This window comes from Miscanthus floridulus, chromosome 14, assembly GCF_019320115.1.
Source record: "Miscanthus floridulus cultivar M001 chromosome 14, ASM1932011v1, whole genome shotgun sequence".
In the NCBI taxonomy this organism is placed as follows: domain Eukaryota; kingdom Viridiplantae; phylum Streptophyta; class Magnoliopsida; order Poales; family Poaceae; genus Miscanthus; species Miscanthus floridulus.
The window spans coordinates 27,342,221-27,413,306 of NC_089593.1; the positions used below are offsets into that span (position 1 = coordinate 27,342,221).

Consider the following 71,086-nt stretch of genomic DNA (forward strand, 5'->3'; position numbering starts at 1 on the left):
TCCTACCTGTGTCTCGGTGTCTATCCTGAGTGATTCGATCGACTTAGGGGGCCCGATGATCTCCCCCGACGGAGGTCTCATTTGGGTTTTTTCTAGGTCTGGCCTGGGGAAGCGGAGAGCCCGCTGCACGTGGTGACGCTTCGTCTCTCGCGCCTGGTCGTGCGGTAGTGGTGGGCCGTACCCAGACCATGTTCTGCCTGACCGGGCGACGCTCCATCTGACTAGGCGTCGTTCTGTCGGTCAGTGTGCGTCCCATCGTTTCCTATCCGTATTGAATGGGGGAAGGGAGAGAGTTTTTCGTTCTGATCTTTTGCCCCTCTTCAGCTGTCGCGTCTCCTCCTTAAATAGGGGGGAAGGGGGGAGCTTTTTGTCGCAGTTCTTTACCTGTTCTCCAACTATTGTCTCTCCTCCTTCCTCCTCACCGAGAGTGCCTGTATGCCGCGGCGGTTCCTAAGTGAGAGAGATGGTAAGCGAGGGGAGGACTTACAGATCCTTTTGTGAATCCGGAATGCGATGTCGAGCTGGAGGCTGCCCGGGGCAGTGTTGGCCATCTTTGCCTGAGAAGGGGCGGCTTCCGTCTAAGGGGGTGGTGAAACGACCTAGGATGCCGCCTAGAGGGGGTGAATAGGTGTTTCTGAAAAATCAACACCTTTAAAAGCGGAAACGATTAGTAATAGGAGTTTCCAAAATGGAAACTCCAAATCAGAGTAATATCACCCCTCACAAGTTAGCCACAAAGTATATAAAAGATACTAGATAAACCTAGGGAGCCAAACAGCTGCAACCAAAGAGTTGAATCAAAATGCACTAGTCAGCTAATGTCGGAAGTCCCGACAGTTTGAGTTAGAACTTCCGACGTGTCAGAAGTCCCGACGTTTGGGTCAGAACTTCCGATGTGTCAGAAGTCCCGATAGTTTGGGTTAGAACTTCCGACGCAAACTGTCAGCACTTCCGACCCCTATGGGAAATGAACTACAAGTGCTAAAATGAACTTTGTGATGCCGATAACTTACAAACCCACTTCCTAGTGGTAAGGTAAGGTGTTGGGTCACTCTCTTGATGTTGATAAGCCACCACTCCGTAGATCGAGTCCCAAACCCTAAGAAATAGCTAGAGAGAGAGAGATAACCAAATACAAGTAATTTCGAGCAAATCACAACAACGACAAGCATGCGGGAGACAAGAATTTATCCCAAGGTTCGGCAGCCCCACAAAGGAGCTCCTACGTCCTCGTTGTTGAGGTGACCACTTTGGTCGGAGTCTCTTCCACCTCCTTGCCTCACTCAAGGATACCACAAAGGTCACTTGAGTTTCTTCACTAGAAATCGAGGGTAATACAAACTTCCCAAGGCTCTTCCACAAGATGGAAGCTCTTGGGCGACGCCTAGCCGGCTAGGGGAAATCCCCAAGAGTAACAAATGCAAATCAAACCGGTTTGACAAAGAAATCAAGTGCTCAAGCTTGCTCAAAGTGATTTTCTCACTCAATCCACTCTCCAACCACTCAAACCCTTTGGGAATCGAAGTTGGAAGCAAAGGAGAGAAGAGTGGCGAGCCTAGAATGCTTGGGGCTGTTTTGGCCAAGTGTTCGTCGCAATGAAATGAGTGGGCAACGGTTAGAAGGAAGGAGATGGGTATATATACTCCAAGGCAAAATCTAACCGTTCAGATCTACGTCGGGAGTTCCAACGCAGATCTCGAGACTTTCGACGTATGAAGAAAACACTATTCACGCGAGATCAAAAGTCCATGGGTGCAAGTCAGTGTCGGAACTCCCGGCAAACGTCGAGACTTTCGATGGTCGGAACTTTCGACGTTCGTCGGGACTTCCGACGTGCATAGTTGAACAAACAGTCAGCACCACTGATGCTGGGACTCCCGGCCTAGGTCAAGTCAGTGACAAAACTCCCAACAAACGTCGGGACTTTCGACGATCGTCGGGACTTCCGACGGGCACAGACAGCAGGTCAGTAGAACCATCGATGCCGGGACTCCCGGCTTGGGTCGGGACTTCCGACTGTTAGGAGTTCCGACTCACGTTGGGACTTCCGACGTCCACAGTCACCGCGTAGGCTGTGACTGGGAGTCAGCACTTCCGGCAAGAGTCATGACTTCCGACTGTCGGGAGTTCCGGCTTATGTCGGGACTTCCGACACCGACAGTCACAGAAAATTATTCTATGTGCTCGTGAAGTGCTAGAGTCTCTCTTTTGATTTAATTATTATGCTTGAGCACTCTATCTTCCTCAGACCACCTAAACTGGCATCCCTCTTAATAGTACGGCATACCTATTAACTCAAGATCAAAAGAAAAATGAAATTAAACCTTTTGAGTTGATCTTCTTTAAATTGATGCCGTGTCTTTCAATCTTTATCAAGTGAGGGTGCCAACATGTCAATATTGATCTTGTCACTTGAGCATAGCCATCTTGAGCACGTGACTTGATTCCATTCATCAAATATAAATAACTCCAAAATGTATCAAGTCACTTCCATCAAACATTCCAATAGTGATTTGATCCTCCACATAAACATGACCATCATAGCTTGATTAGTACCTCAACTAAATGCAAGTACTTCCTTCTTCACCCTAGCTAGGTTCTTCGGCCGCCAAGCCGTCGCTTGCCCTTCACCCTTGCTTAGTACCTTGAAGCCTTTCCTTGCTATCTTCACCATCTCAAGCCATCAAGTCACATCTTATGTTGAATCATCCATTCATGTATTGTCATCTTTTTCATTTCAATTTAGCAAGCTTCAAATATGAGACCATTCCATATGCAATCCCTTATGTCTCATTAATTAATTCTTACAAGCTTGCTTTCATATAGTACATGGAAATCCCACAATAATTAAGCATTTGCATGAATTCCATTTGCATTGTTGTCTTGTACTTGAACTGGATTGTTTACACAATAACACATTATTTTGGCTTTCATTAAGTACATGTGAGATAACCTATTACCTATCCACACTTAGCAAATAGGTTAGTCCTTTAATCACGTTGTCATTCAATCATCCAAAACCCACTAAAGGGCTAGATGCACTTTCAATCTCCCCCTTTTTGGTGATTGATGACAACTTGATTAAAGCTTACAAAAGAATATAAACATTTAAACTTTTGGGTTCAATGATTTATGAGAGGCTCCCCCTCAATATGTGCTTAAGATTAGAATTCACAAAATGACCTCAAATGTCAATTGCACATACTAAAACATATAGGAGACTCCCCCTAAATCATTGCATCCATGGGGTGCATGTGTGTGTGACAAAGTAAAACCGTGATGCATATGACAAGATATATCACACAAGACTAAACAGAAAGCATCACACCATACAAAGTCACTCTAAAACATGCATGGTCCTTATGAAAGTAAATACATCATATATATCACACACATAGCACTCATCTCAAAGATTTCTCAAGTCATATCTCTCCCCTTGTCATAGCTACTCTCCCCCTTTCATAGCTAGACACAAGGCTGCACTCCTGAAGCTTTAAACATATCTCTCCCCCTTAAGCTTTAATCATATCTCTTCCCCTTTGTCATCTATCGCCAAAAAGGGTCACACAAAGCACAAAGGGTGCTTAAGGTTCAAACTTTATACTAATCTCTCCCCCTTTGTATTAAACTCGCCCCCTTTGTCATGGCGTCGGTCATATTACTTGTCACTCTCCCTTTGTCATCTTAAAGAGGTTGTACTTGTCACTTGTTTGCAATTCAAAATAGATCAAGTACATGGGTTCACTAGCTCATGAACAAACTCATACACTAACCACTAGACCATATAATCATTCAAGCAATAGTGGTAGTCTATGAATCTAAAAATTTTCATTTGTAATGCATGATCCTATAAGCATGTACTATATGCACTAACCGCATACTAGTAAGGGATGAAAAATGATCATGCACAATACAATGATACCGTTGCTATGTTGGAGAGGAAGATAGTCATATAGATTTCAATTCATTTCTCCAATAGCACCATGAAGTCCAATTATAAGCTTGGTGAAGACCAATAGATACCAATTCTTTGAATTCCTATTCTTCACCATATGAATTGAGAATCACTAATGATCAAGTGCACTCTTCTTGTTGTGGTTGGCTTGCTTCTTCTTTGATCATTGCTTGCTTGAGAGAACTAAAAGATGCACCACTTGTAATTACACTTGAAATTTCATGATACCACTTGAAATTTTATGACTTGTTCTCTTTTGGGTGTTGCTTGCTTTCTAGACCAATCTCTTGATTTTCTTGAACCAAGTACCTCAAATGTCCCTTTAGATTACCACTTCGATTTTAGCCATCCAAGCCTAGGGCGAAGTGAACTCTCTCCAAAGAACCATCCTTGATACTCACTTGAAATAACTTGAAAGAAAATCACTTTATCCACTTGAAAGATTTTGTTTGATTGATCCATATTGTTGGACTTAATTTGATGAATAACTTTGAATCCTTCTTTAAGTCCTTTTCTTTCTACTTGTTTAAGTCCTTTTCTTTCTGTCAAAAGATCTCCAATTATCACTAGAACTTAAACTCCATCTTCATCTTGGTCTTGGTCTTGATCTCTAGCTTGAGTACCAAATGTGTACCAGATACACTCTTCAAACAAATTGTCTTGTACTCATCATTTGTCATGCTTCTATCTCAAACCAAAACCAAAACATAGGTACCTCAATCACTTATAGATATGATTCTAATTTGCGGACCTTTGAATCTAAGTGACTTTTGATCAATCCAATAATTGTCACTTTCCTGGCAGATTCTGTACTCTTCAAAGAATAAATCATATCTCCCAAAATACATATCCAAAAACCACAAAATTTGGTGAAGATGTGAAACACTAAGTCTTCTAGTAGCTATAAAAATTTGAGCTTCTTTGGACTTCTATATTGCTATCAGATTTCATATCTTTCCACACAGCTACATGCTGAAAACTGCTGCACTATAGCTGACAAGATCTACTCCAAATCCGAAGTATCACTTATCCAAATCTCATGAAATTTACACAGCAACTAATACCATAAGTGTAGAGCATTCAGACCAAATTTCAAGCCAATACAAATAGATTTGATTACTCAAACATGTCTATGATCACTGCTAGCTCAGATTTTCAATATTGGACAGATTTCAATAATTGAGCTATTTTTCTCCAAATTGAACTAAACTTGAAATCAACTTGTTTGAATACTCTCACAAGACATATGTCCATTCAAACCACTTACTAGAAGAAATCTTATGAACATATCCAATCAAACCAACATCAAACTTGATTACTTAAGCATTTAATCCATTCAAACATCTCATAGCAAGCAGCATATGCATATATATCCAATTCAATTAACTCATATGCACCCAAATAAACATTGATCAACAAGAGATATACATTGATAGCTTATGATCATCTTTGCAAGCTTCAACTCCACTTATTTCTAGGCCTTCAAATATATCAATATATTCCCACAACTTGAATATGATACTTATATGTTGATAGCATATGGACTTCACTCAATTTTGACTTGGCATTGGGATAGAATTGCATTAGGCTTCAATACTTGACTCAACATAAGATGAACAATAATAATTCCATTGAATCAAGTCTCCAATGCCATGGTACCTACAAACGATCATCCACTTTTCGATGGTACCCAAACTAGTTTGGGTCCTCTCATGTTAGACGCAACATACTTAGGCATAGCCTTAGTATGAATAGCAGAATTTTTTTTGCAATACTAATCAATAAGGTACCATAACAAACCTTCCTAGGCATAATATTTGCATTAATTGAAATAGGCTTAGGATTCTCACTTAGGGGACATGAATTAGCCAAGAATTGATTTTATCTTTTTTGAATATTTGGCAAATTTATGATTTTCAAAACTTGAGAGAGATTTGGATTTTTATGGACTTGAGAGAACCATGTCACATGTGATTAGGCAAATAATCAACCAAGGGTAGCAATAATCACAATATGACATGACTAGGCCACAAAGACCCAAAAACCACATGATTTTCAAAAACCACACCACCTACACATGCTAGTTAGGGATTTTTAAAAATATCTATCCTATATCACACAAATGCACACACTAGCATATAAAGGGCCTTAGATGCACTTACAATGCATGTATGTAAATACATACCTTTGCCTTGAGCCCACAATATCACCACTGAGATAATACATGGCATGACAACATCATGTTGACCTCACTTGTCAAATAATCATACCATATATGAAATCAATTTCCATCCAAAGGACTACAAATAATACTAAATAAATTTGTTAGTCCACAATATCACTACTGAGATAATACATGGCATTACAACATCATGTTGACCTCACTTGTCAAATAATCATACCATATATGAAATCAATTTTCATCTAAAGGACTACAAATAATGCTAGATAAATTTGTTAGTCCACAATATCACCACTGAGATAATACATGGCATTACAACATCATGTTGACCTCACTTGTCAAATAATCATACCATATATGAAATCAATTTTCATCTAAAGGACTACAAATAATGCTAGATAAAATTATTAGTCCACAATGGTGCAAAATAGAAACTGAGCTCCCCCTAAATAAGTACCACAAGTAATTTGAATGACTTTCAACAGGCACTTTATTCTTTTAAGAATTTGGGAGTCAATTTTCTATTTTGACCAACACAAAGTAATTTGCCATATTTAAATTTCGTTGAGACATACTCACAACCCACTTAGGTTTGATAGATCACAAGCTTCTGAGCAAATTAAGGATATATGAAATCATATGGATCAAACCTCAGTTGCATCCCAGTTAGTGCTCTAGTTCTTGCCATACCGGACACGTCCGGTAGACATACCGGACACGTCCAGCATGTGAAGAACATAAACACTTTTCCTTTCTTCCTTGGCCATACCGGACACGTCCGGTAGGTGCAGGACAGAAACAATTGAAGTGCTGCTTGTGATTCTTCGTTTTAGCTCTAGTACTTCTTGTATGCCTGCATCTGAACAAATGCATTGCTCTACTAGAGAGCCATTAAAAGCATCACATGGCAAATATGATAATGATTAAATAAAACTAATTAGTCACTTCCAATTATTTCACAAATATGCTTATTTGTGAGCCATTGAGCACTAAACACAAAGTGGCTATCCTATAAGGTTTTTAGGTACTTGTTATCAATGGTAGAGATGAAGTAAACGATATGGTCATTGATTTATCTTCGGGTCAACCATATATGAGATTATGATAAGAATTGATTGATAGATTGAGTAAATATTTTCAATTTGCTTGCTCAACCACCCCGAAGCTTTCATCTCACCACCAAGTACCTACATTATCAACCTAAGCACATTTTGGTACCCAACTCTTGTTGGGTCCTTTTGGGTTAGTCAATAAGTGCTTAGGCACCCAAATGGCTTATGCACTAGTTTGTGGTGAACACATCACCTTGCTAGTATTAACTCCATTTGAGGTCTTCCTGAGCATATCATTATAAACAAATGTGTTTGGCTTAGGAGCATTACCATTTGGGCATTCATAGCTTAAGTGCCCCTTTTTCTTACAAGCATAGCATATGCGGCCTTTGTTTGCTCTATGCTTGTTTTGCTTGTATGGACATCTATCAACCTTGTGGCCCATCTCATTGCATCCATAGCATTTTCTTGTTGCAACTTGGGCTTCCTTTCTTACCTCTTTGTACATTGGGCATTTCTTGGTAGGATGCCCTAATTTCTTGCTCATGAGACAAGTGCTTTGTCCATCACTTTTCTTTTGGTTGGCCAACTTGTTTGAGGCCTTTTGTTTGGCCACTTCACACTTATTGGCCCAACTCTTATGTGGACACATGGCCCACTCATGTCCATTTAATCCATAACCATAGCATAACATTTTTCCATGTTTCTTGCTCTTGGTTGTGTTGGCCTTGCTTGAGATGTGATTCTTTTGTTGGGTTTTGGAGGAAGCACGGTTTGAACCCTTCTCAAGCTTCTTCACCATGTTAACACGGTTATCTTGAGAAGGTTGTGCTCTCTCCTTACCCTTCAATCGAATCACATCATTTCTTAGCCTTTCCACTTCTTCCTTCAGCTCTACATTTTCTATAAATTTTTGCTCAATCGAAGATTGGCTTGCTTGAGAAGCACACTCATTAGCACAAGAAATATTCAATTGAGATTGTGTACAAGTGAGTGTGTGAGTGGGAGGTTGAAATGATTTTACCGCTATAATCACAACCTCATGAGCCACCTCAAGCATGATGCTTGATTCGACTAATTCTTCATGAGAGCACTTGAGATGAACATAGTTTGCTTGTGACACATTATATTTGCTTGAGAGTTCATCTAATTTTGCCTTGAGCTCAAAGTTTTCCTTCTCTAGTTGTGAAACACTAGAAGAGGAGTTAGTAACTAAAGCATGCTCAATTGATAATTTTTCATACCTCTCATTTATGGCCTTTAGTTCTTGCAATTTGGAGATGAGAAACTTTTCTTGATTTTGAAGTGATTGCTCTTGTTTCTCATTCTCTTCCTCTAGCTCATCATTCTTCTCAACTAGCTTCATGAGAATGAGCTTGTCTTTGTTGCTTAGATGATCAAGAGTGTAGCTATCTTCAATTTCAATATCACTCTCTTCTTGATCATCTACTTGTGCTATCTCCTTGGCTTGATCTTTCTTGCTAGCCTTCTTCTTGCTTTTCTTGGCCATGAGACACAAGTGATGAGTATCATGAGATACTGAGGTTGACTCATCACTTGGCCACCACCGGGCTTGAGCCTCATCATCATAGATTGCCTGCTATCCGGCTGCCTCGGCCATACCGGACATGTTTGGTAGGGATACCGGACACGTCAGGTATGTGCTTGTAGACAGCGCAGTCGCCTCGGCTTGCACCTCTTGCTCTGGCTCAGCGCTCTTGAGGTCTTGTGAGGCTTCTTCGCTGCATGAAGACATAATGGACATATTTTCCATTGACTTGACCTCAAGTGCATCATCGCATTTGGATTTTCCATATAACTCAACGAGTTTAGTCCAAATGAGATGAGCACTCTCTGGAGGTGGTTGTCCATTGAATATTGCCTCATCTTGAACCTCTGTACTCAATGTACTCAAAATGATATTAATAGCTTGAGCATTGAGTTGCACGCATATCTCTTCCTCTTTTGATAAATTCTTATAGTTGCTCCAATCAACTATAGGAAGAGGTATGCTTGCAAACACAATATGCTCAACAAGAGAACTAATATCTCTAAAAGCATTGAGTACATAAATTAACTAAGGTAGAAAGTTTGAACCATCATTTTGGAGAAGCATCAGCTCCAACTTGATAGGCGTCGACATCCTTTTCTCACAGCGGTGAAGCTTGTAGTGAGTCCTGGCTCTGATACCAATTGAAAGGACCTAGGATGCCGCCTATAGGGTTGTGAATAGGCGTTTCTAAAAAATCAACACCTTTAAAAGCGGAAACGATTAGTAATAGGAGTTTCCAAAATGGAAACTCCAAATCAGAGTAATATCACCCCTCACAAGTTAGCCACAAAGTATATAAAAGATACTAGATAAACCTAGGGAGCCAAACAGCTGCAACCAAAGAGTTGAATCAAAATGCACTAGTCAGCTAATGTCAGAAGTCCCAATAGTTTGAGTCAGAACTTCCGACGTGTGAGAAGTCCTGACGTTTGGGTTAGAACTTCCGACGTGTCAGAAGTCCCGACAGTTTGGGTTAGAACTTCCGACACAAACTGTCAGCACTTCCGACCCCTACGGGAAATGAACTACAAGTGCTAAAATGAACTTTGTGATGCCGATAACTTACAAACCCACTTCCTAGTGGTAAGGTAAGGTGTTGGGTCACTCTCTTGACGTTGATAAGCCACCACTCCGTAGATCGAGTCCCAAACCCTAAGAAATAGCTAGAGAGAGAGACAACCAAATACAAGTAATTTCGAGCAAATCACAACAACAACAAGCACGTGGGAGACAAGAATTTATCCTGAGGTTCGGCAGCCCCACAAAGGAGCTCCTACGTCCTTGTTGTTGAGGTGACCACTTTGGTCGGAGTCTCTTCCACCTCCTTGCCTCACTCAAGGATACCACAAAGGTCACTTGAGTTTCTTCACTAGAAATCGAGGGTAATACAAACTTCCCAAGGCTCTTCCATAAGATGGAAGCTCTTGGGCGACGCTTAGCCGGCTGGGGGAAAATCCCCAAGAGTAACAAATGCAAATCAAACTGGCTTGACGAAGAAATCAAGTGCTCAAGCTTGCTCAAAGTGATTTTCTCACTCAATCCACTCTCCAACCACTCAAACCCTTTGGGAATCGAAGTTGGAAGCAAAGGAGAGAAGGGTGGCGAGCCTAGAATGCTTGGGGGCTCTTTTGGCTGAGTGTTCATCGCAATGAAATGAGTGGGAAACGGTTAGAAGGAAGGAGAGGGGTATATATACTCCAAGGCAAAATCTAACCGTTCAGATCTACGTCGGGAGTTCCGACACAGATCTTGGGACTTCCAACGTATGAAGAAAACACTGTTCATGCGAGATCAAAAGTCTACGGGTGCAAGTTAGTGTCGGAACTCCCGGCAAACATCAGGACTTCCAATGGTCGGAACTTCCAACGTTCATCGGGACTTCCGACGTGCACAGTTGAACAAACAGTCAGCACCACTGATGTCGGGACTCCCGGCCTAGGTCAAGTCAGTGTCAGAACTCCCAACAAACGTTGGAACTTCCGACGGTCGAGACTTCCGACGGGCACAGACAGCAGGTCAGTAGAACCATCGATGCCGGGACTCCCGGCTTGGGTCAGGACTTTCGACTGTCGGGAGTTCTGACTCACGTCTGGACTTCTGACATCCACAGTCACCGCGTAGGCTATGACTGGGAGTCAGCACTTTCTGCAAGAGTCATGACTTCCGACTGTCGGGAGTTCCAGCTTACGTCGGGACTTCCGACACCAACAGTCACAGAAAATTATTCTACGTGCTCGTGAAGTGCTAGAGTGTCTCTCTTTTGATTTAATTATTATGCTTGAGCACTCTATCTTCCTCAGACCACCTAAACTTGCATCCCTCTTAATAGTACGGCATACCTATTAACTCAAGATCAAAAGAAAAACAAAATTAAACCTTTTGAGTTGATCTTCTTTAAATTGATGCCGTGTCTTTCAATCTTTATCAAGTGAGGGTGCCAACATGTCAATATTGATCTTGTCACTTGAGCATAGCCATCTTGAGCACGTGACTTGATTCCATTCATCAAATATAAATAACTCCAAAATGTATCAAGTCACTTCCATCAAACATTCCAATAGTGATTTGATCCTCCACATAAACATGGCCATCATAGCTTGATTAGTACCTCAACTAAATGCAAGTACTTCCTTCTTCACCCTAGCTAGGTTCTTCGGTCGCCAAGCCGTCGCTTGCCCTTCACCCTTGCTTAGTACCTCGAAGCCTTTCCTTGCTATCTTCACCATCTCAAGCCATCAAGTCACATCTTGTGTTGAATCATCCATTCATGTATTGTCATCTTTTTCATTTCAATTTAGCAAGCTTCAAATATGAGACCATTCCATATGCAATCCCTTATGTCTCATTAATTAATTCTTACAAGCTTGCTTTCATATAGTACATGGAAATCCCACAATAATTAAGCCTTTGCATGAATTCCATTTGCATTGTTGTCTTGTGCTCGAACTAGATTGTTTACACAACAACACATCATTTTGGCTTTCATTAAGTACCTGTGAGATAACCTATTACCTGTCCACACTTAGCAAATGGGTTAGTCCTTTAATCACGTTGTCATTCAATCATCCAAAACCCACTAAAGGGCTAGATGCACTTTCAGGTGGCCTGCTGGATTTATTTGCGAGGCCTTCTTTGGGATGGAGCCGTGTGCGGACTTTCTCTGGTGGATCTTGGTCGGGTGAGCCTTGTCGGAGGGGAAGTTGCTTGGGATCGCGTCGGTGGAGGGTTCCGTGCCTGCAGCTGCTCGGGTTGGCTAGTTCATAAAGTTTGATGAGATCTCGTCCAGCCATGGCGGCCATACCTCGGTAGCGTCGTTCCTGACTAGGAGCTGCCTCGACTGCATGAGAAGGTCAGGAGCTCTATGCTCTTCTGCTGAGCATCTATGGGCGTGACGCCCTTGAGGTACCCATTGCGCTTGCCGGAGTTGAGGGAGCGGAACTGTGGCAGAACCTCCTAAGTTATAGGGCCCACATGCACCTGTCACTATCCGATGACCTTTGACATTTATGCATATGTTTCCAATAACTTAAAAAGACTATCGAGTGTCCTCGGGGAACCCCGAATCATCCACGATTTCCGAGCAGGATCACATTACAAAGTCATTGCAGTATTACAACATTTATTCAAATATCAGCACCAGAGTAAAAACAGCGGAAGTCTTATGATAACATAGTTTACAAACCAGTTGTTTTAAACCTTACAAACTAAGTTCGATAATTATTACAAACTATAGTAGTAGTGGAGTGGCATAATTAACATATACATAACACACAAAATAAACATCCTGCCCAAGGATCACATATTTACTTCACATCGTCAGAACGAACGATAGTCATACAGCACGATCCAAAACAGATCTGCTCATGAGGCTCACCTGCAACAAGGGGTCAACGAACCCTGAGTACAAAAGTACTCAACAAGACTTAACCGAAATAAACTGATAGAACTCAGGAATGCCGGCTCATGGGATTCAAGGTATGGCTTTAACAATAATCAAAGTTCTTTTGCGTAAAAGCTCTTTAACAAAATTCTTTAATTCCAAGGTAAAACTTTATAAGTACCACATATGAATCGGCCATGATCCATAATGAGAACATGAACTTCATATCAATCTTTTTCGCAAACCTTTCTCAAGTTCCAGTTATTAATACTACGATTATGAACAGTGAGTTGAGTCTCCATAACCGAGGAGCAACGACGATTCGAACCGATTAAAAACCCAGCTGGGGATTCCAGACCACACGACATATGCAGGTCCCCGACCTACATATATCAACCTACTCTCGGATCCTCTAAAGCAAGAACGGGTCCGCGCCACCCGAGAATACAGTACTCCACCAATCAAGCCCATTGCCACGTGGGTACACGCTATTCCCGCCATCTCTCCACTCCCAGTGCGCGAGTAGCCATTCTCGTAATAGAATTGCCAAGTTCAGGCTTACCGGAGTATGTGGTTAGTACTACAAATTCTCACCTCATGCAATTCAACAACGGACGTGCCTTAATCGACACAGGCGGAAAGAACCCGCTCACAAGACCTCCATGTCTTGTGGCTCACACACACCGAGTCCGCCCGATCTAGATTTATTACTCCACATTCCCATATCACATGATAACATAAGTAACCAAGGTTCCATTTGAAACTTGCATGTGACAGTTAATCACCTGACTTCATCGTTCTACGCATAGCTAAGCAAAACTAGGCATATACGAATTTAAAACTGGTAATAAGGTAAATATGGAATAACAAGGTTGGTAATGCACCAATTAGGCTCTTACTTAACTCCTAATCACTTAATGCAGTAACGGAAAGCAAAAGCGAAATTAATTTGTAAAACACAAGGTAGGGTTGTATGCATCCGGGGCTTGCCTTTGTTGACGGAAAAGTCCGGCTCCTGCGATGTTTCACAAGTATTCGATCCGACCTCAACAGACGGATTAACCTCCTCAACAATTTGATTAACTACCATGTTTTCACCTTCGTTCACTACACGTAATAACAATGTCATGTTTAACATGATGCGGAATACGAAACATGATGCTCGATGATGGATGCAAAATTAATAATTTGAATACAACTTTCCTTCGCGGTACAGTTGCAAGTCAAACAGACTAAATCTTTTTCGTAACACATACATCAATTGCTAAGGATCATTATCAACTAATGACCCAAGGTCATCACTCAATCCAAAATTTCAAACAAAACCTAAATCATTAAAGGTTACTATTTGCTTTTATGAATTAATTAATTAATTCAAAATTATGAAATAAATTAACTTATTCTAATTGAACTCAAAATTTTAGTACATGTTCATTACATGATAAGTAAGTGGCAAAACAAATTTCATAATTTTTGGACAATTAAATAAGCCTATAAAAAATCATGGAAATCTATTTATTAATAAATTGAGCAATTTTTATCACATTCAAAAAGTACTTAACAACATTATTTCATATTTTTCTTAAATACTATACATCACAGAGAAGTCACACAAAAATTTTCATAATTTTTGGAGCTCTAAATAAATCTACACAAAAATAACAAAAACAAACACTATTCATTCAAATCTGAAAATAGAAAAATCCATTTGAACGCTGAGTCACTGACAACCCGACCCCACCTGTCATCCCTAACCTCCGACGTTGACCACGGCGGCGATGGCTCTGACCAGTGATTCCTCGCCGACGGTGAGTCCAACGGCGACGGCCAACGTACCAAAATGATCACCAAGACTAGGCGCATCGATCGACGTCCCTATCAGCACTGATTACGGCCCTATACTAGCTCGTCGTCGGCCATGGCGGACGCGGTGGCACGGCAGCGCTACGCCGGCGGTGTGCAACCGGTAGAGCTCAAACAAGGGATCCAGGAAGTACCAGTGGCTCACCCCGAACGCGTTGAAGTAAGGAGCGAGGTCGGAGAAGCAACGGAGAGGCGTGACGACGATCACGATGATCACGGCGGAGCAAAGATCGTCGGTGAGGAAGAACCGGCGACTGCAGTGATCAAAACAAGCAAGCAACATAGGATTAAGCACCACAGCATCGAGACGAAGCCGTAGGTACACCGATCAAGGCCAACGGCTCACCGGAGTAGGCTGGCCGCGGTGAAACGGAGTCTCGGGTGAGGTTGTCGGCCGCGAGGAAGAAAGCGATGAATGGCGAACTCACGGCGAAATCAATCGACCAGAGCTAGCTGGCTGGGTGCGTAAGGAAACTGCGAAGCTATCTAGCACTATGCCGCGACGACGTAGACGCAGGTTCGATGGCGAGGGCTCGACGGAGCTGCGGCGGCGGTGACTGGAAAACAGAGGAGAAGATAAAATGAAGAACGGCGACGGTGGCTGGCTTATAACGCGACCAAGAAAGCGCAAAGAAGCCACGTGGAAGCCTTTGCCGTGTCAACGCGACGCCCAGACAGCCACGCGCGCGACTGGAAGCTAACCGAAGCTCGCCGGTGGTGTAGCGCAAGCGGTGAACACTGTTCATCAAAATTACAGAATTGCCATTCGCCAAATTTCATAAATTACTCCCAAATTTTCATAACAACTCAAAAATCTCGAAAAACAAAATTTGTTCAAAATCAAAAGTTCTACAACTTTGCTTCTATAACCATCTCCTAATTCGGTCTAGATTTTGAAATGAACTTTTGAATTTGAATAGGGAAATTTAACGAATTACGCCTTTTTGAATTACTCAAATTTTTTCTAAACAACTTGAAAAACTCCAAAAACAAACTTTGTATAACTTGCCAAGCTCTACACTTTTGCTTTTGGGCTCAACCCCAAAATATGCTTATATTTTGAAATGGATTTTTAGGGTAGGATTTAAATGCTGAAAATCAGGGTTTTCTCGAAAAATTCAAAATCCAAACAAACTTTGAACTTAAGTCAAACAATACAATTCAACACATACCACATAAATATAACTTGTTTTAGTGTATGCATCTCAAAGTTTTTAATATGACCAATTGCCTTGCAATGCATATGATGATATGGCAGTTTTAGTATTTTAAACACCCGAGGTGTTACAGGAACCGAGTGGGTCCCTTGAGGTACCTGTTGCGCTTGCCGGAGTCGAGGGAGCGGAACCAAGTGGGTCCCTTGAGGTACCCGTTGCGCTCGCCAAAGTTGAGGGAGCGAAACCGGGCGGGGCCTCAGCGAAGGTGATTATGTCCGGCAGCGTGTGCTATGGTTTCTCCTTTGGCGTTCAGGCGATGTCGTCGAGCGGCCGCAGTAGTATTTAGTAGAAAATGTAATAGTTGAGATCGTGGGTGAGTCCCTGTGTGAACAGTTTTTTTGTATCAATGAATACACCAATACTGCTTTTGTGACAGAACCATAATATATGTTCCTTGTTTCTATCCTAGCATGACTTTTGTTTTTATCCTTTTTCCTCTCTCACCTGCTCGTTAGTTCCATAGGCCACAGCTGTTAAGAGCCTGGGCGTGGCCCGAGGGGCTCGGCTGCCTATAACCGTAGGTCATGGTGGGGTGCGTTCGGTTGGAAGTAAGAACAGAGTCACGTAGGGCAATCAAAGGAATGGAATGTGCTTCCGCTCGGGGACAAAGTTGTTTTTATCATGTGATAGTAAGGAGAAGAGAGGTAATATTTGATATTGTATCCTTATGAAGCCCCCGAGTGCCCCGGGCCAAAAGTGTTCGGGCTAGGGCATTTTTATAGGAGCATGTGTTAACTAAAAACAGGTTAGACCAAATTTAGGGGAAAAACGATGTAGCTATTCAATGTTCCAAGTGTTGGTGAGAACATTGCCATTGTTGTCCACTAGTCGGTAGGTGCCCGATCGGATTACTTTGGTCACTGTATAGGGCCCTTCCTATGGTGGAGAGAGCTTGTGTTTTTCCTTCGTCGATTGGGTCCTCTGGAGTACGAGATCACCGACTTCGAGTATCCTCCCTCTGATCTTCCTTTCATGGTACCTGCGGAGGGTTTGTTGGTAGCGAGCAGAGCGGATGACGGTCGTCTCACGGGCCTCTTTGAGTAGGTCGACTGCATCTTGTTGGGCCTCCGTGGCTCAGTCGCAGTCGAATGCCTTCACTCTTGGGGCGCCGTGGTCGAGGTCGGAGGGTAATATTGCCTCAGCTCCGTAGGCTAGGAAGAAAGGTGTGAACCCTGTGGATCGGTTTGGGGTCATTCTTAGGCTCCAGAGGATCGCTGGGACCTCTGAAACCCATCGCCCGGCATACTTGTTGAGTCGGTCGAAGATGTGTGACTTAAGTCCCTGGAGGACCATGCCATTGGCGTGTTTGACCTGACCGTTAGTTCGTGGATGTCAAACCGAAGCCCAGTCGATCCTGATGCCGTATCCATCGCTGAAGTCTAGGAACTTCTTCCCGGTGAAGTTAGTCCCGTGGTCAGTGATGATACAGTTAGGAACGTCGAACCGGTAGATGATGTCGAGGAAGAATTTGACTGCCTCCTCCAAGCGGATGTTGGTGATGGGCTTGGCCTCCATCCACTTAGTGGACTTGTCGACTGCTACGAGTAGGTGAGTGAAACTGCCTAGGCCCTTTTTGAGGGGTCCCACCATGTCGAGGCCCCAGACCGCGAATGGCTAGGTGATGGGGATGGTTTGGAGCTCCTATGCCGGCAAATGGGTTTGCCGAGCGTAGAACTAGCATCCTTCACACCTACGGATGACCTCCTCTGCATCTCGCAGCGCGGTGGGCCAGTAAAAACCTTGGTGAAAGGCTTTTCCGACCAGCGACCTTGGGGCCGCGTGATGTCCGCAAATCCTAGCATGGACTTCGAAGAGGAGCTACCTCCCCTAGTTGGTGGGGATACACTTCATGAGTATCCCTGATGGACTCTATTTGTAGACCTCATCACCAGCGCGACGAAGGTCTTGGCGTGTCGAGCGATCCATCGGGCTTCAGTCCTTTTGGACGGGAGAACCTCCTCGAGGAGGTAGGCGAGTAGCGATACTCGCTAGTCGGTTAGATCGAGTGCCAATACGGCGACATTCATGGGTGACGTCGTCCTAGAGGCACCGAGATCGGAGCCCCCGAGTGCCGGCCGAGCGTCGGGGTCGGAGCCCCCGAGCGCCGGCTGGGCGTCGGGGTGTGTCTAGATCAGACTTTCTAGGATGCAGGCGGATGGCTCGTGGATGTCGTTGATGAAGATCCCGCCCGGGGATGGCTCCCGTCTGGCGGCTAGTTTTGCGAGGAAATTGGTGGCATCGTTGTCCCTTCGAGGGACATGATGTAGTTCAATCCCTTAGAATTTGTCCTCGAGCTTGCGCACCTCTTGGCAGTATGCTGTCATAAGGGGGCTTTTGCAGGAGGACTCCTTCATGACCAGATCCACGACTAGTTCCGAGTCGCCACGAACATAGAGTCGTGTAGCACCAAGCTCGATGGCGATGCGTAGTCCATTGATAAGGGCCTCGTATTCCGTGGCATTGTTTGAGGCTGAAAAATGGAGGCGGATGGCGTAGCGGAGCCTACTCCCATCCGGGGAGATCAGAACCACTCCAACCCCCGAGCCGGACGCCATTACGAATCCATGGAAGTACATTGTCCAGTACTCGTGGGTGACGTTCGGGGTCGGTAGCTGGACCTCCATCCATTCGGCGATAAAATCTGTGAGGGCCTGAGACTTAATAGCGGTGCGGGGGTATACCTGATGTCATGGCCCATGAGTTCGAGTGCCCACTTGGAGATTCGTCCGGCGGCGTCGCGGTTGCGGATGATGTCTCCGAGTGGGTATGAAGTGACGACCGCAACTTTGTGGTCGGTGAAGTAGTGTAGGAGCTTCCTGGTTGCCATTAGCACGACATATAGGAGCTTCTGCACCTAGGGGTACCAGACCTTGGGGTTGGTAAGTACCTCTCCGATGAAGTATACGGGTCGTTGTACCTTGAGCTAGTGTCCTGGCTCCTCCCTTTCGACGACTAGGGCGGCGCTCACCACATGGTTGCTTGTCGCAACGTAAAGAAGGAGGGGTTCTCCCCGTTCGGGAGCGATGAGGATTGGGGCTGACGTCAGGGACGTTTTGAGGCTTTCGAGAGCCTGCTGGGCTTCCTCAGTCCAGACGAAGGAGTCTGTCTTTTTGAGGAGCTTGTAGAGTGGCATCCCCCGTTCACCGAGCCGGGAGATGAAGCGACTCAGGGTAGCCCGATAGCTGGTGAGCCTTTGCACGCCCTTGACGTTGTGTATGGGGCCCATGTTGGAGATGGCCGTGATCTTTTTGGGGTTGGCCTCGATGCCGTGCTTGGACACGATGTATCCAAGCAGCTTCCCCTTCGAAACCCCGAAAACACATTTTTCGGGATTCAGTTTGATGTTGAACCTTCGGAGGTTCATGAATGTTGCGGCCAAGTTTGCGATCAGGTCGCAAGCTTGAGCTGTTTTGACCACTATGTCATCAACATAGACGGCGATTGTTGGTTTTAGCCGCTCGGCTTGATCAGGCTGATCGAGCGGGTCGATTTGGTCGGCGAAGCATTGCTGCATGCACCTTTGGTAGGTGGCACCAGCGTTCTTCAGGCCAAAAGGCATGGTCACGTAGTAGTACGAACCATACGGGGTGATGAACGAAGTTGCGAGCTGATCGGGTTCTTTCATCGCGGTCTGGTGATAGCCTGAGTAGGCATCCAGAAAGGAGAGGATTTCGCAACCCGAGGTGGAGTTGACTATCTGGTCTATACGCGGCAAGGGAAAGTGATCCTTTGGGCACGCCTTGTTGAGTCCAGTATAATCGACGCACATTCTCCACTTCTCGGTCTTCTTTTTGACAAGAACAGGATTGGCAAGCCAGTCGGAGTGGAATACCTCTCTGATGAACCCAGCTGCCATGAGTTTGGCGATCTCTTCGCCTATGGCCTTGCGCCTTTCGTCGTCGAAGCGACACAGGCGCTGCTTGGCGGGCTTCGAGCCCGGGATGAGGCGTAGTGCATGCTCGGTGACCTCCCGCGGTATGCCCAGCATGTCAGAAGGCTGCCATGCGAAGACGTCGTGATTGTTGCGCAGGAAGTCGATGAGCTCGCATTCCTATTTGGCCAGGAGCTGGGTCCCGATCTGAACCATCTTGGTTGGGTTGGTGGGGTCGATTCCCACCGCCTTGGTTTCCTTGAGCGGATGAAAGGCCACTGAGGAGGTTGGTTTGCTGCAGTCTGGGACTGCCAGTGCCGACGATTCCCTAAGCCATGGGAGCTCAGACGAATTGACGACCATAGTGGCGAGCTTGTAGTGCTCATGGTCGCACGCGAAGGCATGCAAAAAGGCGCTGCTGATGGTGATGACGCCGTTTGGTCCCGGCATCTTCAGCTTGAGGTAGGTATAGTTGGGGATTGCCATGAACCTTGCGTAGCATGGCCGCCCCAAGATGGCATGGTAGGACCCTGGAAAGTCCACCACCTCGAAGGTGAGGACCTCCGAGCGGAAGTTGGCTCGGCTGCCAAACATGACGGGCGGATCGATCTATCTGAGCGGGTATGCCTACGCTCCCGGGATTACCCCGTGGAAGGGGGAGCCCGCCAGGCGGAGCTCCGATCGAGGGATGTGCATGGCATCAAGGGTGTCGATGTATAGGATGTTGAGGCCACTACCTCCGTCCATTAGCACCTTGGTAAGACGCTTCTTGCGGACGATGGGGTCGACAACGAGCGGGTAGCATCCTAGTCTCACGACGTGGGAGGGATGGTCCCTCTTATCGAAGGTGATTGGAGATTCCGACCAGCTGAGGAAGGAGGGGACGGCCGTTTCGGCGGTGCATGCCTCTCTATAGCGAACCTTGTGCTGTTGCTTGGACCAGATGGCATCAAATCCATTGAAGATCATGATGCATTCGTCAGCGTCGGGGAAACCATCTCCGTCCTTGCCTGTCGCGCCTCCTTTCTTGGCTACCGCCTCTTTGCTGTCTCCCTCCTTTGGCCCGCCGGCCTATTAGAGGAAACATTTGAGGAGCTCGTAGTCCTTGTAGAGGTATTTGACGGGGTAGGCATGGTTGGTGCACGGACTGTCCATGAGTTTGTTGAAGTGGTTAGGCAGCCCCTATTGGGGCTGCTTGCCCATGCGATCAGCCACGGCGACCATCGTGGTGTTGTCTGATCGGCGCCGATCCTTTTTGTTCTTCTTGCCCCTCTGTGTGGAGGGGCCCTCATCTGGGTCTGCACGCTTGGCCTTGCCTTTGTCCTAGCCTCCACTAAAGACCGCTCCGACCGCCTCCTCGCCAGAGGCGTGGTTAGTGGCGACGTCAAGCAGGTCGTGGGTGGTACGGGGTTTCAGGCAGCCAAGCTTGTGGATCAGGGACTCACAGTTCATCCCGGAGAGGAATGCGCTAATGACGTCTGCGTCAACGACATCAGGGAGGGAGTTGCATCGTTGGGAGAACCTATGGATGTAATCCTGCAGGGACTCGCTGGGCTCCTGTTGGCAGCTCTTGAGGTCCTAGGAGTTTCCAGGATAGACATACGTCCCCTAAAAATTTCCGACGAAGACCCTCTTGAGGTCCGCCTAGTCGTGGATGCTGTCGTGTGGGAGGAACTCAAGCCATGCCCGAACATGTTCCCCCATGCAAATGGGAAGATACTGAATGATGAAAAAGTCATCATCCACTCCTCCGGCCCGATAGGCGAGCCGGAAGTCTTCGAGCCAAATGCCTGGGTTTATCTCCCCGGTGTATTTGGTGATGTGGGCGGGCGGTCGGAAATGTTGTGGGAACGGTGCTCTCCGGATACGCCGGCTGAAGGCCCATGGTCCTGGGCCCTCAGGGCTGGGGCTCCGGTCGTTCAGCCGGCGAGCGCGCCTAGGGTGCGTTTCACCTCTCCTCTCAATGGTTCGGCCGGCATTCGTGTCGCCCACCGCCGTACGGTGGTCATCATCATCGTGTCGGGCCTGACGCCGGTTGCTGATGATGATACGAGCATCCTGGTGTGGATCGGGCCACTCGTGTACTGGCGGTCGGTGTGGGGCAGGCGCTGGGTCGGACTGTGGCGCGGCTGCTGCCCCCCGAGCCGCGCCTGACGGCTGTAGCGGCAAGCGAATAGAGCGATCCGTCTGGTGCGTCCCCGTCCCACTAAAGGGGAGAGAGGGCGCGAGTCGGAGTCACGACGTGGAGCTTTCCGCCTGTTGAACGGAGGCGGCTTCTATGAGAACCCAGAGGTTCCGATAGACTGCCCGCTCCTGGGGGTCGATGGGCTCAGGAACACCGTGCAAAAGCATTGCCGTAGCGGCGATGTTCTGGTCGGCTTGAGCGAATTGTGGGAGATCGTTCCCATCGTTTATGATGTTGTGTTGGACCTGACGAGCGCGACCCCGGGCGCCGCCTGCCGAGCCATCCACATGGGGCACAACGTGCTGTACCGACTGCGCCGGCACAGGCGGCGGCTGGTGCTGCCGCCGTTGTAGTAATTCCTCAGCGTGCGCTTGAGCAGACGCGAGGGCCCCCGCATGTGGGTCCGGAGGGGTGTGAGTCTACGTAGACTCCACAACCACCGGTGGCTGTCCCAGAGCGTCCGCCATAGCGCATTCCCAGGACGGACGGTGGTAGGGTGCCACGTCGCCGATGCTGGAACTATCACTCTCGCCCTCGTCATCCGGAAGTTCATGGAAAGCGGCAGGAGCGTGGCCTGCCATTCCCATGAATTCGGATGCGAGGGGGGATGGTGCCAGCATCCTTTGGAGCCCCCGAGCGTACGCATCCGCGGAGGACGCGAGGCCGTAGGGGAACCGATCGTACGGTGTTCGTGGCGTGGGCGATACAATCCCTCCGGATGATCGGTGGGTGATAGTAAACAAAGAGTAAATGACACTACGCATATTACTTACAGCGGGGTTTGAGCAGAGAGTTTGCTCGGAATGAAGTGCAGATGCCACGTCGACAAAGTCATGCGTCCCAGAGTTGATGGAGGGCGCCCCTTCGATGGGTGCTGGGACGTGAGCCTCCTTGCGAAGGTGCAGTTCACCGAGCCGGTCAGCGACAAAGTCTAGGCTTCTAGAGATGAAGGCCTGGGATGACTCGAAGACGGGCGGGACCCGCATCCCAGCTGGTGAGAGTGTGGGAAACTCCAGTGAGCCGAAGCGAATCGTATCGCCCGAGCCCGCCACGGCGAGGGTGGCGGGAAAGTGGGCCATCCGATGACCAAAAAGTGTTGAATGTACAATGTCTTCTCCACGGACGGCGCCAACTGTCGGTGCAGAATATGACCAACTAGTGAATATTTGTAGTTTTGCCGTACGTTGTGATCGGAGGTGGCCTAGCACTCAATGACACAGGGTTTATACTGGTTCAGGCAACATGCCCTACGTCCAGTCTGAGTCGGTCAGTGACTTTATTCCTGAGCCCAGGTGCTCGAAGTCTGCAGTGGGGTTACAAACGAGAAGGAGAAAGATGGGGTGTACAAGAGGTCCGGTCGGCTCCGGTCAGAAGGGCCGAGAGCGACTGGAGCTACGTTATGAGCTAAGTGTTCAAGCGTGTGCTTGAGGTCCAAACCTAGTGGTTCTGTGGTTGTGGACTAGAGAACTTGGTTGACCTAATGAATCTGAGAAAGGCTCTTCAAAGGGGGCCTTAGAGAGAAAAAAGCCTCTCCTTTGTTGGAGGGAGCACATCCCCTTTTATAGATAAGGGGGATGGCTTTACAAGTGAGATTACGTATGCTACTGAGCTTTGTTGCCCATGCCGGCGGGTACAAGATAATGTTAGGCGCCTACAACCCTGTTGATGTTACTGTAGAATGTCAGATGCATGTGGGAGGTTATGTTTGCCTTCTTCAGGAATGGTAGACATCGGTACCTGTAGATACTGTTTGATGCCTAGAGGCATGTGAGGAGTGTCACCACGTTCACCCCATATGGTAAATCCTGGCGCCTACAATACTATCGGTACCCGGAGGCACGTGGGGGGCCTTACCGTACGGGAGTTTTAACGGCGCCTATAATACTGTAGAGGAAAATGTCGGCGCCTACAATACTGTAGAGGAAAATGTCGGCGCCTACAATAATGTTTGTGTCAGGGTGGTTGTAGAGTACTGTTCCTACAGGTGCATAGGGTATGGTCCCTGGTATTGTGGTTTGACTTGTGTGCCCTGGCTTGCTTTCTCCGTTCGTCCCCTGGTTCCTTCCGAGCGGGCGTCCCTGGTCGGGCGGCTCCAGCTGGCCCTGGTCGTGCCAGCCAGAGAAGAGTGGTGAGCAGGGTTCCTGCGACCCCCGGTCGGAGACGCGGGGTCAAAGTCGGGAGTAGCGTTTTGGGCCAGGCCTTCCTATCGGAGAGGCCGTCCGGAGACAGTCAGAGTCCAAAGCGAGCGCTCTAGTCAGAAAGGTGGGCCGAAGTAGTCGACAAGCGGGCGTTGTTTCTCTTTGGCCAGACCTTCCGGTCGGTGACTGGTCCGCCCTTTTGGCCTGTCGTTTTAGACCCTTGGGCCGGGCCATGAGTTGTGTGCTGTCTGTTTGGGCCGAGCTTTGGCGTGGAAGCCAGTCCCCGAGGGACCCTAGGTTTATGAACCCGACACACATCATCTCTGTTGTTGCATCTGCAAGTGCTTTGTATTCTACCTCTGTACTCGAGCGGGAGACGGTGGCTTGTTTCCTTGCACTCCATGAGATCAGATTACAACTAAGGAACATGGCAAAACCACCAGTAGATCACCGATCATCAACACACCCCGCCCAATCAGCGTCTAAAGAAGAACTTATCATCATGGACTTGGACCTCCTGATGTGAAGCCCAAGTTTTGACATTCCATGAATATACAGAAGTATACGTTTCACAGCACTCCTGTGCACAGTTGTAGGAGCTCAGAGAAATTGACACACCTTATTTACTGCAAACGAAATGTCAGGTTTAGTCAATGTTAGGTATTGCATAGCTCCCACAACACTTCTATAATTTGTAGAATCCTCAGGTCCAAGTGGATCTCCATCTGCTGCACTAAGCTTCTCAACACTAGACAAAGGTGTATTGATCGGTTTGCTATTACTCATGCCTGCCCGCTTGACAATTTCTTTGGCATATTTACCTTGAGACAGAATCAAACCATCTGAATTCCTTTTAACTTCAATCCCAAGGAAGTAATGCAAGACTCCAAGATCCTTCAAGGCAAATTCTTTTTCTAGATCTTTGAGTCGAGCATCTGTGGCTTCTTGTGAGGAACTCGCCACAATGATGTCATCTACATAAACCAAAACAAATATAACATGCTTTCCTGTATTATAATAGAAGAGGGACGTATCTGCCTTGGAAGATCTAAACCTCAGTGCTTCAAGTTTCCCACATAGCCGAGCATACCAAGCATGTGGTGCTTGTTTGAGACCATAAGCTTTGTCTAGTTTGCAAACGAATGTTGGTTTTGACATATCTGCATATCCTAGCGGCTGTCGCATATATACTTCCTCCTCTAACACTCAATGGAGGAATGCATTTTGGACATCAAGCTGCCTCAGTGACCACCCTCTTGAAACTGCAATAGAGAGAATTAGTCAAATCGTAGCAGCTTTAACCACTGGACTGAAAGTGTCCTCATAATCAATGCCATAACGTTGCTTATAACCCTTCGCAACGAGACGAGCTTTATATCTGTTAGTCGTGCCGTCCTCCTTCCTCTTGATCTTATAAACCCATTTACAGTCAATTATAATCTTACCCTTTGGTGGAGGGACAAGATGCCATGTCTTGTTTTTCAACAAAGCTTGATGTTCACTATCTATTGCCGCAACCCATCTTTGGTCATGCAAAGCTTCACCAACAGAGTTTTGGTTCACCTGCAACAGATGCTGCCGACAGCGCACTGTTCCATCAGTATAAACTTTGGGTTTATGGATACCGTGTTGAAGCCGGGTGATAGGGCGTAGAGGTGCTGCGGATGCCGCAGGCTATGTTGCAGGTGCTCCAGCCGCAGACGATCCTGGCGCCGTCGCAGCAACGGATCCAGGGACCACAAAATCCTATCCCCCGGCACTCGGATCCGTCAGTGGCGAAAAGCGGGGAGGCGGAGTCGACGGTGCGGCATCTGGAGCCGCAGAGGATCCCGTCGTGTCAGTGCCAGGTGAAAAAGGACCGCCGCCAAATCTCGCATCGAACTAGAGCCTAATTAGCGGTGTTAGTGATAGTGTATTCTAAGAATTTTAAGACAAATTAAGAGAGAATATAAAAGACGCATGTACCCTCGTGTTATTTCCTAATTAAACACTATCATCAACGTGATTAATGGATAAATGGAATGTATTTAATGTAAAATTAGTTTTTGTCCTCTAGAATGCATTATATTTAAGGACCAATTTTGAATGCTAGAATGCACTATATTAAAGGACGGAGGGAGTAGTGGGCACGTTTCTTTCGTGCGATGCTAGCCCTCTCGTGCTGAACCCATCACCAGGCTAGCTTGTTCCGTGCTCATCATCACTCGTTCATGCTGCATTAAATCATAATATGTAAATCCCCTTTTCAATACTGGAACTAGAATTTATGTGTACCTGGAAAAGTTACTTAATAAGACCTATGTTAGCACGGGCAATATATTAGTTCAGGTAGCCGAAATCTTTAAGTGTATCATCTTTTATATAAATGACAACAAAATTGAGTTCGGATAAAAGAACATGAAACTACCTTGAAATACAACAAAACCCATTGATGAGGTGCCACTTACATTAACAATTCCAAACTTAAATCCATATACCATGAGTCATTGCTAAAAGCTAACACTATTAAAGAGGTTGGCTTAGGCATGTTAAATAGCCCTAACATGTAGAAATAAGAATCCTAGATGCCACTTACTGTTAGCAGCATCAAGTGAACGAACTGAATGCTACTGCAAGCCTCATACTGAAATAAGAAAACATGCTTCTTCTCTACCCCTAAATAAAACACCAGCATATCATTTTTTAGGATTAACAGCAGCATACCCATTTTTAGGATGAACAGCAGCATACCTTCAGCAAGTTATAGGCAGCAAATCTACATTATATTGTTAATAAGAAGAGCTTGCTGAATTTATTGTATACATGGCACTGAAATATGCAAACCATATGTATATGTAACAACAATGTCATAATTAGATGCAGAAAGGGAAATTTAGTGTATCCATGGCACTGAACATTACACCTACCTTTACTGCTCTGATATCAAGGTTTATTTCAAGGACTGCAAAGGATCCAAGTTGTGCTCCATCATCTGGTCGTAGTTCATGGATGCTAGCTGAGAAATGTTCTGCATATCACAGAAAAAAAAGTTGGAAAGGAAAATTCAGTCATCAAAGACAAAATTCAGAAAAGAAAACTCATATGCAATGAAACAGGGATTTTTTCAGATAATAGTTTACCTTGTATGAGAAGTTGCTGAAAGAGTATTTCACTGACAACGTCGCGCTGAATTCTTCCATGCTGCCACACTCATCACCCTGCTACCAATTAAATTCAAACTCTTGAGATGAGATGAGACTTGTATCTGCTATCCTCATACAAGCCCTTGCTATTCAGACTGCCAGAAAATTCAACATGAATCCAATGCACACCATAACCATCCCCCTACCTGTGCATGCACAAGATGCACCTCAAACTCATAGACCTTACGGTAATAACATGAAGATTGCTTAAACAGCAATGACAAGTTCAGTACCTGTCCAGCTAAGATCAATACACCTCAGTCAGGCGCCTCGATCAGTCATGCGTCGCACTCAGAGCTAAGATCAGATATGTGTGCACATATGACATACCATCTTTCACCTCGTCGTGGTCCGATCTGCCGAAGAGCAAAACTGGTTTCATACCCCATTCGTACCTCGGCCGACTCCCTCCAGTGCCGAAGTAGGAGCTGCAGCCCGTCCACGTCCATGCCCGCCACCACCACCGCCACGTCCGCCCTGCATGGATCCAGAGCCCGAGGGCGGCTGCCCGTCGCCGACACCACGCACGCAAAGGCCATCGGGATGGGGAAGGGCGCCGCAGCCGCTGTCGGGAGGGGATGGGGAAGGGCGCCGCCACGGTCGAGGATGATGGCGCCATGGTCGCGGGGAGCAGGGTCATCGTCGGTCGAGGGGGAGCAAGACAGCGCCGCCATCGGTCGAGGGGAGCGAGGGCTGCCGATCGTGGTGGATAGGCGCGGTTGTGAGGCTTCAATGCAGGCGGAGGCACGGTACAAAGACTCCTGACACCATCAGATCGCGTTGAAGCCTCCATGGAAGGTATAGCAACCATAGATTTCAATATTGTTGTATTTCTGATAATTTGAATTGGTCCCTTATATATATATATATATAAAAGATAGATTTGAAAGTATTGGTGTGATGAATGGAAGTGGAGCTCAATGGGGGTCCGTCGGTCCGTCACGCATTCACGCGTTGCATTTTGCTTTCACGGCGCACTACGTCAGATTCTTACCCTAGGAACACGGAGGCATTTTTACTATAGGGGCGGCTAGGGTTGGAGGCGCCCCTACAGTGGGCGTCCTCGGGCCCAGCAGCCCAGCCACCCCTACAGATGGCACTGTAGGGGCGGTTGCTAACCTGAGCCGCCCCTATAGTTGGGGCTAATCTGTAGGGGCGGCTCAATCACCAGCCGCCCTGCTGTTAGACTGTAGGGGCAGCTGAATCACCAGCCGCCCCTACTGATGGCGCACGAATAAATTTCAAATTTCAAATTTTAAAATGTGTAAAACATTGTCACATCAAGTTTGATCAAACTTAAATGCTGAAGCATGATTTTAGAAATTTTTAGGAAAAAAAATCATCACATTTGGAGTTAGTATGAGGGAGAACAACTAGTTACAAAGTTTACCCACATATTAAAAAGAGAAATCACACTGTTCTAGATAATCCTTACATGATCATAGTGAAGAGTGTGATTTCTCTTTTTAATCTGTGGGTCAACTTTGTAACTAGTTTTTCTTCCTCATACTAAATCCAAATCTGATGATTTTTTTCCCTAAAATTTTCTAAAATTATTATCTATCAATTTATTTTGTTGGTTTTGTCAATATATAAATATGAAAAGTTTGAGCAATTTAAATTTTGAATTTCAAAAAATGCAACTTCAGACAAGATTTTGGTACCCCAAATGATTTCAGCTAAAAAATTGATAAATACCAAAGTTGAATAACTTATCAAGATCTACAACTTTTGTATTGGTCATTTCTTCATATGACAAAGTGGTAATGACATTGTTCACAAATGTGGCACATCTCTCATAAGGTTTTATAAACTATATGAGACATGTGTAAGATTAGTGAACAATGTGTGCTAAGAATTTATCAAATGAAGAAATGACCAAAATAAAAGTTGTAGATATTCATGAGTTGAACAACTTTGGTATTCATCACTTTTTATGTTGAAATCAATTTGGGTCTCAAATTTTGGTTCGAACTTGTCGTTTTTCAAAATTTTAAATTTGAAAGGTTCAAATTTTGTCAAATGATAAGATGACTAAAATAAAAGTTGTAGATATTAATGAGTTGAACAACTTTGGTATTCATCACTTTTTATGTTGAAATCATTTTGGGTCTCAAATTTTGGTTCGAACTTGTCATTTTTTAAAATTTCAAATTTGAAACGTTCAAATTTTGTCAAATGACAAGATGACCAAAATAAAAGTTGTAGATCTTTATGTGTTGAACAACTTTTGTATTCATAACTTTTACATCTGAAATCATTTAGGGTTTGAAAATTTGGTTTGAACTTGCCAAATTTCAAATTTTAAAATGTGTAAAACATTGTCACATCCAAGTTTGATCAAACTTAAATGCTGAAGCATGATTTTAGAAATTGTTAGATAAAAAAACCATCACATTTGGAGTTAGTATGAGGGAGAACAACTAGTTATAAAGTTTATCCACAGATTAAAAAGAGAAATCACACTGTTCTAGATGATCCTTACATGATCATAGTAAACAGTGTGATTTCTCTTTTTAATCTGTGGGTCAACTTTGTAACTAGTTTTTCTTCCTCATACTTACTCCAAATCTAATGATTTTTTCCTAAAATTTTCTAAAATAATTCCCTATCAATTTATTTTGTTGGTTTTATCAATATATACATATGAAAAGTTTGAGCAATTTAAATTTTCAATTTCAAAAAAATACAACTTCAGACAATATTTTGGTACCCCAAATGATTTCAGCTGAAAAGTGATAAATACCAAAGTTGAATAACTCATCAAGATCTACAACTTTTGTATTGGTCATTTCTTCATATGATAAAGTGGTAATGACATTGTTCACAAATGTGACACATCTCTCATAAGGTTTTATAAACTATATGAGACATGTGTAAGATTGGTGAACAATGTGTGCTAAGAATTTATCAAATGAAGAAATAACCAAAATAAAAGTTGTAGATATTCATGAGTTGAACAACTTTGGTATTCTTCACTTTTTATGTTGAAATCAATTTGGGTCTCAAATTTTGGTTCGAACTTGTTGTTTTTTAAAATTTAAAATTTGAAAGGTTCAAATTTTGTTAAATGACAAGATGACTAAAATAAAAGGTGTAGATATTAATGAGTTGAACAACTTTGGTATTCATCACTTTTTATGTTGAAATCATTTTGGGTCTCAAATTTTGGTTCGAACTTGTCATTTTTTAAAATTTCAAATTTGAAACGTTCAAATTTTGTCAAATGACAAGATGAACAAAATAAAAGTTGTAGACCTTCATGACCTCTACAACTTTGATGTTTATCAAATTTTCATTTGAGATCATTTGGTGTCTCAAAATTATTTTAGTAGTTTTGATTTTAATTTTTTAAAATTTAAATTTTTTCCCCATTTTTAAAGGTTCAATTTTGCAATTTTAAACTATTGTAGTTGTTTTAGTTATTGTATATGTAAATATATCTATAAAAAATAATTATAAATTTTGTACTGTATTATTTATTATTTACATGTGAATAATTTATTTTGATTTAGAATTTTGAAAAAAAAATCAACTATAAGATTATTGGATATTGGATAATATATCTAATTACAAATCTAATAGTATTAAATTATACTACAATAGATAAAAAATATTATATAAATTATTGGTTAAAGATTATAAAGTTTAAAAAATAGTTATATTTTAAACATTATGTCTTATTCAATTTAGAGTTCACAAAATTTTTGGAAAAAAAGAGTGTAATTCAGCCCATTCAACGGTTTTTGGGCCGGCACTGTGTAGCCCGATGTATTTCAGCTGTTGGATGAACCCCTGATGAATCAGAGCCGTTGGATCGAAAGCACAAGCATATAAAAAGAAGCCGAAACCCTAGCCCTCTCCCCACATCCTCGCACCGAGCCCCGGCCGCAACGCGCCCTCTCCCCAGCCCCGCACCGCGCCCCTCGCCGCTCTCCCTAGCCCCACACCGCGCCGCGCCCTCTCCCGAGCCCCGTACCGCGTCCTCCCCACAGCCCTGCATCCGCGCCCCTCGTCGCAACCCGCAGCCCCGCACCGCGCCCTCTCCCCACAGCCCCGCGGCGGCGCATAGCCCGGATGGACATGGAGCATGATCGGGGCAGTGGGGCAGCGGCGCAGCGGCGCGGGCCCTGGAGCTCGGATCGATGCGGGGCGTGGCTCCTCCGGCGATGGCGAGGCCAGATCCGCCGTCGGCGACCTCAGCGGCCAGGGATCCGTCAGCGTCATCACGAAGGTAATCGCTGAAATCTCATGATGGGTTCAGGTTAGGTTTTTGAGTGAAGTTCCGAAATCCGACGAAACTAGAAAACAAGCGCGGCAACGCCGCGCACTTGCTTGTGCTGGCCAGCCAGCGATACGTGGCTGTGGGGAAACGGATGCGCAGCTGCTGCCTTCATATTCATCAGCTAGAAACAATTACATATTTATCAGATAGAAAGAACCGTATACACATTTAGCTGTGAAGTGACCTACAAATCCTCTTTATGAAATCTGACCTGAACACAACCTGTCAGGCTGGAATCAAATGTGTTTATATGACATGAACAAAACCTGTCAGGCTGGAATCAATAGATAATTCCTGACAGTCGAACCAAATATGAATAGTTTAGTTTTGTGCAAATTCAGTTCATTCAGACAATGTTTTATCTGAAATGTAGATGAGTGCATCAATACCAATTCTTTCCATATACATTAAAATGTATAATTACTGTCTATTGAAAACATGATATACTGAATACAGGGTTGTGCATAGATCAACCTTGAACTATGGTTGCTAGGTCTCGAACCTTTCAAATGTTCTACACGGGAGGCACAATACATTAGGTGCAGCTATCTGAATGCATTAGTGATCGCTGAGGGAGGGTGCATGCTAATGTCTAGGTTCATAGCATTTACTTTAGCTAAATTTCAGCATGGAGTAATAGGAGGAATAGGCTGATTATAGTTGGGTAATATTATGTGCTCGTGTGTGTTTCTTGTGTATGAGTTCATTGTGTCCTGTTAGAGGCATATTTGCGTTTCAAATCTGAGGAAAATGAATATGAGTTCAGTTTGTTGTCATTCATGTCCTAATTTCTTTCGTTACAGAAGGCTAGCGCATTGAACACATATGCTGCAATGAAGTCTGGTGGCGGTCAGGGAGCTCCTCCTCTGGTGGCTACATCCACGGCATGCCCCATCCCCGACGTCGATACATCCACTCTGGTGAGCTCGAACAGCGAAACCTAACTCAATATGGTCAACCAGGTTTAGTTGAAAAAATCAAGTTCAAATCTCCACGTGCATGTGAAAGTGCAGTTCAATATATACGTATTCTAAATATGGATTAGTGTAATTTCTGTGTATTGAAAAAGGTAATCGTCAGCTGTGTGGTTTCTGTTTTTCTTGTCAGCTTAATAAAAGATTGAAGTTCTGTTAATTCACTAATAGTACTAATCCAACTAAGTTAGCTCTATATGACCTTGCTCTGTTGATTCACTAGTAGTATTAGTCCAATTAGGGTTTGTGATTTCAGTTTGTTGTCATTCATGTCCTAATTTTTGCAGGTTTACTTAGATCAAACCTTCAGATGTGCATTTCCTTAGTGGCTCCCATGTTGCTGCCTGTACTAATTTTACTTTTATCAATACACAAGCGCAAGCACAAGCTGGCCATCACATGTGCTCAGTCATGTAGTTTTCAGTTTTCATCAGTAGACAGTTCCATGGTTCATGTGGCAGAGCTTTCCGTTTTTAATTTTCTGTTACCTATGAGCATAGTACATAAACCTGCCTGAATTTACATGTGTTATTTACTCTGTCCGCGGTTTGCTTTAGTTGGCATTAGCATGATAATGGTAGTAATGTTGCATTTTGCCTCCATCTACAGGTGAGGAACTTGCTATTGACAGGATGTCTGTTCTGTGGACCTCTCTTCCAGACATTTTGCTTCTTGAACACTGTTGCTATTGCTTATAGTGCAACAGCAGCATTGCCCTTTGGCACTATCTGTGTCATTGTGCTCATCTGGACCTTGGTCACATTTCCTTTGCTTTAGTGGATTGTTCTAAATAATGGTCTTGTGTTTGTGGATGTATATATGTATATTTGTGACGGTTAGATTCGAATTTGAATTAATTATATATAGTCAGATTTGAATTTGAATTATTTTTTTTTGCTGGAAAATCCACTGTAGGGGCGGTTCTTGATTGAACCGCCCTTACAAATACACACAGCAGGGGCGGCTGGTGATACAGCCGCCCTTACAGAAGTCCACTACAGGGGCGGCTGATATTACCAGCCACCCCTACAGAGGGCACTGTAAGGGCAGCTGAAAACACCAGCCGCCCCTACAGAGGACACTGAGCCGCCCCTACAGAGGGCATTGCAGGGGCGGTCAGGAAACCGCCCCTACAGAGGCACCCTCTGTAGGAACACCCTGGGAAGAACGGCTGGCGCAGCCGCCTCTACAGTTAATTTGGGGGTCACTGGAGGATGCGCACGTGCCCCTGCGGCTCCTCGCGGGCCGCGCACATAGCTGCAGCTGCAGGAGAGAGAGAGAGAGCACTAAACCTGACCCTGATTAGCAGCGTTAGTGATACTACTCCTGTTGGCAGTTTGGCACGTCTTTGGCGCCCATAATGCTCGTACTAAACGCATCATCGACCAGCCTGTCCCGTGCTCATCAGCTGTGCTTGCTCCTCCAACCTGTAATTCGCAATCCTCCATCCCTCTTTCAGTTGGGGATGCACGTTTCTCAATCCGTGTTGGATTAGGGCTAGTGCGTGTCCATCCTGTCTGTCACACGGTTGCTTTATTTGCTTGGGGTCGTCGTTCCGTCAGTCGATCGTGCCACCTTTTGCCGTTCATGACCAGAAGAAGATCGTCTCCCTCGGTCGCGAAGGACCGTGCATGCCTCGCATGTCGGCATTCGAATAGCTCGCCATCAAACTTTCGAGATAGACAACACAGCGTTAGTACAGTGACGTTTTTGTACTGGATGTAAGCAATGATCTGTACTGTGTTCATGGTTTTTACCGCGCGCAAATGCATTTTTACTAGCTATCAAATCTATTTTCACTAGTGGCGGTAACCTTACATTACATGAAGCGCATATATAAATCCAAGTCAAATTAAAGACGTTGATGACTTTATGTCAAGTGCTAACATATGCCAAGCCAAAAGAAAAAGTAATTCCAGAAACCATATAGACTACAATACAGGGACCGGGAGGAAGCATATGTGTGGCTAGCTAGCTGCTTGAGCTCTAGAGTAAGCAACCCAATTAAGCTCAAATCTCTGCGGATGCGCAGAATTGCAGGTGGTCGTCAAGGGAGAGCTTAGAGCAACCACAATGTTGCTATAAAGTAGTTCATGAAATATTGTGGGAGTAGTATATAACTAGAAACATGGGCGTGGCTTTGCCACGCCTACATCAGATTTGGGCCAGTATAGAATTTGGTGCGAGCCATAGTGATTAGTGACCTAAAGTTCTCTCCAGATGATTTATTCACTTGAATGTGCACCATGGTCAGTGGATATGGTCTCTGATGATGTTTGGGCCTAAGTCTTTGACCCAGGTTAAAAAGCGTATAGTTATTGATTAACATTAGGATTTAAGAATGCTTGGAGTAGCATTGAGCTACAAATTCTTTTGAAAATGGTTGCCGCGCCATCTTTGAGGTAGCCGGTGGTGATTTTACTGTTGTGGATGAATCTAAGTGCAGAGATGATGAAAAATAACCTTTATATTATCCAGCTATAGTTCTTATGGTTTGATAAACATAGTTTAGGAATAGAATATATTATTGCATATAGAATTCTGGATGATGGAAAAAGCCTAAAGAAGGTGACGAAAGCATATTTCATAAATTCATCACTTGTAGATTTTCACAAAGCCATCTTAAGTCATAGGACAAATCATCTCGAAATAGAAAAGTATTTTATGAACAAAGTCAAAACAGCAAACCATGGCAAGTAATCGATAAATTGATATAGGCCTTGTTTAGATCCAACGTGTAAAGTTTTGGGATGTCACATCGGATGTTATACGGAGGTGTCGCATGGGGTGTTCGGATAATAATAATAAAACAAATTACAGAATCCGCGAGTAAACCGCGAGACGAATGTATTAAGCCTAATTAATTCGTCATTAGCACATGAGTACTGTAGCACTTTATTGTCAAATTATGGTTAATTAGGCTTAAAAGATTCGTCTCGCAAATTAGTCGCAAATTGTGTAATTAGTTATTTTTTAGTCTATATTTAATACTACATGTATGTATCTAAACATTCGATATGACAGAATGCGCATAATTCATTTTTTTCGTAAAATGTTTTCATCCTAGATGTGGTTGATGCCCCCCCCCCCCGGCATTCTAGATTGATAATATAGCCGGCAAAGTTTTCACAGGATCCCTGGTGTAATTTCCCTTTGGTCTAGGAGAGAGTAAATTTGTCGTACTCACTGGCTATGCTCAGGTCATTATGATTTGTCTCTAGAAAATAATCATCAGTAAGTAAACCGAATCAGGGAGCAAAACTCAATATTATTAAACATAAATGTAAGAATATAGCAAAGCACATGATTAAATTATTTGAGAAACCTGCACAGAACATCAGTACAATGCAGCAGACAAGGAGAGAACCAGCCAATGGATGTCAATCTGATCTTGAGGAGCAGACTGGGACAGAGCCTCTTGTTATGGTTGCCCAGAGCCTCTTGTTATGGTTGCCCTATTGTGCTGCTGGCACAGATTGAGTAATTACGCTGATTAGTTACCCAAAATTGGTTACCTGCAAGATAGAATTCATATTGTAACAAAGTTAATGAGACCAGAGGGTAATGCCAAAAATTAATAACATTACGTGTTCATATTGTAACAAAGTTATTGAGACCAGAGGGTAATGCCAAGAATTAATAATATCATGTTGTGATTGTAAAATGCAAGGCTTGTAGAGCATGGACTGCACTGGAAATAATATTAGTCAATGATATTTGTTATGATAGAGCCAAAATTCAACCAATGCCAAAATCTGGAGTGGTAAAGCGTGTTTCAATAGCAGTTAAGTATGACATGTAGGGTCCACATGTCATTTTTTTTCTTCAAAGAAGTACAACCATGTGGGATCTTGTTTTGTAGATAAAATCCCAAGGAATATCATGGTAAAAATAAATTGCAAATAGAAATATGTTAAGCAGACATTAGCATTTGAAGCTTGATTATCTTAAAATTTCAATCTATGTGCATGCAATGGTTGCTTGACACCTCATCCACAGGCCCTAAATGACCGTCAACTGTTGGTCCGCGGGGCAGAGCAATTTTGGCTGGTGACTGAAGCTGACTGATGATAAATTTTTGGTGTCCGTACAAATTTCCGTGGTAGGATAAAATTTGCCATGGTTCCTAACACTTCGGTTTAAACTTTAAAGAAATTGTAAGTACATAGGATATAGTGGACTAATGCTATCTGCAACATGTCATTTGAGATGGTGACTGGATTAGGCTTCCTCTGTATTAAACTTTTCTGGAATGGTTGAGATTTGAGATAAGTTCAGAAATTCAGAGAATTCTGATTTATAGTATGGCTATGGTGTATTCCAGATACTGAAAGTTGAGAGAGAAGCCAAGGAGTTGGTGGGGGGGGGGGGGGGGGGGGGGGGGGGGGGGGCGGGGATCATAGGAGAGGGCGCCTGGAGATAGTATTAGGAGTACCTGGTTAAGATTCTGATGGCCAGCAGCAGGGGAAGTGCAAGCCTCAGCAAGAATTTGTTGGTTTGTGGAAGCGCGACGGAATGCTGGTGAAAGAAGTGGCGCATTGCTGCTAGCAGCTCGCCGTCGCTGCAGAGGGGCTAGGAGCAGCGCTACACTGCAAGGGGAGCTGGGGAGAAGCACGACCTCTCCTCAAGGCCAGTGGCCGCCGCGGGCGGTGTAGGCGGAAGCGGGAGACAGGTGAGAGCCACGGATGACGCAGAATGGCGGGCGAGAGGCCTTGCGCTGGCACGCGCCAGTGGACCAGACCCGCGGCGCGCCGCTTCGCTGGTTCATCGCACTCGCGCCGCGGGCTCTCTCCTCCTTCTGGCATTTTATCGAACAAATTGTGGGCGTTGTCCATATCGAGCTTGAAGCCAAAATTTGGTTGAACGCCGTCACCGGTCCTGACCTTGGATTTTCTTGAGGCTGGATTGTGGACGGCTGGCGAGCATCCTCGGCAGGGCAAAACGGCGGCGGCCGGTCGAGCAGCGGAGCCACGCGCAGCAGGTGGTGCGAGCCCGTGTCACCACCGCGGCGCAAGGGACGCCTCGTAAGCGAACCTCTGCGCAGGCACGACCGCACCGGGGTGGCCGGAGCCGCCACATCCGCACCGCCCGCCGCGTCGGGGTCGTAGGGGCAGCTGGGGCCCCCGCCCGCGCCGGGATGGCCGGGCCCGCCGGGGTCGCCGGGGCTCCCACCCGCGCCGGGAACGCCGCGCACGCGGCGCCCGCCCCCCGCCCGCGCTGGGGCCGCTGGCCCCCCGCCCGCGCCGGAAGGAGGAGCGAGCGGGTTCGCGACCGTCCGGTTGACAGCTTAACAGGTGAGGGACCCGCTACGCTTCCGATCGGATGGTTCATATCGTGTATCGGCTTATCCGACGGTGGGTTTGCAGGCGACGTGGCACTATCCATTGGCCCGCTTTTGATGCAGAAATCATAAATAGAGATGCAGTCCATAGCTAAAGGTAGCCGTAAACATATGGACTACCCGTAATATAAGAAATAAAGTAACATTAATCTTTCTCTCTCTTTCCCTCCTCTCCATCTCTCTCGGTAGCCATAGAGTTCCACTTCTCCTATATTTCAGGTGCCTGAATTTTAAGGTAATTTCAGGCAACACTCTCGTGCCACCAACCAATACAAGTAAATTATTATTTTTGTGATTTGTTATTGTCTTTGTGTCGTAACATATTAAATTTTTGTCCTTGTCTTTCTATAAAAATAATTGTTAATTGTCTTTGTGCCAATACAATGCAAATTAGATTTTGTCGGGTTTATGATTTTGTCTAATATGTTTTTTTATTCTCGGTACCAAAAATTACAGATTGCACCTATAGAAATTGCTGTAAAAAGAATATGTAATTTTAATATAAAATATATGCAATAACCATCGTCTGAAAAAAAAAACTAAAATCCAAACACTTGAATTTTAGCAAATCCCATGGCTAGCCTCCTATGATGAGGAAGGCTGGTTTATATAGCCTCCGCCCCTATATAGACTACAATATGACTAATGGGCTAACACAGTGTCATGACCCGGTCGTGAGTAATGCATAAGCATCGACGTCATGAGCATCATTAATATTTTAATCTCTATTTTGGAAAGATCGTATATAAAATTATGTATTTTCTAGACTCTGTAGTGCACTCTCAGACAGCAGATCACCCGGATCATTCTGAAATACATAACTTTAGATTTAGGCTTGGTTTGGATTCATCCAACTAAATTTAGCTAGCTAAAATTTCAATGCTAAACTTTAACCAATTAAAAGGTCTCCCAACTAAACTTTAGTGAGTGTGTTTGGATCCTCCGGCTTACAGACTCAGTTGAGTTTAGTTGGGTTGAAAAACTAAACTTTAGCTGGTATTTTAGCTTGGCCGTTTGGATCCCTATCAGCTAAATTTAAAATTTAGCTTATGGATCAAACAGGCCCTTATCAATCTATACGAACACATGTTTTGGCATAGAGTCCGGTGGTTCTCCCTAACAGTTCGGCAGAACACTTTATGCACAGAAATGAGGTGTCCATCTCGGAAAGTCATGGCCCAACATATCAGGGGAATGACCTAGGGGAGCAGTGGGAGTGTTGTAAAATATAGACTCTATTATAGAAGGAAAGGAGAATGAGAAATCATAATCCTAGTATGTTTGTTATATGGGCTCTTACCAAACTCTTACTATATCTTGACATGACTATATATACGTGGGAGTTCTATATTATAATCATCAATATTCAGATAAATAAAAAATAGTCTTTCTATCTTGTGTCTATATATTTTACTTTTAACTATTATGCTGATCGTGAGAGACGAAGAGAAAGGTTAGCGACATGTTTCAGAACCCAATCCAATCAATCATTCAAACAACAGCATTAATTTTAAATTTCCTTCTATCCTGGCGGCAGGTCATTTTGTGGCCTATATAAATAAATATTGAGAGGCCCGATTAATGAATTTATTATCTAAAAAATATGAATAAACACTGTTTGTACCTCAGTGGTAAGGCAAATTGCCCTTGTTGTTCAGGCCCAAGGTTCGAACCCTTCTGCCCACAGTGCGTGTTTGTGTTATTTTTTTTCTCCGGTGGGCCTTGCATCGAATGCTCCAGGCAGGCTAAGCTTGACCACTCGGCCGTGCAAGCGGGTAAGCAAGAGTGGACGAAAAAAAAAAAGACGGAAAAGCCGGCCGGCATAGGAAAAATGAATAGAAAATCGGGCCATTGAAGATTTCAGGCCGTGATGACGGGAAATCAAGAAAGGCTATGGTAGGCCCGTTTGGCATGACTGAAAAATACTGTTCCGGCTGATTGTTGTGAGAGGAAAATATTGTTCTGGCATGATGTGAACAGTGCCCCGCTGAGTGGCCTGGCCAGCCCCAGCCAGCCGAACAAGCCCGTAGTCTGCTGCCATCCTTTTGGGCTCGGGTTTGGATAAAACTGGGGAAATTTCGGGGATTTGAGGATCTAGGGTTTTGGATCTTGGGAATTTGAAGTACTTGGTGTTCTTTCTTTTAAATACCCTCATGCGTGATGATGTGACACACCACTGAAAACCCAAGATAGGCACTATTGTGCTTCGTAACATGAACTAGGTATAAACAAGAGAACTGCTAGTCCTAACTTGAGCTTACACAGAGTTTAAAGAAAAAACTTAGAGCTTACACAAAGGCTCTTGTGCCATTGGTAGATTCATAGGATCTTAAGGTCTAAAACTAGGACACGAGAACATAAATGAACTAGTGCTAATCGTACCTTCGTTTGACGAGTTAGCTGTTAGGGCTAGCTGATGAACCGTGCCTGGTTGGAGCCGGCAAGAATCCAGTAAATGTGAGGTTTGGGAATATCCCTTTCTAGTGTTGCAGCAGCTGCCGATGTTCAGGCCATGTTCGCTTGAGCTTATCAGCCAGAATTAGCCATACTTTTCAGCCATAGAAATAGTGTTTTTCTCTCACAACAAATCAGACCTACAAATCAGTCGCAGCAGCAATAAGTCTTACCGAACGGGCCTGGGGATGCCTCTCCATTTATCCTTGCTGCTACACACTTGGGAGGCTTCCTTTGGGCAATATTAGTGGCTGCTATAGGTCAGTACTTGCCCCTGATCGAAGCACATGACAGGCCTCTGATGCACTAGCTATAACTTTTTTTGAATTGCAAAGGACACTGCACACTCTAATTTAGGACACAAGCAGTCAGATGTTTTCACATCCAGGCCGTGTTTAGTTCGGCCGAAGTTGGCGCCGCCGAATTTCCTGTAGCACTGTAGCGCACTGTAGCATTTCGTTTGTATTTGGTAATAATTGTCCAATCGTTGACTAATTAGGCTCAAAACGTTCGTCTCGCAAAGTATAACCAAACTGTGCAATTAGTTTTTGATTTCGTCAACATTTAGTACTCCATGCATGTACAGTGACGGGGAATCTTCTTTTTGCATAGTACCAAAGTTTGGATTTTGGGTGAACTAAACATGGCCCCAGTTGCTTGGGTGTTTGGATCCACTAACTAAAGTTTAGGAGGTGTTACATGGGGTGTCGAATGGGGTGTTCGGATACTAATAAAAAAAATAAATTACAGAATCCGTTAGTAATCCGCGAGACGAATTTATTAAGCCTAATTAATCTGTCATTAGCACATATTTACTATAGCACCACATTGTCAAATCATGGACTAATTAAGCTTAAAACATTCGTCTCGCAAAATAGTCTTAATCTGTGCATTTAGTTTCGTAAATAGTCTATATTTAATATTCCATACATATGTCAAACATGCGATGAGACAGCGAAGTTACGCTGCCCAATGGTTCTTTTTTGGGCAAAAGCCATCGTCCACCCATCCCTGACCCCGACATTGCACTGCATTCTTCGTCCGTTTGAACCGGTAAATGACTCCCTTTCTGATGTGTCATGTGTGTTTGATTTGCTTGATTTCTTGATGTGGGAGTTGCTTATTTGGGGTTGATTTTCACAACTTGTGCAGTTATGGTTGGGGAAAGTTATTTGCCGATTTTATCTTTTGTTTTTCTTATTTTATTAGGAATAGACCAAATTGTTTAGAGCTGGTTCCAGCCTAATTGAACCAATCCAAGAGCTTCCTAAAAAATTAACCCTGAAAACTCTTTATTCGGGCCTCTCGTCAGCCTCTAAAATTAGTTTCCTCCACAACAACTCCCTAATCTTTGCACCCAAAAATAATTTAAGCTCACCACGTCATTAGTTAGTTGGATCATGAATTTTTCCGTCCGCTCATCGGCTCATCGCCTAGAGCCCTGGACGGTATGCTTGCCGGCGGACTGAGCCAGAGGCGTCTGCACTGGTGGCAGTGGCCTCACCGAAGCGTCGACGGACAGGGGAAGCCGCGTCTGCACACTGACGGACAAGGGCTGCCACATCTGCGTGTTGATGGACATGCACATGCCCATGAAAGAGAACCAGCAGCTCCTGCCGAGCTGATTTCCAATCGTTTGACGACTGGGTGGAAGAAGATAGGAGGCAACTTTGACGTCGGGTATGCCTACAGAGCACGCCAAAAGCTCCGCAAAATGGCGCGGTGGGGGCGCGTCTTCCTTTTGCAGAGATGCAGGCGCTGACTTGTTTTTTCAGTGCGGCTGTTGGACCGATGTTTTACTGGTAACCACGCAAATATATCAGTTTTAAGGTGTTATTAGTTTTCCCGTGGAGATGCTCAACACTAGGTCGCCTTGCTTTGCTTGCCTAGTGATCGATTGTTTCAAGAGTTGTTCACGGTCCTGCGTTTTACACAGATCCCTCCACGTTCTTCCAAGTTAGCCGCTGAACGGCCGGTACACCTTGAGCGCATCTACGACATCGGCGATGGAACCGGCGGCGGCGGCAATGGAGACGAGGAGGCAGGTGAAGCTGAGCGTCTGGAGGCTGATCCACCTGGGGCTGCCACGAGGCACGCGGCGTTGCTTGACGTACATCTCGACGGGGAAGTAGACGGTGAGCGGCCAGAACGAGATGGCGCCGAGGAGCCCCGCCACGTCACCGAAGAACGGCAGCAGCATGGCCACGACGGTGGTGACGCACACGAAGGACGACCGCCACGTGAGGCGGAACACGCTGAGCGCGAAGGGGCCCACGCGGAGCTCCCGTGAGATGAAGGCGCTGTCCGGCCAGGCCGCGGCGGCGCGGCGCTCGACGAAGGCGAAGATGGGCTGGCAGAACACCTGGTACGCGCCGACAAGGTGCACGACGATGGCGATGTTGGCGACGTCGAGCAGCCAGAAGGGCTCGTAGAAGCCGAAGCCCGTGAGGAGGTTATCCGGCGCGTTGTCACCGAAAGCTGCGTACCCCATGCACCCACACAGCATGTAGAAGACGGTCGTCGTCGCCACGCTGAGACGCGTCGCTTTCTGCATCACCTTCGACTCCGACGGTGGCGGCGCCTTGATCGTGTCCTGAACAAGAACCAGAGCAGCATCCAGCAGCGGTAACCAGTGCAGAAACAGAGGAATCGAGTTGCAGCCTTGCAGGGAATAGAACAGTAGTGCATGCTTACTTGGATCTCGATGAGGATGTTGGAGAAGGAGTAGGCGAAGGCGATGTCGCCGAAGGCCTGCAGGGTGTGCCAGATCTTCTGCGTGGAGGTGACGCCGGCGCCGAAGCTGATGCTAGTGAGAGTGCCCTTGAACCCACCGTTGGCTGCAATAATTCATTCCATCCATTCAGAACGAGCAGTAAGCCAGTAACTAACTGCAAGCATGAGTGTCTAAGGATTCCGAATATCCGATTGAAGAATCAATAACTTACAGGCGGTCTGTGCGATTCCGAGGGACAGTCCGATAGCAGAATAGGTGAAGGACATGACTGCAGCGACAATGGAGAGCCACCATATCTCATCGAAGTCCGGTATCTGGGAGAAGAGAATCTGCACAACGCCGAAGAGGATCATGTACGGGGTGCTCGAGCTCTTGCAGGGATCATCATGACCGTGGGTGTGGAAGCAGCCAGCTCTCCTGATGGCCTTCATGCTGATGGACGACGCGATGGTGTAGCCAATGGCGACGCCGACGAGGTTGGCGTACTGGATGACGCCGCAGAACACGACCTTTTTGCCGCCGAGGTTGGAGCGCACGGCGTCCATGTACGTGTAGTTGCGCTTGCCCGTGTCGGGGTCGCCGGTCCGGTAGCACTCGGCGAGCAGCGTGGCGGTGTAGTAGGTGACGAACGCGAAGAGGAGCATGGCGGAGGGGCCGGCGACCCAGCCGAGCTGCGCGATGGCCCAGGCGAGGGATAGCACGCCGGAGCCGATGACGGCGGTGATGATGTGGGCGCTGGCTGTCCAGAACGTGCCCTTGCGGCGAGGGCGGCCGTCGTCGTCCAGCCACTCGGCAGCACAGGCGTTCCCGGCCTCCGCCGCCACCTCCATGGGCGGAGCCAAGTGCTTGCCATTAGCTCCTCCGTTGTGCGGTGGCGATGCCGGTGCCGGTGCCGGTGCCGGTGCCACTGAGGAGTATGAGCGAGCGAGCGAGCTCTGCCTCCTCATCGTTGTGAATTTAACAACGCAGCTAGCAGGCAAGCGCTTGCGAGTGTTGAGGGAGGCTGCTAGTGCTAGCCTGCTATGCTAGGTGATCGAGGAGATGCGAGGCGAGGCTGTGTGGGAGAAGGGAGGCGAGGGACGAGCCTATATATATAGAGGAGGAGGCTACATATATACAATTCTATTTTGGTGTTGCAACTTATTGTTAACAAAGTACAAATAGAGATACCATCACACCTACATCAGGAAGAAGAAAATGACATGGTAAGATTAGCATCTTAAACAATTTTCGCGCTATCTACCTGAACTGCATGTAACTAAAATACTAAAAAGGGTTTATACTCCACAACTAGCAGCTAGCTCCATGTGTATCAATGTTGTGTGCAACTTTTTTTTTCTTCTGAAATGCATATTTAAATTCTGAAGTTAACTTGCCATATATCTTCCTGACACACTTTAATACTTTGGATATATGTTTATTGTGATATGTATGTTCCTTTCTTATATAGTGAATTATTTTCAAATTTTATTTGGTCTGTATATGGTCGTGAATGGTCTTATTTATTTTGTTTTGGTTGTAGGGAGGACTATAGATGCATCATCTCATGCCTCCGCCAATATGGACAGAGACAACATCGATGGCCATTGAGTTGTGTGATGGGGGAAGTATTTTGTGGAGCCGTAGTCGTCTTTTGTTTATCTACTACGGGTTAGCAAGTTTGAAGGATATGTGTTATGCTGAGTATTTTGTACACGGAAAGTATTTAAGTTGTGCATCAGCTACTGTGTATTTAGGTTGTGAAGCAACATATGCAGATTCTCTTCTCCTAGAATATGCTTGGTTGTGTATGAGCTAGCTGCCTGTAGCTGTGTTGAGAGGTATATATATAATTATTGTGCTGGCTGTTAGGTACCTACCTATAAGGCTAACTAGAAGGCAATAAATTTATTATATAGCTTTCTAGTATTTATGAAGAACTTGAATGATGTTCCAAGATTGTTGAATATAATATTTATTACTTTAGTTTGGATGATCGGTTAATATTACTTTTAATGGTTAACTAGTTGCTATGAACGACAGTTTCAATGGCTAAATAACTCGTGTTTCCAGAAATGCAAATTGACAGGAAAGATGCTCCCTGACGGAGCCAAACCGATAGGAATTGCACAACCCTGATGGTAGACAGGCCAACGGAAAAGCCTGTTTTCCCCTTGCGGTGAAAGTTTAAAACTTTGTTGACGGTTTAGTGACCGATTGGAAAGTTCGAACTATCTCTGATGGGTCAGTAGCCGTCAGGGACCGTCCCTGATGAGAAGCTTGCCAATCGACATGTTAGACCTTTCCTGACTTCCATGACAGTTTTCTGTCAGAAAAGGTCGACTTTCCCCTTAGTCTACCCCTGACGGTACAGGATGACACTGAAAAAAATTGAATGAGGTGGTGGCTTGGCCCTCCTAAATGACCTCAAAGAAAAACCTAACAACAATAAAGAGTTTTAGATCTTGTGAGACCTATAATTTTAATATAAAATTTATATCTTCATCTTACTTAATATAAAAATAATTATAAACTTTTTGCGCAACAACTATTTAGAGGATCACCTCTAGAACTAGCTTTATTCCTAGAGGTGGTTGCTTAAGATAACAAACTCTTAAAATGGCATTTCTGGAGGTCCCTTTGAATACCTCAGCCCATTAGTGTTCACGTTTTGGCCCGTTTGGTCCATGTGTATTGTTTGGTAGAATTAGTCCCACTTTCATTCCAAACTTATCACTTTCGGGTTAACCTTTTTACATGAAGCGTGAACGAAAGTTTAAGCGAGGTGCTAATCATTTTAGTAGATGTGAGATCTGATAGGTTCCAATAAAACACTTTCCCAAGTTAATAAGAAAGCTGGCGATTTCCATTTTTGGATGGGCTTAATGGCAGTGAAGGATCAATTTTTTGATTTGGTAAGGTTCAACTTAAGGGGCCGTTCTCAAATTAGGTTCTAAAAGGATATCTGATTAGGGAACCAACCCTTAAGTTACATATTCCCAAACTTATTCAACATAATTCACAAAAAAAATGCAACAATAGCTAAAGTATTCAGCACTATTCCCCTTAATGTCTCTTTTAGCAGGGCACGAATTGGAAATAAATTGCTAGAATGGAATAATCTGATTGTAACTATTGCGAATGTAAACCTACAAGCAGGGAAGGATACTATCATATGGCCTTAATTCTACGATTAGGTCGATGTACAAATACCTAATTACTAATGGCATCAAGGTAACATAGGAAATTTGGCATGTAAAGCTGCCACTTAAAATTAAGATATTTCTTTGGTTCCAAAAAAGGGTGTAATACTAACTAAATACAACCTAGCTAAAAGAAATTGGCAAGAAAGTAAATATTGTTGTTTTTGCAGTAATTTTAAGACTATTCAACATTTGCTCTTTAGTGTAAATATGCTAATTTTTTTTGGCGTGGGTTGCATATGGTGTTTGGTATTACCTCACCGGGTATTGTAGCAGACCTTTTTGTGAATTGGTATAAGCAGCGTGGAAAAGATTCAAGCTTGATATTACTAGCAGGGTGGCTGCCTTCTGTTGGTCCTTATGGCTCACTAGGAATGATAGTGTTTTTGACAAGTGCAGTCCTAAAATAATTTTGCAGGTCTTATTTAGGGGAACGCATTGGTTCCGGTTTTGGGGTTGCTACGAAGTGAAGAAAAGAAAAAATGCATCTACGAGGCTTGTCGGACCTTAAAGACATCGGCTTTGACATTTTTTCCTCTTATGGATGGCCCATTATATCTAAGATTACGAACTAATTTTTTGTTTCTTTTGTGAGTCTGCTTTAGGCATTAGTGTGAGAACTTCTTTGTAATAATGTGGTCAAACTCCTCACTTTGAGCGAGGATGAAGCCGGGTGTTTATTCCATTATCTAAAAAAGCTTGGTTGAATCCATAGACGTACCTGAAAGTGTGTTGCGCTAGCTAGTGCGTGTGTGCGGCACGAGGTATGAGGGAAAGGTACATCAGCATCCATCCGCTTGGCTACGAGATAATTGTTGGAAGTCTTATTCTATGCCCACTAACTGCATCATGTAACTTCAATCATTTCAGCGTAGATAGTTTTCTTTATGTGTAAAGGTACGGTTAATAAAGAGGATGAAAAGGATGTAAATTAAAGAATTTTCCCTTTACTCTTTTTCAGTTTATCAATTAATTAATTATTACACGAAGGCCGACATATAGCGCATATACTCACTGTTCTCGAGGATATTTTGGCATGAAACGACGACATGGTGGTGGAAGTCGTTAATAACCTCGTGCAGTGCTATCAACTTCGACCATCATTTGGATTTTGAATAAAATGATCAGTCGAGAATATCATTTGTGCTACTGATGGGGATATCAGCGTTTTCTCTTTTCTCTTTGGGCATTTTTTTAGAACAATATCCGTGGTTTAGGTTGGAGCACACATGTATAATGCCTAGCCAGTCTCTTTCTAGCTACGCATTGTTTAGCATGTACATTAATAAGTTAGGTTCGTACTGTTCTTTTGACATTTCAACACCTTACTTATATATGGTAGTATGGATATGATTAAATAATGTAGCAACCACTATTTTTTTTGACGTATACATCGGAGAAGCCGAGAGGCTCTACACCTGGATAAATTTATAATAGATTCCGGCAAACCGATAACAAAGGGTGTAAAGCACATCGTACATGGACGACCTTGAAAGGTCCAATAAGGTTCAAACAGAGAGGGGTGAGAGATGACAAACATTATCAACAACAACATCACATACATAGAGAAACAACCATTACCAACAACCACAGGGAGAGCTAACAAAGCTACAACTCCCACTATGTAGGCATGTCGATGAGCGCCGAATTTTGCACCACTAATAGACAAAACTCCGATGAGCTCCATTCCATGGGCGGCTGTAAGGCACTGAGTCAAGATTGACATCGACAATAGCCTTGATATATGTCTTCTATGGAGCCCATCCGGGATCCAATCGCCTTCCACCTACACCTCTAGAGGGAAGGAAGCCTCCACGGTTGGATGACCGACGATTGGAGAACGAGGAGATCCAAGAGAGGTGATCAGGGTCTTGCTAACCTAGCATATGATGAGAAGATGCAATCAAGGAATCTAGAGAACGCCAGAAATAAGACACCGACACCAGACATTATCTAGCAAACAGCTTGTGCTCCTGTATAGGAAGTACCAACAAAAGGGCACTGCAAAATAGTTGTGATAAGGCTGAGACGACCCTCCATGGCAACGCCTATAGGTAGGATGCAACGTCGATGGCGTTGCCGCCATCGGCCCTGGAGAACTAGAGCTGGGTTTTCACCCAGAGGGACCCAACGATTGTAGGGAGGAGAGGCTATAATGACGCCTCCAAGGAGGTTAGCGGCGTCCAAAGCCATTGCCGTCAATAGCACATACAAAATGTGCACGGCTTTCACCTAGGCTCTCTAAGCCCTGAACTGCATACACAAGACAATGACCGTGCCTCGCCGCCTACCTAGCGCTCCTCTGCAATCAAGCCTACCTCCCTGTGCAAGGGCAGCCATGACCTCATGCGTGAGCAGTTGGCACGCACAACGGTGTTAAGCTGAATCCCGTGCATGTTCATCCTGATGTAAATAGTTTTATATGCATTGTCAGGCTCATGTTTACATTCTGAACTTAGCTAGTTGCATGTGTAGAGTGGTCAGGTCTGAGGTGTGCTGCGTTCACGGCAAGACCGAGTCAGTCGCTCCGCCACGACACGCACAAAATTCGCTCCTACGCTAGGCAGGCACGACGCAGCGTGAACGGGTCGTGGCGGGGATCCCGGGCGTTGAACGCCATGTAACCACTCAAGAATAAGAAGCAAAGAAAGAAACCGAGAAAAGCTGCAACGTTTGGCAGCGCCAGTTTCGCGTGTTTGTGTGTTCGTGGTGACCACGACTAGTTCAGGTGAGTTCCGGCGAGTGAGTGCGAGCGTTGTAGATCGCCGTCGTGCTGTCCACTACGGCAGCCGACGCCAACATCTGGTATCGGAACCGCGTTGTATGTTCTACGACGGGTCTGTGAGACCGCCGCGTGAACCAGCTCGCAAGAAGTTCGTCGTTCCATCAAGGTCGCCGCCGCCGTCAAGAAAGATGGGCGGCGCGGAGACAACGTCATCGAGCGGGTCGACGCACGGAGTTCGGGAGAGCTCACTCATGTGGCCGATGCTCACCCGCTCCAATTACACGGAGTGAGCAATGCTCATGTAGTGTAACTACAAGACCCTTGAGATTTGGGAGACGATCGAGCCCGGCGGCAATGGCATGAAGAGATCGCAGGACAGGCAAGCCATGGGCGCGCTCCTACGGTCGGTTCCCTAGGAGATGTGGCAGATGCTTGGGGCAAAGAAAACCATCAAGGAGGCATGGCTGGCGGTGAAGAGCATGCGCGTCGGTGCCGAACGCGTCAAGGAAGCCAACGCACAGCGCCTGCTCCAAGAGTTCGAGAACATCGCATTCAAGGACAGCAAGACGGTGGATGAGTTTGCCATGCGCATCAACGCCCTGGCGGCGGACTTGCGCACCTCCAGGTGGTGAAGAAGATGCTGCGCATCCTCCCCAAGCGCTACCTGTAGATCGCCATCTCAATCAAGACACTACTCAATCTGAAGACACTCACCATCGAAGAGCTCGTCGGGAGGCTCAAGATGGCGGAGGATCGCCTCGGGATCGAGGCCATCACCGACAAGGCCGGCAAGCTCCTCCTGACGGAAGAGGACTGGGTGGCAAGGAATCGTCATCGTCTCCTGCCAGAATCCTCCACATCTGGTGGTGGTGACAAGAAGGGCGGGAAGCCGAGGGGTGGCGGTGCCGGCGGGCGCGGTGATCGCGGAGACAAAAAAGAACCCGTCATCAAGCTGACTTCCGAGGGCACTCCAAGGCACAAGGGGCGATGTAGGAACTGTGGTCTATACGGCTATTGGAAGGAAGACTGCAAGAAGCCCAAGAGGGAGCGCAAGGAGGAGGCACATCACGTGCAGGCGGACGCCAACCAGCCATCGATTCTGCTGTCCACGGTGAACGCCGTGCGCGTCCACCCACGCGACGTCGAGCCATCCGGGGGGTGTGCGACGCGCCATGTCGTGCATCTCAATGAGAGGAAGTTGTACCCTACAGATCATGATGAGGACAAGGATGCCTGGGTCCTTGACACAGGTGCCAGCAACCACATGATCGGGTGCCGTGAGGCGCTCACGTCACTAGACATGTCAGTGGGCGGCACAGTGCGGTTTGGGGATGGATCGCTCGTCGACATCAAGGGCATCGGATCGGTGCTCCTTCAGACCAAGAAGAACAGGCACAAGGTACTCTCTGAAGTATACTACATACCCAAACTAAAAAGCAGCATTGTCAGTCTAGGCCAATTAGAAGGAGGCTGCAAAATTATGATAGAAGATGGTTTTTGCAATGTGTTTGATGTTGAGCATTCACTGTTGGCATGCGCACCCTGTGTCAGAAACCGTCTATATCTATTGAGTATGTAGTTTACAGCACCAGTTTGTCTTGTGGCAAAGGCAGACGATCAGGCCTGGCTCTGGCATGGTCGCTATGGCCATCTAAATTTCAGAGCGCTCAGGGAGCTCAGGACAAAGCAGATGGTGGAAGGAATACCCCAGCTAGATCAGGTTGAAGAATTCTGTGATGGGTGTGCTTTGGGAAAACAACACCGTTTCCCATTCCCACAGGTTGCAAACTACCAGGCCAACAAGCCATTGGACCTGGTACATGCAGATTTGTGTGGCAAGATCAAACCAAGCACAGCTGGTGGTAAGAACTATTTTCTGCTCATAGTTGATGATCACACTAGATATATGTGGGTTGAGTTCTTGACAACAAAGGATGAGGCATCTGGATGCTTCAAGAAGGTTCAGGCTCTGGCAGAAACTGAACAAGGCTGCAAGCTTCGTGCATTCAAGAGTGATCGAGGGGGAGAGTTTAATTCCATTGAATTCAAACAGTATTGTGATGAGCATGGAGTCAAACACTTTACCACAACTCCTTACACACCACAGCAGAATGGAGTCGTTGAACGACACAACCATACTGTGGTAGAGATGGCCAGATGCCTGTTGAAAAGCAAAGGAGTTCCTGGTGAGTTTTGGGGAGAGGCAGTTGCCACTGCAGTGTATTTACTGAATCGAGCCCCAACCAAGAGCCTGCAAGGCAGGACTCCATTTGAAGCATGGCACAACTGTAAGCCCAAGGTACATCATCTTCACACTTTCGGCTACATTGCTTATGTGAAGACAGTTGGGCCAGGTATCTCCAAGTTGTCTGACAGATCGACCAAAATGGTGTTTGTGGGCTATGAGACAGGAACAAAGGGTTACAGGGTTTATGATCCTGTGACAAAGAAATTGCAAATTTCACATGATGTCATATTTGAAGAGAGCAAGGGTTGGAATTGGAAGCAAGAAACCCAGGCAGATCCAGTGACATCAGTGTTTGATGTGGAGCATTATACAGTTGCTGGGCAAGGAACAATAACTGAAATTGAAAGTGCAGAAGACATAACAGATCCTGTGGTTCCAGATCAGGGGTCACCATCCCAAGTTCAGTGGTCTATCAACACAGGTTCTAGTGCTGGATCAAATGCATCAACACCTCCTGGGACTCCTCCTGCACAAGCAATAGAATATGCGACACCACCTACTGGAAATACAGTGGATTCAGAGGGAGTACCAATGAGATTTAGAACACTGGACAATATTAATGACACAACTGATGAAGTCCATGGTTTTGAGTATAGTGGTGTGTGCTACATTGCAGCAGAAGAACCAAGAAATGTTGATGAGGCACTAAATGAAGAGTGTTGGAGGAAGGCTATGATAGCTGAGATGAAGTCAATTCAAGAAAATGGGACTTGGGAGCTGTCAGCATTACTTGCAAAGCACAGAGCAATAGGGCTTAAATGGGTTTTCAAGGTGAAGAAAGATCCTGATGGTAACATCATTAAGCACAAGGCTCGGCTGGTTGCAAAGGGGTATGCTTAGCGTGAGGGGGTGGACTTTGATGAGGTTTTTGCCCCAGTGGCAAGAATAGAAACAGTGAGACTGTTGATTGCTTCAGCTGCACAAAATGGTTGGCAAGTGCATCATATGGATGTGAAGTCGGCTTTTCTAAATGGTGATCTAATTGAGGAGGTGTATGTTCAGCAGCCTCCAGGTTTTGTTGTCAAAAATGGATGTGGCAAAGTGCTCAAACTGAAGAAGGCTCTGTATGGGTTGTGTTAGGCTCCAAGAGCATGGAATGCAAGGCTAGACAATGAATTGATTAAGCTTGGCTTTGAGAGAAATCCACTAGAGCATGCTGTTTATAGAAGATCAGAGAACAGTGGGTATCTTCTGGTGGGAGTCTATGTGGATGACCTGATAATCACTAGGCCAAGCAAAGAAACACTTGAAGCCTTCAAGAAGGAGATGATGAGAAGCTTCAGTATGAGTGATTTGGGACTGCTCACTTATTACTTGGGAATTTAGGTAGATCAGAAAGAAGGGGTGACTACACTGTGTCAGAGCTCATACACTCTGGAGATACTAGAACAGATAGGGATGAAAGGTTGCAATTCTTGTCATGTACCAATAGAGAATAGATTGAAGTTGAGCAAAAATGACAAGTCACCACCTGTTGATAAAACCAAGTACAGAAGCATCATTGGGAGCCTGAGATATTTGGTCAACACTAGACCAGACATAGCATATGATGTGGGAATTGTCAGCAGATACATGGAAGAACCAAGATCAAGTCACTGGGCATCAGTCAAGCAAATAATAAGGTATCTAGCAGGTACTGTTAATTATGGCTACATGTATAAGAAACTGAACACTCCAGATACAGAACTAGTTGGGTTCAGTGATAGTGACTTAGCTGGAGATGTGGATGACAGGAAGAGCACAAGTGGCTCTGTGTTCTTGTTGGGTTCAAACCTAGTGACTTGGGTGTCCTAGAAGCAAAGGGTTGTGGCCCTATCATCATGTGAGGCTGAGTACATTGCAAGTGCAAGTGCAGCATGCCAAGGCATTTGGCTCAGCAGGCTTCTGGGTGAACTGTTGGGCATACAGGCACCAAAGGTGAAGCTCCTGGTTGACAACAAAGCAGCCATTGCTTTAAGCAAGAATCCAGTACACCATGACAGGAGTAAACACATAGATACACGATTTCATTTCATTTATGACTGTGTGGACAGAGGTGAAGTCAACATTGATCATGTGAGCACCAATGAGCAACTTGTAGACATACTGACAAAGGCACTTGGGCATGTCAGGTTTGTTGAGCTTCGTCAATAGCTAGGTGTTGTGGAAGTGTAGCAGGATTAGGGGGTGAAATGTTAAGCTGAATCCCGTGCATGTTCATCCTGATGTAAATAGTTTTAGATGCATTGTCAGGCTCATGTTTACATTCTGAACTTAGCTAGCTGCATGTGTAGAGTGGTCAGGTCTAAGGCGTGCTGCGTTCACGGCAAGACCGAGTTAGTCGCTCCGCCACGACACGCACAAAATTCGCTCCTGCGCTAGGCAGGCACGGCGCAGCGTGAACGGGTCGTGGCGGGGATCCTAGGCGTTGAATGCCATGTAACCACTCGAGAATAAGAAGCAAAGAAAGAAACCAAGAAAAGCTGCAATGTTTGGCAGCGCCAGTTTCGCGTGTTCGTGTGTTCGTGGTGATCGCGACCAGTTTAGGCGAGTTCCGGCGAGTGAGTGCGAGCGTTGCAGATTGTCATCGTGCTGTCCACTCCGGCAGCCGACGTAAGGCCTTATATGTTGTCAGCTTCGGTGGACCTAGGACCTGTGGGAGCGTAGGCTCATGGTAACGAGCCGGGCCGGCTACAAGCCAGCTTGAAGATCGAGAACTCGGTGGTCACCACCGGTTCCAACAAACGGTGGCTATGGAAGCCTCCTTGGGCCTCACCCTTAAAACGCTCAATGCACTAGAGGGCAGAGAGCTGGCGGGCATCCAGTGGGCCTCTGCTCAGTGGCGGTGTCGCTGTGTCAGTGGGCATCTGGCGAGTTGACAACATCGGCCAGCTCCATCAGTTCTACCCCACTGGTGATAGCAGACTGCTACGATAGGACCGAGCGTGCCTGGAGTGGCTGGGCGTGAAGCCACCGGAGACCGTGCTCGCCATGGGCACCCAGACGGGTACTAGAAAGCCGCTGGTGGCTCCATGAATTTACTGCCTAACACCTTTAATTTGTAGCATGCCCTCTCGAAGTTGCCGATAAGAGGCGCTGATGTGTGGGGTCATCGAGGCACCAATGACCGTTGGTGTGCAGTTGACCATTGGTCATCCTCATGGTTGGACCACCAAGTCCACCAGAGCGCGGGCTGAATAGCACAACAACTCATTTGGATTGGGTAGCCTATGTGTAGTGGAGGAGTTGGGAAACATATCTAGAGAGTTGTTGCTCCGTTTTAGAGCTCTTGCCACATATAGTGCTTAAAGGTCACTTGATGATTAGAGTAAGTGCTTTGCAAAGTGTTTAGGCTAGTTATACCACCGCTAAAAGTGCTTGCTCTAGGTTTATGCTTAGTGTTAGTGAGGTTTGCAAATGTCTTGCTTGCTCAGTGCTGGCATGCACCATTGTTGTACATCAGAGGTGTTTGTAGTCTTACGAGACCACACCAACCGCGTTTATGGTGTGGCTACCACCGTGTATCGAGGGAATGAAGCTAGCGACGATTTGGCCAGAAGCTCAATAGTGTAGACAGCGTGGAGCGGTCTAAGATAGGTCATCTCAGAGACTCATTTGCATGTAGGGAAGCTCGATGGTGTAGACAACGGGAAGCACGATAAGAAGCTTAAGGTTGTCCACCCTTAAGCTTCCGATTCAATTTATGTACTTTGGTTGTGTGCTTTACTTTTCTAGCTTAGATTGTTAGGCTAGTTGATAGGATTAGAACCTAGATTGCATAACTCTTTTACGGTAGAGATAGAAACACAACTAGCTGAACCTAGGTTGCACATCTAGATAGATTATTTATTGCATATGTTTTGACTAGGTGGATTACAGGCCCTAGTTTTAGAAATAGATTTTAAATTACCTAATTCATCCACCTTGCTGGTATTTCTTAAAGCATATAGAAATAATCCACAAGCTCATGGAATTACCGTTGTAGCATTTCACCTGGAAATATTCAGGGTATCATATTTCCACAGGGAATGGATGTGTAAAAGTCTCTTAGCTAGTTCACCTAGGGTAACAAGAAGAAAGCCATCTCGGGTAGCGAGGTTTTCTAGGGATAGAGATCATAAGCTAAGATAGCTTTGTCATTATAGACTCGCTTCGGGCACCAGATAACACTTGGTCTGCCAAGCATTGCCGACCTACGGCTCTACGCCGTATCTGAACGTGGGGGATTACGAAGGACGGATAGGGCTATCACCACCTGCCGCCTACCCCTCAACTGGAGGATACGAGGCAAACAAAGGTAGCCTCTAGCCTAGACACCACGTCTATGCTATCGACTACTACTCTAGAGTCGTACAGGGTTATCCATCTTTATCAGGAGCCCTCTACTAGAGTATCCGCCATGGGGGCGGACGACGAACCCGCAAATAAATAGTAAACAAGACTAACTTAAAGTAAGAGCTCACCACCGTAGGAGAACACGAACCTTTGTACTCCTAATAGTACTAGATTCGCTGAGGTACAAGTGAAGAGGGAGTCGATATTCCCGGCATTCCTTCCGCTATGTGTACAAGGGGCCCCAAGTACAAAAATGAAGGTAGCTGACAACTCTGGTACTTCTCCATCTCTTTCTCTTCCTCACTCCCTAAACTAAAGCTAGCTAGAGAGCTAAGTTATGAATGGAGCTCTTCTCTCTTCTTGCTACATTGTGTCTCCTTTGTGTTGTATTTTCCCAAGTGATTGATGATGATATGAGGAGGGGGAGGCCTCCTTTTATAGGTGGAGAGGAGGGGATCTTTGAAATATTACTCATCCTCTTATGGAAGGAGCAAACCGCCTTATAGGTACGTTGAATCTGCCCAGCACCTGCGTAACCATCATTGCTAAGGCGATATGAACCGACCTAGCAAGGTTGGGTTCGAGGCAGGCCACTAGGGGTGCCTAGGTGGGCCACCTTGAGTCTAATTTTATTGGACTGCCTCTTGTTATCTCCAGGACTTGGCCCATGGTGGTGTTGCGTAGAGTTGAGATATTTTGACTTAGGTTTGGCCTTGTTCTCCACCTCTTTTAGGCCCTGATTTGCTGGTAGTGGGTGAAAGCTCTAGTTTGGTTTTGGTGAATTGATGAAACCCTAAGTGCTAACCTAGTTTATCAAAAGTGATTATGAGATAGGTAGCACTAGTCCAAGTGGTGGAGCAAATGAAGATCATGACATGATGATGGTGATGCCATGGTAATGATCAAGTGCTTGGACTTGAAAAGAAGAAAGAGAAAAACAAAAGGCTCAAGGCAAAGGTATAAATGGTAGAAGCCATTTTGTTTTGGTGATCGAGACACTTAGTGAGTGTGATCACATTTATGATCGATAGCTGTACTATTAAGAGGGGTGAAACTCGTATCGAAATGTGGTTATCAAAGTGCCACTAGATGCTCTAACTCATTGCATATGCATTTAGGATCTAGTGGAGTGCTAACACCCTTAAAAATGCTTGTGAAAATATGCTAACACATGTGCACAAGGTGATACACTTGGTGGTTGGCACATTTGAGCAAAGGTTAGAAACTTCACCGGCAGAGTGTTCGCCCATTGAGTGCGGACAGTTCGACGGTGCCACTGGCGCCCTATACAGAAAAGACAGGGGTTCACAGAGTGACCGGACACTGGTGGTGCAGTGACCGGACGCTGGGTTCAAAGTCCGGTCAGTGACAGCAGTAAGCACACGGTCTAGGCCTTGCGACCGGACGCTGGCATGTAAACTGACTGGACGCTCATGGTCTGAGTCCAGTTAGTGCTGACGTACGCTGACGTGAGGGGCACAGAGGAAACGTTGAGTGACCGAACGCCGGGTGAGTCCGGTCGAGCATGACCGGACGCGTCCGGTCGTGAAATTTTGTGTTTGGAACCTTACTGGAAACGATCAGACATTGGGGTCCTGCGTCCGGTCACTTTCTAACTGACGCGTCTGGTCATCACTTGACCGTTGAGATCGAGCGATTGACGTTTGAAGCCGATGACACGTGGCAAGCATCGGGCGACCGAACGCTAGGGTCCTGCATCCGGTCGAACTGACCAGAGCGTCCGGTCACCCCGAGTTGTGCCCAGTGAAGGGGTACAACGGCTCTATTTCGTGGAGGCTTCTATTTAAGCCCCATGGCCAGCTCAAGCTCACTCTCTCGGCCATTTGCATTGACATAGCAACCTTGTGAGCTTAGCCAAAGCCCTCCCACTCATCTCCATCATTGTTTCATCATCATTGTGAGATTGGGAGAGAATCCAAGTGCATTGCTTGAGTGATTGCATCTAAAGGCACTTGGTGTTCGTGTTTTGCTGCAGGATTCACTTGTTGCTCTTGGTGGTTGCCACCACCTAGATGGCTTGGTGCAATGGAGGAGGATTGGCACGAGTCGGTGATTGTTCATGGCCATCTCCAGTGATTGTGAGGGGATTTGTACCTTCCCCGGTGGAGCGCCGAAAGGTAACTCTAGTGGATTGCTCGTGTCATTGAGTTACCTCACTTGTGGGTAGGTTCTTGCGGTGTCCAAATTGTGTGGATGAGATTTGTGCAACACCTCTTAGCCGCCGAACCACCAAGTGTTGGCCGACACAACAGGGACGTAGCGTGTTGGCAAGCACGTGAACCTCGGGAGAAAATTGGTTGTCTCTTGCCATTTGGTATTCTCCCGGTGATTGATTTAATATTCACCTTGTGATTGGTTCACTCCTCTACATGGCGGTATAATCACCCTACTCACTCATTTATATTCTTGCAAACTAGTTGTGGCAAGCTCTTTAGTGTAATTAGAATTGAGAGCTTGCTTTGTTATTTTAAGTTCATCTAGTGGAGCTCTTTAGAGTAGCAAGATTGAGAGCTCTTAGTGAGTAGTAACATTGCAAGTTGTGTGCCTAGTAATCATTGCAATTAGAATTGTTGGATAGGTGGCTTGCAACCCTTATAGAGCTAGAGCAAGTTTGTATTTCGCTATTTGTCATACTAATCAAATTGCTCTAGTTGATTTGTAGATTTTAAATAGGCTATTCACCCCTCCTCTAGCCATATTAGGACTTTTTAGTGGGCCTTCCCCACTTGGGCTCATGTCGGGTGTTTATTTTGTTGTGTTTCTTGTGTACTTTTGGCACATTTCTTGTGTTTATCCTGACATTTCCTCCTGTAAATGAACAACCACCAAAGCTTGTGGAATTCGTTAGTTATAAGCCCTAATTCTAAGCTTGGTGTTCCTTTTAGCAGGTTTTATGTGAGTGTTGGCGGTTAAGAATAGTAGTTAAGGACTGTCAACAAGATCTCCACACTTAGCCCTTTGCTCGTCCTCGAGTAAAGTTCAAAGGACTAAGATGGGTCATCTCCTTGATATATAATCTACATACAAGTTATTCTAAGCTTCACCTGCACCTATGAACTTTTAAGTGATTACCATAGAATCTTGAGTGATTGGATAATGGAACAGTAAGGATTCAAATCTTCCTACTCTACTCTTGCTTAGAAACTTGGGTTTTGTTTGATTTTAAAAATGTAAATGTTAGCTTTGCTCCTCAAAATGATTCTCTCGGGTCACTCATATCTGTTATTTTTGGTTCCCCACTTAGGCAAAAGATGTTGCCTTTACTTTCTACCTCTAGAAAGGCTTATGTGGAGTTCTTAGGTAGGGTAAAGTGTGGCATACTTACCTTGCACATGTTGCGAAGTCAAAATCCGGATCTAAGGTGAAATAAATCATACAATCTGATCAAGAGGTGCAAGTGTGTGGTATTTTGTGGAAGAAATACTCCTTTATTGTTTTTTATCTTTCTTTCTTCACCATAAGTTTTTTTTTTTCAGAGGCCATGGCAATCTTTTGATTCTATCTTTTTTCTTTTTTTTTCTTGGACTTTTTGAGTCCATTTTCTTTGGACTTCTTTGAATCCTTTTTATTGGACTTTCTTTGTCCATTTTTTTTTCTTTTCTCTCTTTTTTTCATTGCCATGCCTATCTTTTTTAATGAAACCTTGGTGAAGTGAGATCAAGAATTTTTATAGAGCTTTCTTTTTATGGGTGGATGGATGGGATTTTTGTGCTAGCTTCCAGTGTAGAAGCTTAGCTTTATTTTGTGGGTGGCGTGTACTGCTGTTGAGTCAAGAAAGCATGAAATATTTCTTCACAAAGTATCACAACATTTTGACAAAGCTCAGTACATGAATAAATAGCATATTTGACAAGGTTTTGAAAGGAAATCATCTTTTGGCCTTGGTAGGTATTTAAATATCATTTGAGGAGCATGCTAATTGATTTTTTGACTTTGTAAAATAAATCCCAAGTACTTTGCAAAAGTGAGCAAGTTTCATTTCCATCCTACTATATCTCATATTCCAATCACTTAGATAAAATGGGGTCCCTATGATAAGTGTTCACAAGCTGTAGGAATATTGGCGAGGAATAAAGAGTATGTAAACTTTAATAAAAAAGGTAGCATAGAGTTGGAGCGTTGTCGTAAAATCATATTTTAATTTGTTCAATTTTAATTTTTATTCAAAACTTAGGGAGTGAGGATGCATGAACCGAGTTTGGAAATGTTTGATCTTTTGTGCATTTTGGGGAGAAATACTTGAGTTGATTGTCTCCCCTTCACTTGTTTCTTGTACTTGTATTTATTTTCTAGAAAAAACAAAGACCAAAACAACAAGGGCTCTACCAGTTGAAAACTAGGGAGCATAAATTTTTATTTCAATTACTATTTATTATTTATGATTATTATATTTTATTTTTATTTTATTTTATTTGTTCATCCAACTTTTTTTTAGTTTAACTCAAGCAAGGCTAAAGTAAAGTTGCAGAAATAAACATAGCCTTGATTTATCTCCATAGCAAATTACTTTTATTGTTTATGAAAAAAATTACTCAAAGTTCATTAATCAAAATTCAACACTAAGTTAATTTTTTTTATTAAAGAAGGTCATATTAACCAGAGCAAATGACAGAAACAAAGGAAGCATGATTTTTCATGATAAGGTTAGATGGAGATAAAAAATAAGTAAAACAATTGATGAACAATACCTTTGCATACCTGAGTGTATGTACCAACAGCGTATGCGGATGAAAGCTTGAGGCTGCTACAACGGTTGCATGATTTTGTATGGTCGTCGATCCTCTTGGTTAAAGCAGAGGAAGTCACATCACTCCACTCAGGTGCGTAACAAGTCTAGGCCACTGACACAATTAATGTGTAAGGACCACGGGCCTTGGTGTAGTAGCAAAGGTATAGAAGAGGAGAACCCTTCTTGCTTGGATGTGCGTGATAGCAAAATTGGGTGGAGTCAGGTGGCTCATTGATGTTTATGGTGTCTAGTAGGGCTAACCTGCTCCTTCTCTCTCTTCTCTCTTTCTATGTATATATTCTTTTTTTTATCATTTTATTTTCTTTCCCTTTTTTTATATAGCACGGTAGAGCTGACATCATCATTTTTTTGGATGGCCTTTGATATGAATGAAACTTGTAGTGAGGCTCTCACCATCCTCCCCCACACTTGGACTTTTGTGTAAAAGTCAAGTATGTAAGGTCGGAATCTCCTATTTGAGTGCGTTCCCTCAACGAAGGGCATCAAGGTTTTTAGTTGATATAGCTCTTATATTCTCTAGTATCGTATGTTCCTTGTTCTTCTTAGTCTCAACCTGAAATGGTTAGCGACAAGAATACCCGAAGGTGCATACTAACTTGAGAACATGTTCTTACTTTTATTGATAAGAAAAGTGTTTTTTTCTTTTATGATAATTCAGGGTATCTCCTGGTAGTGCTTAGTTTATGGTCATAAGCTTGACCGCGGAAACTTCATCTTGCAGCTCTCTATGGTGGTATAGTTCCCAGCTTCATCACCAAACATTTAGTATTAATGTTCAAGCTGCAAGGTTAGTGCCATAGTGCTTCTACGGGATTTACAAATATTTGTGGAAAACAAAAGCATCCACAACCATCCTCTTAAAAAGAGTTTGAAGACGAGGGTCAAAAGGTGGTTACGATCCTCGTAGAAGCAAGCGGCACTAAGTAAGATGAACTCCGGAGACTTCAAAAAGTGAGCATGGAACATGAGGGGTCTTGGAAGGGAAACTCTCATGCTCAACGGCGAAAACCTACTCCCCGGTCTCCAGAGTTGGTGTTTTGGGATTATGCTTCGCCATAGGGTTTTCTGGGTGAGTTATAAATGTGGCGAAAGCAATTTTCCCAACCTATTCATCGAGGCTCCCATTGGAAGGTTTTTCTTAAATTTTTTTAAGGGTAGCCTATGAGAAGATCAAAATCGAGGCTAGCAAGGATGTGGAAGTCAGAATGAACCTCGATTTTGTTCATTGATTCGAGGTATTTCCAAGATATTCGGAAAAGTCCAAAGGTTGAAAACCTTCCTCCAGAGTTTTCGGTTTGGGTGAGGGTCTCTGGATGGGAGGTATTGGTTCAGCCTCAGCTGAAAGACTTCGTCATGGCTTGATTCAGGTTCTATACGAAGGGATTTGATGGAAAGAGAGTTTTCTATGATGTGATCTAGAAGCACTTCTCCTTCTGTTATGGTTTTATGGTTAAAAGATCCTCCGGCAGCGATATCAAGCTATAGGGCAGATTCCTTGCTAAGTCTTAACCAAAAGTGTTGTAACAACACATGGTCTAGTATAGACAAGGCTGGGCTAGAGTGTTCTCAGATTGGAAATTCTAACCCAGGTTGCACCTATGCTCCTTCTGAAGCTAGCAGAAACTAAGAATGCTCAAACTCTCATAGAAGATGGTAAGAGTTTTCATAAACTTAACCTGAGAAGGTTTTATTCCCCAACCATGGCTATAAAGCCAGGACGGAGTTCATAGCCAGAAGCAGTGATTTTCTTCGATAGTGGTGGCTCTAAGAACTCGTCCATAGGAGCAAAAAGATTTTGGAATGGTAGGTTGCTCCACTGGAGAAGAAAAAAGAAAAAGGAATAATTTTTTTTGAAAGGTAAAACATAGAGATACACGGTGAACTAGATTCAGAGATACTACAACAACCGTTCTTCGGCAACGGTGCTAGAAATTCTTATTGGTATTTCTTAACGCGTATAGAAATAATCCGCAAGCGCATGGAATTACCGTTGTAGCATTTCACCCAAAAGTATTCGGGGTATCGTATTTTCACAGTGAACAGATGTGTAAAAGTCTCTTGGCTAGTTCACCTATGATAACAAGAAGAAAGCCATCTCGGGTAGCGAGGTTTTCTAGGGATAGAGATCCTAAGCTAAGATAGCTTTGCCACTATAAACTCGCTTCGAGCGCCGGATAACACTTGGTTTGCCAAGCGTTGCCAGCCTACGGCTCTACGCCGTATCCGAACGTGGGGGATTACGAAGGATGGATAGGGCTGTCACCACCTGCCGCCTACCCCTCAACCAGAGGATATGAGGCAAACGAAGGTAGCCTCTATCCTTGACACCTGTCTATGCTATCGACTACTACTCTAGCGCCGTACAGGATTATCTGTCTTTATTAGGAGCCCTCTACTAGAGTATCCACCACGGGGGCAGACGACAAACCCGCAAGTAGATAGTAAACAAGACTAACTTAAAGTAAGAGCTCACCACCGTAAAAGAACACGAACCTTTGCACTCCAAATAGTACTAGATTCGCCAAGGTACCAGTGAAGAGGGAGCTGACATTCCCAGCATTCCTTCCGCTATGTGTACAAGGGACCCCAAGTACACAAATGGAGGTAGCTGACAACGCCGATACTTCTCCATCTCTTTCTCTTCCTCACTCACTCCCTAAACTAAAGCTAGCTAGAGAACTAAGATATGAATAGAGCTCTTCTCTCTTCTTGCTACATTGTGTCTCCTTTGTGTTGTATTTTCCCAAGTGATTGATGATGATATGAGGATGGGGAAGCCTCCTTTTACAGGCGGAGAGAAGGGGGTCCTTGAAATATTCCTCATCCTTTTATGGAAGGAGCAAACCGCCTTGTAGGTGCGTTTAATCTGCCCAGCACCTGTGTAACCATCATTGGGGTGCGGCCGCACCCTAGGTGTGCCACCTTGAGTCCAATTTTGTTGGACTGCCTCCTGTTATCTCCTGGACTTGGCCCATGGTGGTATTGCGCAGAGTTGAGATGCTTTAACTTGGGTTTGGCCTTGTTCTATACCTCTTTGGGACTCTGATTTGCTGGTAGTGGGCCTTCCCCCCTTGGGCTCATGTCGGGTGTTTATTTTTGTTGTGTTTCTTGCGTACTTTTGGCACATTTCTTGTGTTTATCGTGACATGTCCTCCTATAAATGAACAACCACCAAAACTTATGGAATTCGTTAGTTATAAGCCCTAATTCTAAGTTTGGTGTTCTTTTTAGCAGGTTTTATGTGAGTGTTGGCGGTTAAGAATAGTAGTTAAGGACCGCCAACACACCTAAGGGTCATGGTAACACACATGCCCAAATTGGTGCATCCTGGCACATGTCTAAACAAAGATTTTTTGTGTGTAAATGCCAAGAGCAACTCTAGCAGAAGCACCTAAACTAGGCCCCTATTTCTTATTTGGGTGCTCTTCCCTACTTGTTGGTCCTGTATTTTGCATCTCCTCCAGCAGAAGCCCCCAAACTAAAGCTCTCAAATCCTTTCAATAGACATTGACAATTGGGACCCACTTGTCATCTTCAATGCTTTACCATCTGAGCTATCGCAATTAGAGAAGGGGAGCGACCCAAGGAGTGCCGCACTGACTCCTTGATCGCGGCAGGTCAGAGGGCGGAGGGGAGGAGCCATAGCCGTGGAGACCGAAGGAGCGCTCCTCGAGCGGTGGGGCGGGCTGAGGGAGGGGAAGGAGCCGGCGGCGATGTACGCCGAGTGAGGGAAGGAGCTGGAGCAGTGCGGACCAGAGGAGCCACCGAGAAGACCAGATCCACACGCCGCTGTGCCCGTAGGTGGGCGTGCAGGCCTGCTACGCCACCGCGTCTGTCACGTTACCTACGAGCCAGGGAGCCGTAGGGAGGGGAGGAGTTGTGCGCAGGACTAGAGGAGCTCTCGGGAAGACCGGATCCGTGCCACCATGCCTCTGGGTAGCCGCGCGGCCCTGCACAACCGTGTCTGTCGTGTCGCGAGCTCTGTTGGAGGCGTGAAGAGGCTGCCGCACTGGATTCCGCGAGTGGGCTGGGACAGAAATGGCCAAAACGGCCTTTTGGGTGCCCGGAGCTGAGCCATAGGAATATGGTCCTTGGGGTGGATTTTGGTGCCCATCCAAATTTGGATGTCCAGGTGCGGGCCCTGTTGGAGCTGTATTTTTTACCTGAATACCCATATTTAGCTATGAGAACTCAAGTTTGGGTCTGCTGGAATTGCTCTAATCTATTTGCATAGGCTACTTGAATAATAGCAGTATTTGGAAGCGCATGATGCAGTGATGAATGCAAGTGGAAGAAGTCAAAGGTATCGTCTTTTCCGTCGATCCGATCCGTCACGCGGTGCATTTTGCTTTCGTGGCAGACACACAGGGCCCGGGGATATATAGATGTGCGCGCGAGAGTGGGAGAGCAAGCACTAAACTTGAGCCTGATTAGCAGTGTTTGTGATATATCCCATATACATAGTTGGCACACGTCTCTTTCGCGCGATCATCACCAGCGCTAGCGTGTTCGGCCGTGTTCATCGATCGATCGGCTGTGCTTGCTCGCTCGTCGCTGCCGCAATGACCTCCAATTTGTTGTCCTCCCTTTCAGTTGGGATGCACGTTTCTTAATCCCGGTTGGGTTAGGCCGGCTATACAAGATCGAGTGCGTGCCTGTCCATTTCCTGTCACACGGTGTTGCTTTATTGCTACTAGCTTGTTGGGTTTCCGTACGTCACTCGGGATAGCCTTTTGCTGTTCATGACCAGAAGAGACGATGGAGAAACCGCGCGCTGGCTCTCCCTCGCTCCCAGAGGAGGACCGTGCCTCGCATATGCATAACGCACCATCACACTTTGCACATAGACTGTACACCACCGTGACGTATATTACTGTAAAAACGGTTTTCCTGGGCTTCACCATTTAATTTCAATTTAGAGACGGCCGGATACCTTCCACCTTTGGCACGTGTCCGTCCGGATGGCTTGTGGCTGCTCCGCCCCGTCTGCTCAGATTTGCGCGTCGCTCGTGCCAGCTCCGTTTTCCGCGCTCGCATCCGAACCGTCCGCTTTAGATCCACTGCCCACGCTGTTCGGATGACTCGCCCCCGCCTCTTCCACAACAGCATCGCGTGGTCTGTACCTCCTCCCCACACCGCTGGCAGCAACCTGCGCCTCCTCCACGCATCCGTGGTCGCGGCTTGGCTCTGCCCGCCCTCATGGATACCAATGTTGGTGGTCTACACTTGCAACATGAAACACTCGAATGCAACATATATTTAAAACAGATAAAACATTTAGGACATGCGCTTGCAACATGTGTGTGAAACATTTGCAACATACAGATAAAACAATTGCAACATGAAAAAACACTTACCGCAACATAAGACTGAAACAGCTAAAATATTTGGAACATACTGTTGCAACATATGTGTGAAACATTTGCAACATCCAGATAAAAAACGATTGCGACATGCTTTCTGGAACACTTGCAACATATGCAACATGTGCAACGTCCCCCGATCTACTTTTGTAACATCAATAAGAAACAACTGCAACATACCTTTGAAACGCCTGAAACACCTGAAACATACATTTGCAACATAGGGTATGAGAAGCCTAGGCCGATCGATTCCAGCCATCGGGGTCGGAGCCGACGGCGAGAGGCAGTGCACGAGCACCACCGCCACCAGCAGCACCAGTACCATGCTTGGCTCGGCGGCGATGGTGGGGGATGGGGGCGAGGAGCGCCATGGCCGCTGGGGTGGGGGGAGCTCGGTCGCGAGGTGAGAGAGGGTGCTGCCGGGGGTGGGGAGGGCACCACGTTGGGATTGAGGAGAGCCGCCCACCTCCCTACAAACACCGCCACGCCACCTCCATGGATCTCGCCGGAGGCGATTGGTTCTCGCTCCTGCTCCATGGATCTCGCACGGAGTGGGGGAGAGGGCCGCCGGATCTGTGGGCATTGGGGGCTCCCGGTGGGGGAGGACGCTGGGTGTTGGTGCGCTGTGGAAGGGGTAAGGGCAGGAGCGGAGCGAGGTTGTTAGGTGAGGCATGTTTTTTACGCTAGCGGCGCATGCGACAGTGAGTGGAGCAAGACGTCTGGCCTTTCGGATGTCTTAATGGTAGCATTGCGCCAAGAAAGCATATGGCCTAGGGTCACCATCTCTGGATGTCAATTTCTAATATGCTAAGATGGTTGTCTTAAGACAACCATATAAAAAACAAACGTATTTATATGGATAGTCCTTTTAAGCAACTACCTCTAGAAATACTATTTTTGGAGGTAGTTATCTTAAACGACCATCTATAGAGAAATGACCATTTTCAAAGATCATCTTTGGTAGGGATGGAGACGGATCTATAGAATCAGATCGGGTTATCACCTTTTATTATATTGTAATTCAAATTCGACTATGGTGATGGATATTTTCGAAAACAAATACAAAATGAATATCTCGGGCTCATATTTCTATTTTAATATTTACTCAATTTAACTCAAGATGCATATTGTTAAATTCAACTTACATGAATAGATTTTTACTACAGAATTCATCGTAACCAAAGTGAAATAAAATTGAACCGCACTTCTAAAAATCTTGAATATCGAAGTAAACTAAATTATAATGGATAATACTAAATAAAATGATAGGTCAAATGAAGAAATTCAAATAAGAATGGTAGGCAACAAGTACTATTTTGATTTATTAATGTTTTTATAATTATGAAATTATTTTAAAAGTAGAGATTGAAGTATGGGGTATATAACATAGATAAGGATAGCTCATAAAAAATAATATAGTTATCAATAAATATTTAATAATTAAATATATAAATTAATCAAGGAAGTTATTTTTCTTTTTCTATGGTGGCGGTGGCCATCATGTGGGCACAGGAGGCCGGGTACAAAAGATACGGGTGAAAAAACCAAATGACTAATGGGTAAGATCTTACGCCTAAGATCTTACTACCGGTCCACTATCAGATTAATAGGAACCATTAGATTGAATGAGGTTAAGCCATCAACGATTCAGCTATTAGGTGGATATAAATTATTTGGTACATGATATTTTTCAATTCTTTCGCTCTTTTATAGTTTACATAGTAAATAAATAAATAAAATTATTAAAATAATTAAAAACAACAAATATATTTTAGGTTTAAACTAAATTAGAAAAAATACTAAAATTAAATTAATCTTTACGTATCGTTAATAATATTAAATTTTATTTATAGATATACTATTAAATAGTTTCAATGTATCATTAGTAATGTTAAAATTAAATAATTAGTCACTCGTCCTGGAGAGAAAACTTTTAAATAGATTATTATACCTTGTCCTTTGTAGATATGGATAAATGTTGGATATTCTATATTTTTGTGGAATAATATCTAAAATCGGTTAGAGAAAATTATTGAAGACGAATTCGAATATGTTCATTTAGTATCCACATTAAAAACGAATATTCATATTACAAGATTTCCATTTTCCATCCCTATTCTTTGGATATCTATTTTCAGATATAATCGTTGGACCACCAGTAGAAATGTGTATGATGTAAGTAGGCAATAGCCGAGAGAGGGCAGAGGGATACGGGCCGGGTTTGAATTAAAAAAAAAAAACGTACGCGTGTGTGTATATTTCACATGACAAATCATATTGTAGTGGAGGCTTAAGTCGGTTGCTTGGGTGTCTTTGCAAGCCAGCCATTTCCATGGGCCTTTGGCCCAATGTATGGTTTAACCAAACCTTTAAACACTACTAGTAATGTAATGTGTAGTGACATTGGTTCATATCGTAAGTAACTACTATGTTCTATAGCACTACTATCTAAAGAATTTTAGAGGCGGTCGAAAAGTCTCTCTCAGCTGTGTCTATTTTTTTTCGTTTCTACAAACTTTTATAGAGACGGGCCCCACCAAGCAATCGCATGCATGCGTCGTCGCAAGCCACAAGTCACACAATATTTGTGGCCACAGGGGATCGAACCCACGACCTCAAGCATCGCACGTTACTCCACTAACTACTTTACCCTAAAGAAAGTTGTGCCTATAAGCATATTCATTCTCCCAGTATTATCTTTATCCAATTTCGAAATGAGTATTTGGAACACTAAACGAATTCAAATGAAAAGGTTTTCAACTGCAAAGTTGTAGATATTGTTGAAACCTACAACTTTTGGATTGACCATTTCTCCATCCCAGATCGTTTGAAATTTTTTCAAATGTGACAAACCCAAACGTAATCTTTCTTGAATAGTTTTCAAATGATTTGAAATGAAAAAGTTATCAACTACAGCTTTATAACTATTCGAGATTTACAACTTTGGTCATTCTCCGTCTGAGGTCATTTGAAAAATTCGAATTTGAATATGTGAGGACTTCGACCTAAATTTTGAGACCATAGATTCTTTGAAATGAAAAAGTTCTCAACTGCACTTTTTAATATCTTTTCACATCTATAACTTTGGTTTTGGTCATTTCTCTATTCGAGGTCCTTCACAAAAGTAAAAAAAAAATTAAAATTTAAAATGTGAGAACTTCAAATAGAATTTGATGGATCCAAATTATTACAAATGAAAAAGTTGTCAACTGTAGAATTTTAGATCTCTCCAAGATATACAACTTTGATATAAAGTTTATCTTTATCCAACTTTATTTGAAAAAAATATGAATTTTACTGTGTTGCGCATATTTTTAGAAATGGCTTTAGACCGAGCTGCCTTTACAAATCCATTTAAAGATGACTCTAGATCTAGCTGCCTCTAGAAAATACATCTATAACGGCAGCTGCATATAGAGCCGCCTTTAAAATGACAAGGGAAAGACAACCCTAAATCACAGAACCTTGGAAAAAGGTAAAATCCCGAGGCAGCCCGAAAGTGTTCGTAAAGAAAATGTTAATGTTGTGAACACGAGGAGTAATAAGTCCACTCGTAATTTACCATATTCTAACCGGTCAGGAATGAAGGATGCAGCAAGCAATGATATGGAGGAGGAAGACAACCATATCCACGACTTCGAAGAACAAAGGGAAAGACAAAATTTGAGGACACGAGGATGTTTCCATTTCCCACTCGCAGCCACAAGCCAATCCGTGGACGAACAATTCATAAAGTTTGCCAAAGTAATCCAAAAGCTATAATACACATTCCATTGCTTGCCGACATGCACAGGATACCTCAAGGACATCCTAATGAACAACAAAAGGCCGATGCCTAACAGGGTAACACGGATATTGTGAGCACATATGTAGAGGTCTCTCTGTTAAAACTTCCAAAGTTTGGAGTGTTGGTTTTCGCTCTTTCTGTTAAAACTGGTACCCCATTGTGTAAGACTTTGTTATTGGCTTTCTTAAAAGCCGAGTTAATCTCCATTAAAAAAATATATATGTAGAGGTCTTGAAGTAAGGTAAATAGATTTTACCACAAGGAAGCTAAGGCAATTCCCATGTGGACAGGCTCCAATGAACATCACTCTCAAGTTTTAATTGACCCTGCAGTGTCGCGTTACACAGCCTTGTCATATACATTTAGCTAGGTTTACCGGCGAGGAGTTCAGCGACAAACGGGAACAGAGGATACATAAAGAACCTCTAATCTAGCTTCGCGCGCGCAGTCCGGTCAGCAGCGAACAGTCACAACACCAACGTCACAGCTACGCACAGAGTCATGCAAGGCCGGCCGGCACGTCATGTCGTGCCGTCATGAATCGATCAGAAGATGCACCAAAAGCTGGGACATTTTTTGTACAGGATGGAAGGGGGAGAGCCAAAAAGCACGAGCCCTGATTAGCCTTGTTGTCCGTGTGCCCCCGTGAGGCCGTGAGCACCATGAGCAGAGCAATCATGCTCTCGGCTATGTCCGGTCATTACGACGGGCTCAAGCAGGAGCAGCCCAGCAGCCGCAGGATCCTCAGCCAGCCATCTCTCTGCAATGAGTCATGACAGTTCGTGCGTGTATCAGCTATCACAGCTGCGGTCATGCATGTTAAATCATCACATGAACGTTTAAGACCATAATAAGAGTAATGAGAAAACTAAGTGCTCATATGTGTGACTGCAAATAATATTCCGTGTCGAGAAATCTTTGAGCTTGCAATCTTCTTGTTTCTTTCCTTTGCATCGATTACCTATATGTATGTTAAGACCTAGGCTTTATTAGGTGTTCTAATAATGCATATTTGCAATCGTGGTTTCTGGATGTTCTCGAACATCTTATCTTAGGATACAAAAATGGACTGACTGCAAATAAATGAACCATAGGCATGTAATGCGTACCCTCGGTGCTGGCTTTCCGTAGAGCATCATGTCCGGTGGAACCCCGTACAGGTCGTCGTCGACGGGTTTGGCCACCGTGAAGCAGGACCTCCTCGCCGCCTTGCTCCGCCTCGTCTGCACGTGCCCCTGTGGCGCCAGCTCCGCCGCCGTAGCCATCTTGGCCGCGCCGAAGCCGTCGCCGCCCCGCCGTCGTCTCCCCTACACGACCAGCATTTCCCATTCGATCGATAAGCAACAAGCCAACGCATCGTGAAAACCCGAGCCGTTGATGATAGAAAGAAAGTAGTTGTTGTGACTGGTACGCGTACCGTCTTGTTGGGCACTGCTTTCTGCGGCGTGGCGAGGTCGAAGAACGGGGTCATGACCGCCGGCCATGTGCCGTTGCCGTCGCCGCCGTGGTGGTTCCACTCCCCGAACGCCGGGATGCGCATGCGCCTCGCGTTCGGCATTGTTGATCTCTGAAGCATCAGGAAACAAAAGTAACTGTCAGTTGCTAGTTGCCGGAGGCCGGAAAGATAATGCCTACGTGCAGCAGCGCGAATACGCTCATGAGTCAGTGACTGACCTTCATTAGCAAAGGAGAGAGCGAGAGATGAGAATTGGCAAGAGGAGAATTCTGGGAAGAGAAAGAAGTAGGGAGTACATTATGTGGAGCTAGAGCAGGGGGGTAATGCAAGGGCTAGACAAATAAAGGCGGTGCGTCACTTCGTGGCGTGACTCGG

The 71,086-nt window shown here is 45.0% G+C and overlaps 4 protein-coding genes and 1 pseudogene across 5 annotated transcripts; 2 read left to right on the plus strand and 3 right to left on the minus strand.

Annotated features, from left to right (window-relative positions):
* Nucleotides 1-30,954: 30,954 nt before the first annotated feature.
* LOC136505478 (uncharacterized) lies at nt 30,955-33,173 on the plus strand. 2 transcript variants are annotated; one of them, XM_066500636.1, is made up of 3 exons: nt 30,955-31,311; nt 32,166-32,282; nt 32,946-33,173. In XM_066500636.1, exons 1-3 carry the CDS (start codon nt 31,168-31,170, stop codon nt 33,111-33,113), a joined length of 429 nt encoding a protein of 142 aa, XP_066356733.1. In that variant the 5' UTR covers nt 30,955-31,167; the 3' UTR covers nt 33,114-33,173. The 2 variants fall into 2 exon arrangements, with proteins under 2 accessions (XP_066356733.1, XP_066356734.1); XM_066500637.1 differs by having other exon boundaries at nt 32,169-32,282.
* Nucleotides 33,174-35,592: 2,419 nt separating this feature from the next.
* Nucleotides 35,593-37,721, minus strand: LOC136503243 (uncharacterized). The gene is made up of 3 exons (XM_066498386.1): nt 37,220-37,721; nt 36,955-37,134; nt 35,593-35,851 (listed from the first exon to the last, which is right to left on the minus strand). Exons 1-3 carry the CDS (start codon nt 37,719-37,721, stop codon nt 35,781-35,783), a joined length of 753 nt encoding a protein of 250 aa, XP_066354483.1. The 3' UTR covers nt 35,593-35,780.
* A 4,210-nt stretch (nt 37,722-41,931) lies between these two features.
* On the minus strand, nt 41,932-43,913 carry LOC136504820 (amino acid permease 3-like). The gene is made up of 3 exons (XM_066499843.1): nt 43,077-43,913; nt 42,826-42,968; nt 41,932-42,724 (listed from the first exon to the last, which is right to left on the minus strand). The coding sequence occupies exons 1-3, from the start codon at nt 43,810-43,812 to the stop codon at nt 42,089-42,091; spliced, it is 1,515 nt and encodes a 504-aa protein (XP_066355940.1). The 5' UTR covers nt 43,813-43,913; the 3' UTR covers nt 41,932-42,088.
* Nucleotides 43,914-69,955: 26,042 nt separating this feature from the next.
* On the minus strand, nt 69,956-70,816 carry LOC136504317 (uncharacterized). The gene is made up of 3 exons (XM_066499196.1): nt 70,667-70,816; nt 70,365-70,562; nt 69,956-70,015 (listed from the first exon to the last, which is right to left on the minus strand). The coding sequence occupies exons 1-3, from the start codon at nt 70,811-70,813 to the stop codon at nt 69,956-69,958; spliced, it is 405 nt and encodes a 134-aa protein (XP_066355293.1). The 5' UTR covers nt 70,814-70,816.
* Nucleotides 70,817-70,956: 140 nt separating this feature from the next.
* The window catches only part of LOC136503244 (heat shock 70 kDa protein, mitochondrial-like), a 2,426-nt pseudogene continuing 2,296 nt past the window's right edge, over nt 70,957-71,086 (plus strand).

Bases quoted from the DNA above. Each gene is read 5' to 3' on its own strand.
- LOC136505478 (XM_066500636.1), top strand. From the start codon at position 31,168: ATGATCGGGGCAGTGGGGCAGCGGCGCAGCGGCGCGGGCCCTGGAGCT. The intron at 31,312-32,165 runs GTAATCGCTGAA...CTTTCGTTACAG, and splicing joins CCGTCAGCGTCATCACGAAG to AAGGCTAGCGCATTGAACAC. The intron at 32,283-32,945 runs GTGAGCTCGAAC...CTCCATCTACAG, and splicing joins ACGTCGATACATCCACTCTG to GTGAGGAACTTGCTATTGAC.
- LOC136503243 (XM_066498386.1), bottom strand. From the start codon at position 37,721: ATGGATAGTGCCACGTCGCCTGCAAACCCACCGTCGGATAAGCCGATA. The intron at 37,135-37,219 runs GTCAGGACCGGT...ATAAAATGCCAG, and splicing joins CAGCCTCAAGAAAATCCAAG to AAGGAGGAGAGAGCCCGCGG. The intron at 35,852-36,954 runs GTCGTGCTTCTC...TCTATCTTGCAG, and splicing joins GCCACTGGCCTTGAGGAGAG to GTAACCAATTTTGGGTAACT.
- LOC136504820 (XM_066499843.1), bottom strand. From the start codon at position 43,812: ATGAGGAGGCAGAGCTCGCTCGCTCGCTCATACTCCTCAGTGGCACCG. The intron at 42,969-43,076 runs GTAAGTTATTGA...GAATTATTGCAG, and splicing joins CGGAATCGCACAGACCGCCT to CCAACGGTGGGTTCAAGGGC. The intron at 42,725-42,825 runs GTAAGCATGCAC...GTTCTTGTTCAG, and splicing joins ACATCCTCATCGAGATCCAA to GACACGATCAAGGCGCCGCC.
- LOC136504317 (XM_066499196.1), bottom strand. From the start codon at position 70,813: ATGCCGAACGCGAGGCGCATGCGCATCCCGGCGTTCGGGGAGTGGAAC. The intron at 70,563-70,666 runs GTACCAGTCACA...CTGGTCGTGTAG, and splicing joins TGCCCAACAAGACGGTACGC to GGGAGACGACGGCGGGGCGG. The intron at 70,016-70,364 runs GTACGCATTACA...GACTCATTGCAG, and splicing joins ACGGAAAGCCAGCACCGAGG to AGAGATGGCTGGCTGAGGAT.